General features: G+C 46.6%; 8 protein-coding genes, 1 non-coding gene and 1 pseudogene across 17 annotated transcripts; 3 read left to right on the forward strand and 7 right to left on the reverse strand.

The window, feature by feature from the left end:
* Positions 1 to 10,045: 10,045 nt before the first annotated feature.
* On the forward strand, positions 10,046 to 14,902 carry LOC123054932 (uncharacterized protein At2g39795, mitochondrial). 9 transcript variants are annotated; one of them, XR_006426387.1, is made up of 5 exons: positions 10,053 to 10,682; positions 11,673 to 11,828; positions 11,920 to 13,061; positions 14,562 to 14,717; positions 14,809 to 14,902. XR_006426387.1 is itself a non-coding variant. In XM_044478811.1 (3 exons), exons 1-3 carry the CDS (start codon positions 10,168 to 10,170, stop codon positions 14,840 to 14,842), a joined length of 705 nt encoding a protein of 234 aa, XP_044334746.1. In that variant the 5' UTR covers positions 10,046 to 10,167; the 3' UTR covers positions 14,843 to 14,902. The 9 variants fall into 9 exon arrangements, 2 of the variants coding, with proteins under 2 accessions (XP_044334746.1, XP_044334747.1); XR_006426388.1 differs by having other exon boundaries at positions 11,920 to 12,706; positions 12,876 to 13,061; positions 14,562 to 14,902; XR_006426389.1 differs by having other exon boundaries at positions 11,920 to 12,010; positions 12,550 to 13,061; positions 14,562 to 14,902.
* LOC123056231 (ras-related protein Rab-2-A-like) lies at positions 12,507 to 14,349 on the reverse strand. Its single transcript, XM_044479904.1, has 4 exons — positions 14,317 to 14,349; positions 13,146 to 13,294; positions 12,847 to 13,051; positions 12,507 to 12,767 (listed from the first exon to the last, which is right to left on the reverse strand). The coding sequence occupies exons 1-4, from the start codon at positions 14,347 to 14,349 to the stop codon at positions 12,507 to 12,509; spliced, it is 648 nt and encodes a 215-aa protein (XP_044335839.1).
* Positions 14,903 to 14,959: 57 nt separating the features above from the next.
* LOC123056042 (ras-related protein Rab-2-A-like) lies at positions 14,960 to 16,432 on the reverse strand (annotated as a pseudogene).
* A 679-nt stretch (positions 16,433 to 17,111) lies between these two features.
* On the forward strand, positions 17,112 to 17,272 carry LOC123056388 (U1 spliceosomal RNA). The gene has a single exon (XR_006426769.1). It is a non-coding gene; the product is annotated as a U1 spliceosomal RNA (small nuclear RNA).
* A 1,027-nt stretch (positions 17,273 to 18,299) lies between these two features.
* On the reverse strand, positions 18,300 to 21,037 carry LOC123056043 (ras-related protein Rab-2-A-like). Its single transcript, XM_044479805.1, has 7 exons — positions 20,715 to 21,037; positions 20,396 to 20,561; positions 20,109 to 20,180; positions 19,816 to 20,020; positions 19,665 to 19,733; positions 18,599 to 18,655; positions 18,300 to 18,314 (listed from the first exon to the last, which is right to left on the reverse strand). Exons 1-7 carry the CDS (start codon positions 20,758 to 20,760, stop codon positions 18,300 to 18,302), a joined length of 630 nt encoding a protein of 209 aa, XP_044335740.1. The 5' UTR covers positions 20,761 to 21,037.
* A 306-nt stretch (positions 21,038 to 21,343) lies between these two features.
* LOC123054934 (zinc finger BED domain-containing protein RICESLEEPER 4) lies at positions 21,344 to 24,434 on the reverse strand. The gene is made up of 5 exons (XM_044478814.1): positions 24,313 to 24,434; positions 23,197 to 23,933; positions 21,853 to 23,066; positions 21,699 to 21,763; positions 21,344 to 21,595 (listed from the first exon to the last, which is right to left on the reverse strand). Exons 3-5 carry the CDS (start codon positions 22,532 to 22,534, stop codon positions 21,563 to 21,565), a joined length of 780 nt encoding a protein of 259 aa, XP_044334749.1. The 5' UTR covers positions 22,535 to 23,066; positions 23,197 to 23,933; positions 24,313 to 24,434; the 3' UTR covers positions 21,344 to 21,562.
* A 2,774-nt stretch (positions 24,435 to 27,208) lies between these two features.
* Positions 27,209 to 33,526, reverse strand: LOC123054935 (crossover junction endonuclease EME1). The gene is made up of 11 exons (XM_044478815.1): positions 32,804 to 33,526; positions 31,841 to 32,001; positions 31,681 to 31,746; positions 31,448 to 31,601; positions 31,221 to 31,324; positions 29,798 to 29,964; positions 29,292 to 29,355; positions 29,105 to 29,220; positions 28,288 to 28,377; positions 27,656 to 27,770; positions 27,209 to 27,564 (listed from the first exon to the last, which is right to left on the reverse strand). Exons 1-11 carry the CDS (start codon positions 33,396 to 33,398, stop codon positions 27,409 to 27,411), a joined length of 1,788 nt encoding a protein of 595 aa, XP_044334750.1. The 5' UTR covers positions 33,399 to 33,526; the 3' UTR covers positions 27,209 to 27,408.
* A 5,745-nt stretch (positions 33,527 to 39,271) lies between these two features.
* LOC123050379 (uncharacterized) lies at positions 39,272 to 40,526 on the forward strand. Its single transcript, XM_044473183.1, has 2 exons — positions 39,272 to 39,883; positions 39,986 to 40,526. Exons 1-2 carry the CDS (start codon positions 39,376 to 39,378, stop codon positions 40,399 to 40,401), a joined length of 924 nt encoding a protein of 307 aa, XP_044329118.1. The 5' UTR covers positions 39,272 to 39,375; the 3' UTR covers positions 40,402 to 40,526.
* Positions 40,527 to 44,394: 3,868 nt separating this feature from the next.
* Positions 44,395 to 51,912, reverse strand: LOC123054936 (crossover junction endonuclease EME1). Its single transcript, XM_044478816.1, has 11 exons — positions 50,887 to 51,912; positions 49,737 to 49,885; positions 49,573 to 49,638; positions 49,329 to 49,482; positions 49,098 to 49,204; positions 48,010 to 48,185; positions 47,354 to 47,417; positions 47,161 to 47,279; positions 45,755 to 45,844; positions 44,924 to 45,038; positions 44,395 to 44,825 (listed from the first exon to the last, which is right to left on the reverse strand). The coding sequence occupies exons 1-11, from the start codon at positions 51,815 to 51,817 to the stop codon at positions 44,673 to 44,675; spliced, it is 2,124 nt and encodes a 707-aa protein (XP_044334751.1). The 5' UTR covers positions 51,818 to 51,912; the 3' UTR covers positions 44,395 to 44,672.
* Positions 51,913 to 54,875: 2,963 nt separating this feature from the next.
* Positions 54,876 to 56,245, reverse strand: LOC123050381 (uncharacterized). Its single transcript, XM_044473184.1, has one exon. It carries the CDS (start codon positions 55,775 to 55,777, stop codon positions 54,977 to 54,979), a length of 801 nt encoding a protein of 266 aa, XP_044329119.1. The 5' UTR covers positions 55,778 to 56,245; the 3' UTR covers positions 54,876 to 54,976.
* Positions 56,246 to 68,285: the final 12,040 nt, after the last annotated feature.

The raw sequence follows: 68,285 nt of genomic DNA on the forward strand, positions 1-68,285 counted from the left end.
GCTGGGAGTTAATCTCCCGGATGATGCGGTCGTTGACAGAATCCTTCAGTCGCTCCCACCTAGCTACAAGAGCTTTGCGATGAACTTCAATACGCAGGGGATGGAAAAGACCATTCCTGAGGTATATTCAATGCTGAAATCAGCGGAGGTGGAGATCAAAAAGGAACATCAAGTGTTGATGGTGAATAAAGCCACTAAGTTCGAGAAAGGCAAGGGTAAGAAGAACTTCAAGAAAGACGGCAAGGGAGTTGCCGCGCCCGGTAAGCAAGCTGCCGGGAAGAAGACAGAGAATGGACCCAAGCCTGAGACTGAGTGCTTTTATTGCAAGGGAAACGGTCACTGGAAGCGGAACTGCCCCAAGTACTTAGCGGATAAGAAGGCCGGCAATACCAAAGGTATATGTGATATACATGTTATTGATGTGTACCTAACCAGCACTCGTAGTAGCTCCTGGGTATTTGATACCGGTGCGGTTGCTCATATTTGTAACTCAAAGCAGGAGCTGCGGAATAAGCGGAGACTGGCGAAGGACGAGGTGACGATGCGCGTCGGGAATGGTTCCAAGGTCGATGTGATCGCCGTCGGCACGCTACCTCTACATTTACCTACGGGGTTAGTTTTAAACCTCAATAATTGTTATTTAGTGCCAGCTTTGAGCATGAACATTGTATCTGGATCTCGTTTGATGCGAGATGGCTACTCATTTAAATCCGAGAATAATGGTTGTTCTATTTATATGAGAGATATGTTTTATGGTCATGCCCCACTGGTCAATGGTTTAATCTTAATGAATCTCGAACGTGATGTTACACATATTCATAGTGTGAATGCCAAGAATGTAAGGTTGATAATGATAGTCCCACATACTTGTGGCACTGCCGCCTTGGTCACATTGGTGTCAAACGCATGAAGAAACTCCATGCAGATGGACTTTTGGAGTCTCTTGATTATGAATCATTTGACACGTGTGAACCATGCCTCATGGGCAAAATGACCAAGACTCTGTTCTCCAGAACAATGGAGCGAGCAACCAACTTATTGAAAATCATACATACTGATCTGTGCGGTCCAATGAGCGTTGAGGCTCGCGGTGGCTATCGTTATGTTCTCACCCTCACTGATGACTTAAGTAGATATGGGCATGTCTACTTAATGAAACACAAGTCTGAGACCTTTGAAAAGTTCAAGGAATTTCAGAGTGAGGTTGAGAATCAACGTGACAGGAAAATAAAGTGCTTACGATCAGATCGTGGAGGGGAATATTTGAGTCACGAATTTGGCACACACTTAAGAAAATGTGGAATTGTTTCACAACTCACGTCGCCTAGAACACCTCAGCGTAATGGTGTGTCCGAACGTCGTAATCGCACTCTATTGGATATGGTGCGTTCTATGATGTCTCTTACCGATCTACCGCTATCATTTTGGGGTTATGCTTTAGAGACTGCCGCATTCACTTTAAATAGGGCTCCGTCGAAATCCGTTGAGACGACACCGTATGAATTATGGTTTGGAAAGAAACCTAAGCTGTCGTTTCTTAAAGTTTGGGGATGCGATGCTTATGTCAAGAAACTTCAACCTGAAAAGCTCGAACCCAAGTCGGAAAAATGTGTCTTCATAGGATACCCTAAGGAAACCATTGGGTATACCTTCTACCTCAGATCTGAAGGCAAGATCTTCGTTGCTAAGAACGGGTCCTTTCTGGAGAAAGAGTTTCTCTCGAAAGAAGTAAGTGGGAGGAAAGTGGAACTTGATGAGATGACCCCTCTCGAACCAGAAAGTAGCGCAGCACAAGAAAATGTTTCTGTGGTGCCTGCACCGACTAGAGAGGAAGTTAATGATGACGATCATGATCAAGTTACCACTGAACTTCGTAGGTCCACAAGGACACGTTCCGCACCAGAGTGGTACGGCAACCCTGTCCTGGAAATCATGTTGTTAGACAACGGTGAACCTTCGAACTATGAAGAAGCAATGGCAGGCCCAGATTACAACAAATGGCTTGAAGCCATGCAATCCGAGATAGGATCCATGTATGAAAACAAAGTATGGACTTTGACAGACTTGCCCGATGATCGGCGAGCGGTAGAAAATAAATGGATCTTTAAGAAGAAGACGGACGTGGATGGAAATGTTACCATCTATAAAGCTCGACTTGTCGCTAAGGGTTATCGACAAGTTCAAGGAGTTGACTACGATGAGACCTTCTCACCCGTAGCGAAGCTGAAGTCCGTCCGAATCATGTTAGCAATTGCCGCATTCTACAATTATGAAATATGGCAAATGGACGTCAAAACGGCATTCCTTAACGGCTTCCTTAAGGAAGAATTGTATAAGATGCAACCGGAAGGCTTTGTCGATCCTAAGAATGCTGACAAGGTATGCAAGCTCCAGCGCTCAATCTATGGGCTGGTGCAGGCATCTCGGAATTGGAACATTCGCTTTGATGAGATGATCAAAGCGTTTGGGTTTACACAGACTTATGGAGAAGGCTGTGTTTACAAGAAAGTGAGTGGGAGCTCCGTAGCATTTCTCATATTATATGTGGATGACATACTATTGATGGGAAATGATATAGAATTTTTGGAAAGCATAAAGGCCTACTTGAATAAGTGTTTTTCAATGAAGGACCTTGGAGAAGCTGCTTACATATTAGGCATCAAGATGTATAGAGATAGATCAAGACGCCTCATAGGTCTTTCACAAAGCACATACCTTGACAAGATATTGAAGAAGTTCAATATGGATCAGTCCAAGAAGGGGTTCTTGCCTGTATTGCAAGGTGTGAGATTGAGCACGGCTCAATGCCCGACCACGGCAGAAGATAGAGAAAAGATGAGTGTCATCCCCTATGCCTCGGCCATAGGGTCTATTATGTATGCCATGCTGTGTACCAGACCTGATGTAAACCTTGTCGTAAGTTTGGTAGGAAGGTACCAAAGTAATCCCGGCATGGAACACTGGACAGCGGTCAAGAACATCCTGAAGTACCTGAAAAGGACTAAGGATATGTTTCTCGTTTATGGAGGTGACGAAGAGCTCGTCGTAAAGGGTTACGTCGATGCTAGCTTCGACACAGATCTGGATGACTCTAAGTCACAAACCGGATACGTGTATATTTTGAATGGTGGGGCAGTCAGCTGGTGCAGTTGCAAGCAAAGCGTCGTGGCGGGATCTACATGTGAAGCGGAGTACATGGCAGCCTCGGAGGCAGCACATGAAGCAATCTGGATGATGGAGTTCATTGCCGACCTAGGAGTTATTCCTAATGCATCGGGGCCGATGACTCTCTTCTGTGACAACACTGGAGCTATTGCCCTTGCCAAGGAGCCCAGGTTTCACAAGAAGACCAGGCACATCAAGCGTCGCTTCAACTCCATTCGTGAAAATGTTCAAAATGGAGACATGGATATTTGTAAAGTGCATACGGACTTGAATGTCGCAGATCCGTTGACTAAACCTCTTCCACGGCCGAAACATGATCAACACCAGAACTCTATGGGTGTACGATTCATCACAATGTAACTAGATTATTGACTCTAGTGCAAGTGGGGGCACTGTTGGAAATATGCCCTAGAGGCAATAATAAAATGGTTATTATTATATTTTCTTGTTCATGATAATTGTCTATTGTTCATGCTATAATTGTGTTATCCGGTAATCGTAATACATGTGTGAACACATAGACCATAACATGTCCCTAGTGAGCCACTAGTTGACTAGCTCGTTGATCAATAGATGGTTACGGTTTCTTGACCATGGACATTGGATGTCATTGATAACGGGATCACATCATTAGGAGAATGATGTGATGGACAAGACCCAATCCTAAGCATAGCACTAGATCGTGTAGTTCGTTTGCTAAAGCTTTTATAATGTCAAGTATCATTTCCTTAGACCATGAGATCGTGCAACTCCCGGATACCGTAGGAATGCTTTGGGTGTACCAAACGTCACAACGTAATTGGGTGGCTATAAAGGTGCACTGCAGGTATCTCCGAAAGTGTCTGTTGGGTTGGCACGGATCGAGACTGGGATTTGTCACTCCGTATGACGGAGAGGTATCTCTGGGCCCACTCGGTAATGCATCATCATAATGAGCTCAATGTGACTAAGTAGTTAGTCACGGGATCATGCATTACAGAACGAGTAAAGTGACTTGCCGGTAACGAGATTGAACGAGGTATTGGGATACCGATGATCGAATCTCGGTCAAGTAACGTACCGATTGACAAAGGGAATTGTATACGGGATTGCTTGAATCCTCGACATCGTGGTTCATCCGATGAGATCATCGTGGAACATGTGGGAGCCAACATGGGTATCCAGATCCCGCTGTTGGTTATTGGCTAGAGAGCGGTCTCGGTCATGTCTGCATGATTCCCGAACCCGTAGGGTCTACACACTTAAGGTTCGATGACGCTAGGGTTATAAGGAAGATTTGTATGTGGTTACCGAATGTTGTTCGGAGTCCCGGATGAGATCCCGGACGTCACGAGGAGTTCCGGAATGGTCCGGAGGTGAAGATTTATATATGGGAAGTCATCATACGGTCACCGGAAATATTCGAGGGTATACCGGTATTGTACCGGGACCACCGAAGGGGTTCCAGGGGTCCACCGGGAGGGTCCACCTGCCCCGGGGGGCCTTATGGGCTGTAGGTGGAAGAGAACCAGCCCCTAAGTGGGCTGGGCGCCATCCCCCCTTAGGGCCCATGCGCCTAGGGTTGGGGGGAACCCTAAAGGGGGTGCCCCCCTTGCTTGGGGGGCAAGCCCCCTCCCCCCTTGGCCGCCGCCCCCCCCCCCTCTAGATCTCATCTAGAGGGGCCGGCCCCCTTCCCCCTTCTCCCTATAAATAGAGGGGTGGAGGGAGGGCTGCAGGACCACATCCAAGGCGCAGCCCCTCCCCTCCCCAACACCTCTCCTCCTCCGCGTGAGCTTGGCGAAGCCCTGCCGGAGAACTGCCACTCCATCACCACCACGCCGTCGTGATGCTGTTGGAGCCCTCTTCCTCAACCTCTCCCTCCTCCTTGCTGGATCAAGGTGCGGGAGACGTCACCGGGCTGCACGTGTGTTGAACGCGGAGGTGCCGTTGTTCGGCGCTAGGATCGGAATCCACCGCGATCTGAATCGCTACGAGTACTACTCCCTCATCCGCGTTCTTGCAACGCTTCCGTCTCGCGATCTTCAAAGGTATGAAGATGCACTCCCCTCTCGTTGCTAGTAAACTCCATAGATTGATCTTGGTGATGCGTAGAATTTTTTTAATTTCTGCAACGATCCCCAACAGGAAGTGCTCAGACACGTGCCAACCAAGGTAACACCTGATATGAACAACCTTCTGAACGCGCCATATTCCCAAGAGGAGGTAAAGTGTGCCTTATTTCAAATGTTTCCAATCAAAGCGCCTGGCCCGGATGGATATCCTGCTCACTTTTTTCAGCGTCACTGGGAGTTGTGCGGAGATGAGGTCACAACTGTGGTCCTCAAAATTGTTGAGGGGACGGGGTCAGCAGCTTGCATCAACAACACGATACTGGTCCTCATTCCCAAGGTAAAAACCCCCCACACTTCTCAAACAGTTCAGGCCAATCAGCTTATGCAACGTGCTCTACAAAATTGCGTCCAAGGTAATATCCAACAGGCTAAAGCAAATACTTCCAGATATCATCTCACCAGAGCAGTCAGCTTTTGTTCCTGGCAGATTAATCACAGATAATATTATAACAGCTTATGAGTGTTTGCATTTCATGAAGAGGAACAAGGCTAAAAAACACCAGTCATGCGCCCTCAAGCTAGACATGATGAAGGCCTATGATAGAGTTGAATGGACCTACCTTCGAGCTATAATGCTCAAGCTGGGTTTTACCACTCGGTGGGTTGATATTGTTATGACCATGGTATCAACAGTCAAATTTTCAGTTATGTTCAATGGAAAGAAACTTGAGGAGTTCTGTCCTTCACGTGGTATTCGGCAAGGGGACCCGATATCTTCATACTTGTTCTTGTTAGCAGCAGAGGGCCTGTCGTGCCTGTTAAAATCACAAAGAGAGTCATCCAACTTGGATGGGCTTCAAGTGGCTCCCTGGGCGCCACTGGTTAACCATCTACTATTCGCCTGCTGTTCTTCAAGGCAAACAGTGTTGGGGCTACCGAGGTGAACCAAGTGCTGGATATATATTGCAATGCAACAGGTCAGCGGATAAATTTTGAGAAATCATCCATATTTTTCAGCAAAGGTGTCCCTGAGTCTGTCTGCAACGATATAAAAGACATCTTGAACGTCCCGAATGAAACTTTGAATGAGAAATGTTTAGGTATGCCCACCGACGTGGGGGCCTCAAAAAATGGATCGTTCAAATATTTGAAGGACAGACTGTGGAATAAGATCCAGGGTTGGATTGAAAGGATGATGTCCTCTGCAGGGAAGGAGGTGTTGGTTAAAGCTGTGGCACAAGCAATTCCAGTCTTTTCGATGTCTTGTTTCAAACTGCCAAGAGGACTATGTGAGCACTTGAACATGTTGATTAGAAAATTTTGGTGGGGAGGCAAGAACGGGCAGCGCAAACCACATTGGGTCTCGTGGAAGGCGATGACTCAGCCCAAGAGCATGGGAGGCCTGGGCTTCAAAGACTTTGAGCACTTTAACCTAGCTATGCTTGCTAGACAGGTATGACGCATGCTTCAGGACCCTACCTCTCTCTGTGCGCGTATTGTGAAGAGCATCTATCACCCGAACACCACCATCCTGGATGCTTCACTTGGGAGCCACCCCAGTCAGATATGGAGAGCCCTAGTGGAGGGTCGGGACACTTTGAAGCTCGGTCTAATCAGGCGCATTGGCAATGGAGAAAGCACTGATATTTGGATGGACAACTGGCTCCCTAGGCAGAAAATGATGAGACCATATGGGTGCATTGCCAACACACCCCCGACCACAGTATCGAAGTTGATAGATCATACAAGCGCAACTTGGAACAAACCTAAGATCGACGCCACTTTCTTTGCGTTTGATGCCAAAGTGATTCTTACCATACCGCTGAGCACAACACCCATGGAGGACTTCTGGAGTTTGGCACATGAACGGACAGGCCAATTTACGGTGTGATCGGCATACCATATGCTTGTGGCGACGAGGCACAGGAGAGAAGCCTGGCTGGAGGGTCCCTCGGGATCCTCAACAACACAAACAGATTCCAGCTCGTGGAAGATCCTTTGGAAGACGGAGGTCCCATCCAAAGTGCGCATGTTTTTGTGGAGACTATCGAAGCAGTCACTGCCAACCGAAGATGTGAGGGCGCATCGTAAGATATCGACGATGAGCACTTGTGGCTTTTGCGGCGCTCCGGATTCATGGCGCTATTCCCTTCTCGAATGTACCGTCTCAAGGTGCACTTGGGCGCTTGTTGACGAAGAGTTGGGCAGCGCCTTGGTGGCTACGAGTGAGAACCGAGCCAAGAGTTGGCTTTTCAACTTAATGGCTTCCCTCTCGCACGAACAATTCACTCTCATGGCAGTGACACTGTGGGCCGTGTGGACATCTCGGAGGAAGGCAATAGACGAAGGTATATTTCAGACACCACATGCGATAGCAGCCTTTGTCAAAAGGTATATACAAGACCTCCAAGTTCTCAGCAAGCCAAAGAAGCAACGAATCGCGGTGGCGACGGGGTCATCAGTGAGCCGGCGACCTAAGGCACCTTCGGCGAATTTTTCAAAAAATCATGTTGATGCTGGTGTTCGGGCACAGCGAGGAGGCTCGGCCGTGGCGATTTGCCGCGACAACCAAGGCGCTTTTCTGGGTAGCTCAGCCCTAGTGGTCGTTGGAGTTTGGGACGCACCTACGCTCGAAGCTATAGCGAGTCGCGAGGCCATGGCATTGGCAGAAGATCTCAACCGACACCACTATATAGTGGCTTCTGATTGCAAGCAGGTGATTAAAGATATAGTATCAGGAAGCCAGGGGAATATGGCGTTATAATCAGAGAAATCCGACTTAGATCACCACCAACCTGTAAATTTACTTTTGAAAAACGTGAGGCAAATGTTGAAGCCCACAAGTTAGCTAAATATGCTTTGTCTTTACTTCCAAGGCGTCATGTGTGGCTTGGCCAGCCACATGACCAGACTTGTATCCCACACTCTGTGGACTTTGAGTAATAAAAGGCTTTTCCCTTAAAAAAAAAGATAGTGTCCAAGATGTACTGCTAGTTCGACCTGTCCATGTTATACTGCTAATTCATACTGTTCATATATAGTGTCTTGAGGTGTTCATGACATTTATATTTGTAGGACATGAGCACGCAAGAGTTTGTTGCCAAATCAAGATACCTGGACGGAAACCCGCCATCGTGCATATGAAGCACAAATCCGTCGGTTTCAATAACACCATGAATATCTTCTCTAACAAACAAGCGAGAAGACACCATAACACTAACATGCCGCATCGATGATCATAGTGGATTCCCCGGGCGATCGCGCGGCAATAATCAGCCGGCGCCATCGCGGCTTTCGGCCATCGGAGCACGTTGAAGCTGAACCGCAAGGGGAGGCGTTCGGATGAGAGGCACATGTCGACTTCAAAATGCAAGGCACCGGCGACGGCGTAAGGATGACATGACATCCATGCATGTGCGCCTTACCAACACGATTATTTCTCGCCGGCAAATGATGGAGGGGAATCGGGCTACCGTAGGCATCATGACGTGCAAGATCATGCATGTGTTTTCTTTTCTGCTCGGCAGTGGCGGTGCATGATCAGGTTGCATCGAGTTCCATCCTATCTCCGCCGTGCTTTCGGCCGTCAACTTGTGCTCTATGCATGCATCATCAGAATCGCGCCTCCTTTTTCTGAAAAACACTCGGACCGAAGAGGATAGCCGCACATCTCTGAATCTGGTCGAGTGTAAACGCGCGCACGCGACGTGTTGGGTGGAGGAGCGCGCGCGCGAACACCAGCTGCCGGATGCCTCTGCGGTGCCTGCCGCTGCCGGCGGCGTTGCGTGCACGCGGGCCTGTCTCCGGTGCCAGCCGCCCCCCCCCCCCCCCCCCCCCCCACCCCACCTGTGCCGCAGGAATCAGCGGCAGCGGCGCGTGTAGGTAGGTCAATTTGCTGATGGTGCAACAGCACGCGCCCCCCTCCCCATGCATGCACCATTGATCAGTATTCAGTCCATCCATCCATGGCCTATCTCACCCTGGCGCCGCAGCGTCTCCTGATCAATGCGCAACGCGACGACGCCTCTCCCTGCGGCCACGAACGACGGGTGCAGCGCAGCGCAGGGCTCATTTAACACGAACAAATGGGATGTTGTCACAGCAGGCCGCTCTCTCTCTCTCTCTCTCTCTGCTCTCTCAGCGTCACAAGACGCAAGCACGCAGCGCGTACGTACGACGTGATCTTTGCGACGATACCCTTCGAAACGACGCCGTCGGCGGAGTATCAGGGAAGCATATTCTGACGAGCCAACGCAAGTTACTGCGAGCGTAGCTACGGCCTACGGGCCAGTACTCTACCAATAGCGGTTGCCTCTTCCAGTGGGTTTATTTACGTGACCAGTCGTAAGTCGTACGTACTACGTTGCACGGCTGGAGCTCGGGTACTTGCTTCTATTGCACTGTCGACGCGCACAAATGCAGTGACAGTGCAATAGAAGAGTGATTGGTGTGAGTGCTTCCTTACTGTACTCCACGACCCCGCTCGTCTCGTTGAACACGGCGCACGCAGCTTGTCGTGCAGATGCCCGGCCGTCCCTGGGAGCAGGATTCATGGCGTTCCTTACTGTACCCCCCTCTTGTCTCGCAGCATACGGGATACCATGTTTTTTCTTCCTTATTAGCGTCCCATGAGAAGTTTCCCTCTAGCATAGCGTACCATGATAAGTTTTTTTTACACAGCCATGTGAAAGTTTTTTTGTTGAGGGAAGCAACCATGAGAAGCCCAGTTACCCGGCCCATCAAAAGATTGTCCGTCTTCTTGCGAAGCTGGGCTACACACTGCCAGGAAAAAGAAAAGCCCAAAATCTCACGCATCTCCGGCCCACGTTCGCTTTCTTTCCTTCCATTGCCCCGGCTTCGCCCAAGGGCGCCGTCTTTCTCCGAAACCCTTCCCAAAACCCGAGGCACGCCGGCGGCCGCCGCCGTCCGTCCACGCGCGGCACCACTTCCTATGGCCCGGCGTCTGCTCCACCTCCGGCCCCGCCTCCAGGCGCTCGCCCCCCGCCTCGTCCCTTCGCGGCAGTACATGTCCGACATGCGCCGCTCCGTCTTCCTCGACCGCCTCCTCCGCTCCCTCCGCTCCGAGATCTCCTCCTGCCGCGCCGAGCCCGCCCCGCGGCCGCCGCCCTCCGCCGCGCCGTTCGCCCTCGACGACCGTCCCGGCGAGCAGTGGGTCCGCCTCCGCCGCGCGTTCGGGGAGCAGCAGGAGGAGGAGGTCAGGGTGGATGCCTCGATGGTCGACGGCGCCGTGGCGCCCACCCGCTCGGGCGTGGCCGCGGAAGACGGCGGGCCACAGGACAGGATGCACATTAGCGTCCACGTCGAGGTCTCCAAGCCCGCGCGGCCTGACTTTGCGCTCAAGTTCGAGTGCTCTGCCTGGCCCGAGGAGATGGACGTGGAGAGGGTCTTCCCCGTCCGCCGCAGCGGGCCAACGCCGGAGCAGCAATACATGGGCCGCCAGTTCAGGTGATCCAACCTTGTTCTAGTAGAATATTAACGAAAATATATAGCATTATATTTAGTCATATTGACACTATATTAACGGTCGATGGGGTATATAGAATGCTTGCTGTTAAAATCCTGTTCTTGCTTCCGTCAAAAAATTTATCCATGGTCTTGTGATGCTACTTTAGAATGGTTAGCAGTTAGCACCAATGATTGATTAAAGAAATTGGACCAGGATTTCTAGCTCGCGGATCTCTTGTGCACAATTGTAGTTTATTGTCCTGCCCATCAATCACAACGGTAAGGGGGCAATATATCAACTTTTTATGCACCAAGCTTAATTCTTTCTTGCACAGGCCATGGAAATCAACAATTTTGCACACACAATCCAATGCACATAGCATCAGACATTTACATGTGTTATCTTTTCAAAGAATTTTGAAGTGCAAAAACATATAGAAACACGCTCCCTGTTTACCCACACTAGTGGTGACTATTGGACTGGAAAAGTAATCATGTGATAGATGAAATGCTCGGGCTTGGCGGGTATGGAGGGAACTTTCCTCCAATTTCAGTTCCGTGTTATAAGGGAAATTAGATCAATTTGTTTCTCGACGAATAATGCATGTTCGTGCAGTAGTTGGATTGCACCAAGACCCCTGGAGAATGACAATGCTGGCTCCTTGGATTCAACCAAAAGAGTAGTATGCATTTCTGTATCAAGGAAGTGGTGTAATCTAGCACTAGCTGTAATGTAGCTGTTGCAAATTTCTGATACAGTAGCAGCTGAATGACAATGCTGGCTCCTCATCATTCATTTTGATACAAATGACATTTCTTGTTTGCTACTGGTGCTATTTTTTATTTGTTAAAATCCAAACTTGTTTCTTTGACTTACCACATACAGTATGGCATTTAACATTATTATGATCTCTTTTGAGTTGCGCTTCTTTCCTGGCATTATGAGATGTTAATATGCTTTTTTTGCATGCTGGTCTCGCCAATTAACAGGGAGTTAGATGAGGAGATGCAAACCGCAGTGCGTGATTACCTGGAGCAGAGAGGGGTGAATGACGAGCTAGCTGCATTCCTGCACACGTACATGGAAAACAAGGAGCAGACGGAGCTTGTAGGGTGGCTTAAAAATATCGAGTGCTATCTGAAGAAGTAGGCAGCATCTTCTTGGCACTTTGAGTTAGATTATTATTACTTGGTGTTTTACAAAAGTTAACACAGACAAATTGGGATGTTGCCACAGCATCAAAAAGTCCTTGCTCTTTCAGAAGACGTGACAAGAACTGGGATGTTGGTGTTTCAGCATCAAATTGGGATGTTGTTGGAGTTTCCAGGTATTGAATTTGTTGTATCATCACGGCAGCATATATTCTGACGAACCAAGATACTGAGCCTAGCCACCAGTAGTACAATGCACGGCTGCACCTAGGGCACTTACAGTTGCACAAATGCAGGGACCGTCCTTGGTGGCGGCATTGATGGAGTTTTTACTGTACTCTGTTATCTCGTAGAATACGGTACATGTCATATAGATGCAGGAACCGTCCCTGGAAACAGGATTGATGGAGTTCCTTACTGTACCAATCCTGTTGTCTCCCAGGATACGGTACAAACAGCTAGCCATACAGAGATCGAGCATTAAAATTCATGCCTTCAGCCCTTTCAGAGGTTTAGGTAACACAAGCAACTGATGGATTCATAGCAAAAGCAATGCACGCAACTTGAATTTCATCTTGGTACAGTATAGTTATAGTTGTATACATACACTAAGTTAGCAAGTTCAAAAGGATCCTTCTGCACAAACCGTTCATTAGGATTTCTCGGCTTCATCTACTTCCATTGACCCATTTTGTGCCAAAAATTGGCTATCCAGCATATTGGCATGCCAAGATTTGACGACTCCAAAGCTTGCCAAAGATTGCCAAGTTTTGAGAGATTGGCAAAGTAAGTTGGTTGCCAACCAATTGATAGCCAATCTTTTGCCTTGCCTGCATATTGGACAAGGCAAGCACTTAAACTGACCTTTTCAGGTAAGTCAAGGACGCCATCTTGGACTTTCTTGTGTACTCTTTCAGCGGTCAGAATGAATGCCTACATTACATAATGATGCAAAATTATCCTAAAGGAAGCGTAATTGTACCCGATGTACAGGGGATCAAATCAAAATTACCTCATCAACATTTTGTGTGGTTTTTGCAGAGGCCTCCATAAACACGAGATCGTGCCTCTCGGCGAACTCTCGCCCTTCCTCGTAGCTGACCGCACGCATGTGAGACAGATCGCATTTGTTTCCGATCAGCGCCAATGTTACGCCGGCTCTCGATAGCTCTCTTGCTCTTTCAAGCAATGTAGCAATATGATCAAAAGTCTCCCTCCTGAAGCAAGGTTAGTGATGAAGCGTAGGAACCATAGATGCACAAAGTTAACACCATAGGCAGATGTACTGAAAGTGGAACCCCATTGAGGTACCTTGTGATATCATAAACCAAAATGATGCAAGCAGCTCTGCAGTAGAATTGTCTAGTAATAGGTACGAATGCTTCGTGGCCAGCCTGCAAAGTCAAGATACAAAAATATGAGATGGATATTATGCTGCTTAAGAACGTCAAAGCATTGTGCTTTAATTAAACAGTTTCACAACTAGTCTTTGCAATTCGAATAAACAATATATTTACTGTGTTGTAGTGTAAATTACTCCCTCCGTAAACTAATATAAAAGCATTTAGATCACTAAAATAGTAATCTAAATGCTCTCATATTAGTTTACAGAGGAAGTACTAAATAATAGTACTACCTCTGTACCAAAATATAAGATGTTTTTGCCAGATTATGACACCTAGTGGCAAGCAACAGAAGCCAGACAATGTAGAAAGGAAGGGTAAATCTAAGGCCCTGTTCGGCAACTCTCCGCTCCACGGCTCAGCTCCTGGAGCGGCCGGAGTGGAGCGGCACCGTAGCCTATTTTTCTGGAGCCGTCAAAGTGGCGCTCTGTCGGCTCCTGTATTTTGAGGAGCCGTCAAATATGTTCTTGCAATGCTAATTTGGTATGTTAGCAGTTAGCACCAATGATTTGATTAAGAAACTCGACCAGGATTTCTGGCTGCCGGACCTCTTGTGCATAATTGTAGTTTGTTGTCCTGCCCAACAATGAACAATCCCAATGGTGAAGGGGTAATATAACAACTTTTTGTGTACCAGGCTTAATTCTTTTTGCACAGGCCATGGAAATCAACAATTTTGCACACACAATCCAATGCACATAGCATCAGACATTTACATGTGTTATCTTTTCAAAGAATTTTGAAGTGCAAAAACATATAGAAACACGCTCCCTGTTTACCCACACTAGTGGTGACTATTGGACTGGAAAAGTAATCATGTGATAGATGAAATGCTCGGGCTTGGCGGGTATGGAGGGAACTTTCCTCCAATTTCAGTTCCGTGTTATAAGGGAAATTAGATCAATTTGTTTCTCGACGAATAATGCATGTTCGTGCAGTAGTTGGATTGCACCAAGACCCCTGGAGAATGACAATGCTGGCTCCTTGGATTCAACCAAAAGAGTAGTATGCATTTCTGGTTCAAGAAAGTGGTGTAATCTAGCACTAGTTGTAATGTAGCAGTTGCAAATTTCTGATACAGTAGCAGCTGAATGACAATGCTGGCTCCTCATCACTCATTTTGATACAAATGATTATTGCAAAAGGATCTTATATTTCTTGTTTGCCGCTGGTGCTATTTTGATTTGTTAAAATCCAGACTTGTTTCTTCGACTTACTACAGTATAGCATTTAACATTATGATCTCTTTTGAGTTGCGCTTCTTTCCTGGCATTATGAGATGTTAATATGCTTTTTTTCGCATGCTGGTCTTGTCAATGGACAGGGAGTTAGATGAGGAGATGCAAAGTGCAGTGCGTGATTACCTGGAGCAGAGAGGGGTGAATGACGAGCTAGCAGCATTCCTGCACACGTACATGGAAAACAAGGAGCAGACCGAGCTTGTAGGGTGGCTTAAAAATATCGAGTGCTATCTGAAGAAGTAGACAGCATCTTCTTGGCACTTTGAGTTAGATTATTATTACTTGGTGTTTTACAAAAGTTAACACAGACAAATTGGGTTGTTGCCACAGCATCAAAAAGTCCTTGCTCTTTCAGAAGACGTGACAAGAATTGGGATGTTGGTGTTTCAGCGTCAAATTGGGATGTTGTTGGAGTTTCCAGGTATTTGAATGTGCTGAATTATCACGGCAGCATATATTCTGACGAACCAAGTTACTGAGCCTAGCCACCAGTAGTACAATGCACGGCTGCACCTAGGGCACTTACAGTTGCACAAATGCAGGGACCGTCCTTGGTGGCGGTATTGATGGAGTTTTTACTGTACTCTACAATCCTGTTGTCTCGTAGAATACGGTACATGTCATATAGATGCAGGAACCGTCCCTGGAAACAGGATTGGTGGAGTTCCTCACAGTACCAATCCTGTTGTCTCCCAGGATACGGTACAAACAGCTAGCCATACAGAGATCTAGCATTAACATTCATGCCTTCAGCCCTTTCGGCGTACGATTGTTCCGTTTTCAGAGGTTTAGGGAACACAAGCAACTGATGGATTCATAGCAAAAGCAATGCACGCAACATGAATTTCATCTTGGTACAGCATAGCTATAGTTGTATACATACACTAAGTTAGCAAGTTCAAAAGGATCCTTCTGCACAAACCGTTCATTAGGATTTCTCGGCTTCATCTACTTCCATCGACCCATTTTGCGCCAAAAATTGGCTATCCAGCATATTGGCATGCCGAGATTTGACGACTCCAAAGCTTGCCAAAGATTGCCAGGTTTCAAGAGATTGGCAAAGTAAGTTGGTTGCCAACCAATGGATAGCCAGTCTTTTGCCTTGCCTGCATATTGGACAAGGCAAGCACTTAGACTGACCTTTTCAGGCAAGTCAAGGACACCATCTTGGACTTTCTTGTATATTCTTTCCGCGGTCAGAATGAACGCCTGCATTTGCATAATGATGTAAAATTAATCTAAAGGAAGCGTGATTGTACCCGATGTACAGGGGATTAAATGAAAATTACCTCATCAACATTGTGTGTGGTTTTGCAGAGGCCTCCGTAAACATGAGATCGTGCCTCTTGGCGAACTCTCGCCCTTCCTCGTAGCTGACCGCACGCATGTGAGACAGATCGCATTTGTTTCCGATCAGCGCCAATGTTACGCCGGCTCTCGATAGCTCTCTTGCTCTTTCAAGCAATGTAGCAATATGATCAAGAGTCTCCCTCCTGAAGCAAGGTTGCACAAAACTAAAGAACAGCCTGCAAAGTCAAGACACAAAAATATGAGATGGATATGCTGCTTATAAGAACGTCATAAGCATTGTGTTTGAATCAAACAGTTTCACAACTAGTAGATGATATAGCCTGCACGCACCGTGTCCCAGATGTCGAGCTGTATGCGCTTGCCGTCCACGTTGATGGTGCGGCTGCTGAACTCAACGCCGATGGTGAGATCGTGCACCTCCAGGAACTTCTTGGCCGTGAACTGCCGCTCCAGGCACGTCTTGCCGACACCTGCAACAATCGTCAGAGGTCAGCATCAGCACCCCACGATTCGGACGTGGAACGAGCGAGCATGCCCGGGGTCGAAGCAGCGGGCTCCGGGTTAGGGAAGGGGGGAGACGGCCGACCTCCGTCGCCGACGATGGTGTACGTGAAGCGGCGAGCGGATTGCATCTTCAGTCGCGGAGTCGATCGCGGCGAGCGTCGGCTGTTTGGTGGGTGGATTGGAGCAGTAGGGGATTCGACTTATGCGACTGCTTCGGGGCCTGGTTTGTTGGGAATTAATCTCACGGTTTTACCAGACCAAGAGAAACATATAAAGAGGAGACAGTCTCTTCTCACGATTTGTGTGTTGATCGGATGCACACAAATCAACAATTGCTTTTGGTCTCCGTTCCCTACTAAGGGTGGATCTTCTTTGTAACCGTGGCCGTCGACGGAATTTCCAGTTACTCAAAGCGCTGTATCATCACGGGTGCATATGTTCTGACGAACAAAGTTACTGTGAGCCTAGTCACCACTACTCTTTTCAGTCGATTTATTTGTGTGAGCAAGTAGTAGTACTCCTACTTACTTAGTGGAACGTTGCCGACCTTCTATGCAAAAGCGAGCGTACACACGCACTCTTTTTTTATTTTTTTTGAGAAGATCACACACGCTCTTTCTCTTCTGCCGGTAACCGTTTTCTCAAAGAACTGGGCCTGAGCACCAAAACTCCACCAGAATCCGGCCCGTGAACTCCGCACACCACCGCTGCAACACCACGGGGCGGGCTCTAGTTTCGTTTAGTACCACCTCGCCCAGGGGAGGAGGCTTGGGAGGAAGAGCAGGCTATATAATGAGCCCTCGGTGCACCCTTACAAAATACTTACCTGGATGGGGTCGACGGCTGATCAACAAGAGCCGTGGCCTAGGCTAGTGGTCCACATTGCACTTGGTGGATGCGCTGGCCTACCATCTTCCCAAGTGGAAGAGTGGACGTCGTAATTTGTGGTAGAGGGGGTACGCGTTCGCGCGGCCCCTGCCAATTCTCTAAATTAAATTTTGGTCCTTGACAGGCTTTCTGCTAAGTTTATGTTGAGTTTCAGTTGCATCAACTTGGCCTTCTGGTCAGCCTGTTTCAAATTACCCAACCTTTCAGTGGGCATCAACCTTTTGGTCAGCATATGACAACTCTTCTAGAGTGTCATCGTAATGAGTCAATCAAGCGTATTACCTATCTGATGCGTGATGTTCATATAATAGAGTTGGTTGTGTGGTTGCTAACAGTGGATTATAGGATTGCTTGCAAATGTGGTCTGGAGTAGCGTGCGCTGATCGGATGCACACGAACCAACGATTGGTTTTGGTCTCTGTTCCCTTAAGGGCATCTCCAACGCGGGTCAACCTTGTTAGATTTGATTTTATGTCAAAACAACTAAACAACCTCATTTTGGGATTTGTGTTAGAGATTAGCACCGAAGTTGTGTACCCAAAAGTTGTGGTAAGTTGTAATAAGTTGCCCTGAAATTGTGGTTTTATGTAATATAAGCTCTTTGCAAATTAAAGTTAACACAAACAAATTGGGATGTTGTCACGGCATCATAAAATCCTTCCTCTTCCAGATGCAACGTGGACAGTGTGATCCTCTTTGAAACAGTGGCCGTCGATGGAGTTTCCAGTCATTGAAAGTGTTGTGCTATCACGGCTGCATATATTCTGACGAACCAAGTTACTGCGAGCCTAGCCACCAGTGCTCTTTTCAGTGGATTTATTTGTGTGAGCAAGTAGTAGATTGCACGGCTGCACCTAAGGGGAACTTATATTGCACTGTCGACACGCACAAAATGCAGGGACCCTCCCTGGAAGCAGGATTGATGGAGTTCCTTACGGTACCAATCCTGTTGTCTCCCAGGATAAGGTACCAATAGCTAGCCATACCGAGATCTGGCATTAACATTCCTGCCTTCAGCCCTTCAGCATATGATTGTTCCATTTTCGGAGGTTTACCGGAACATGATGAGCAACTAATGGATTCATAACAAAAGCGCTGCTTGAACTTGGAATCTCACATTAGTAGCACAACACCTGATACATACACACACACTAAGTTAGCACATAAACCGATCATTCGGTTTCTCAGCTTCATCAGCTACCGACGCCCCATTTTTGCGCCATGAGTTCAGAGCATGCTTGGCTGACAGCCAAAAATTGGCTGGCCAGCATATTGGCATGCCAACATTCGGCAACTCCAAAGCTTGCCAAAAATTGCCAGGTTTCGAGAGGTTGGCAATGTAAGTTGGTTGCCATACAATTGACAGCCAATTTTTTGCCTTGCCTACGTATTGGCAAGCCAATTTTCGGCACCAAACCAAGCATCCTGATTCGCTTGGTGCAATGTTCTCACGCCGATGAAGGAATCCAACAAACTGCAACAGTTATGGATAACAAGATTATGTATTGTCAAACGTAAAATGCATAAAATTAAGAAAGAATCATTTTCATGAAACCGCACGACGATATAATAGTAGTATATACTTAGAGTGACACACTACACGCATTTTGCCGAAACGGCTGCAAAATTACACTTCATATCCACCTAAGTTCTACCATTCAAACGCCATGGAGACGACTGAGGCTGCGGCTCCTTGGCTACGGTACACTGCATCAAGGTTTCTGCTCCTCCAATTTTCACGACCCACATGCCATGTTTGCTGAAAGAACAGCCTGTTGTTCGTTGACTCTGTGGCGACCAAACAAATCTTACCTAAATTACCCTGTTATTTGGTCACAACATGGGAGAAATGGAACTATGTCGGAAATACTGTGATGAGCTCAGTCAATGCCGCTCTACTGTCGGGGCTGTGGAAGCACTATAATGATCTTATTGTTCATAAGTACTCCCTCCGTCTTATAATGTAAGACGTTTTTTTGACTTCTGAGACGGAGGGAGTACATTTGAAGACTGGTAGTGGCATGGACAAGGATTACTGGGCTCCTCAAGATGTGGTAGGAATTATTCAGGGTTACCGTGTTTCCTAGGATGGACCAGTCCTCAAACGCTTGGGGAATATGGAGTTACCAGAGATTACAAGGCAACTGAAGATCTTCTCCTCATGGCGTTTGAAGGCAGACAAAACTAGTGGCTGAACACATCCTCTTCTCTGTTGATGTTCTCAGATGAGGGGCAAGATACCATTTTGGTTTCTTTTCTCATTATCTTATCACTGTCAGCAAAGCGCATTGGCGGCCCTGCTTAATGTTGTGTGTGTGTCCAATTGAAGCTGGAAGGTTTGCTACAGTTGTGAACACCAAACTCTTAAGCCTTGATTAGAAATTTATGGGGTTGGGGCATTGTCCCGTACCTCCGAGTCTCTTTGATGAACGCCAACATAACCTAACACTTTGAAAAACAAGAAGGCAAGCACTTAAACTGACCTTTTCAGACAAGTCAATGACACCATCTTCGACTTTCTTGTATACTGTTTCGGCGGTCACAACGAATGCCTACATTACATAACGACGTAAAATAATCTCGAAGAGAAAAGACAGTGTAATTGTACCCAATGTACAAGGGATAAACCATTACCTCCTCGACATTTTGTGCGGTTTTTGCAGAGGCCTCCATGAACACCAGATTGTGCCTCTTGGCGAACTTTCGCCCTTCCTCATAGCCGACAGCACGCATGTGAGACAGATCGCATTTGTTTCCGATCAGAACCAATGTCACGCCGGCTCTCGATAGCTTTCTTGCTCTTGATAGCCATACAGCAATATGATCAAAAGTCTCCCTCCTGAAGTAAGGTCAGTGCAGCGTAAGGACCATCGGATGCACGAAGCAATCGCCGCAGCAGATATATTTGACAGCCCATTGAGAGGTACCTTGTGATATCATAAACCAAAATGATACAAGCAGCATTGGTCAACAGCAGATACGAATGATTCGTGGCCAGCCTGCAAAGTCAAGACATGATAATACGAGATGAATATGCTTCAGAAGAGCAAATTCAACAAGCATGGTACGTAGAAAGACGCCATGAAAAGGCATGAAAAAGCATAATTTAATTGTGTTTTTAACTAAACAGTTTGGCAACTGAACCTTTACAATTTGAATAAGCAAGAAGTGAGTACATTATTACAGATACAAAGGGAGGGATCAACCGTGGCATCAGGGCAGAAATCTTCTTCCTCTCACCGTGTCCCAGATGTGAAGCTTGATGCGCTTGCCGTGGACGGTGATGGTGCGCGTGCTGAACTCGAGGCCGATGGTGGGCTCGTGCGCCTCCGGGAACGCCCTGGCCGTGAACTGCTGCTCCAGGCACGACTTCCCGACGCCTGCAACAGTGGATATATCACCACCAGTCAGCACCCCGCGATTCAGACGTGGAACGAGCGAGCGAGCCCTGTTGGCCGATCATGCATGCGGAACGGCGGTAGGGGTCGGAGCGGCGGGTGCCGGATTAAGGACGGGGGGGAAGGACGATCGACCTGGGTCGCCGATGACGGTGTACGAGAAGAGGTGATCGTATTGCATCTTCGGTCGCGACGAGCGACGGCGATCCTCTGTTTAGTGGGATTCGAGAGTTGATCTGACTGGTTGGGGGCTAGGTTGTGTCAGGGCATCTCCAACGGATGGATGCGGCCATTGCCGAACAGGGTCGGGTGCGGTGCGCCAAAACCGCCGTCATGTGCGGTGAAGTTGTTCGGCATCCCGCAGCTGCTCCGCCCCAGATGCCAACTCCGGTCAGGAGCATCTACGTTCTACGAGCAACCACGAGAGGTTGGGCGGCGCAAGGGAGCAACGCCGACGGGCACCATCCGGCGAACCCAAGCCAGCGCTAGAGACAGGGGCCAAAACCTACGCCCAAAACGTTTGGATCAGGGCCAGCTTCCGACAAACACCTGATGCAGTCGGCCATGGTGGCATCTCCAACTAACGGAGTGGAAGGCCCTACCAGCATTCATACCCAAATCCATGACGGCATTCTCTGCCCGTCCACGGAAGAAAAACCCATGGGCAAATAATTGTGCCCATGTCCATGCCTGATCCATCGGGTCCTCTCAACACGTATACATAATACCTCAAGAAACAAAAGAAGAGAAAAGAAAAAAGCATATCAATTCTAATATTTAGCACTTCAGGTAATAGCAAATAAGCACAAGTGGCAAACACATAAATTCTCAGTCTCGGTTTCTCACAAAATGACATCGCACGCCATCAAATAAGCACAAGTACAGCCGCGAGACAAACATAAGTGCATCGCAATTCTCATTTATAAATAGAAGGACGACAGTAGCTTCTAGGCATCATCTTCGGTTCTTCGCCTCTTGGCAGACTAGTCTTCCGTTACCATAGATTCAGAGTCATCCTTGAAGTGAACAGATCAAAAGCACAAAAATTAAAATCATGGAAATAAAAATAACAAACATTGCAGCATATAAAAATCCAGTGTAAGGAGTGTAATATGTTACCATCATTTCTTCTTCATCATCAAGAACACTCTGAAACACTGCACAGAGGGTCGAATTGCCGTCCCCTAATGCAAAGATACAAGTGATTCAGGAACAAATAGCTGTTGTGAAATGTGAAGTAAACAAATGATCGAAATTCAAGAGGATCAATTACCAATCATGTCAGCACGGGACCAAGCCTTCATACACATAATAGCTTCTACCATGCTTGGCGCAAGTTGGCCACGATGTGGACTAAGCAGCCTGCCCTTCGTATTAAAGGCTGATTCTGATATCACAGCTGATGCAGGGATAGGCAATATATCACGAGCAATTCTTTGCAAAGTAGGATACTTTGCACCCCCATACTTCCACCAAGTCATGATGTCTTCGTCTGGTATTCTACGGATAATTTCCTCTTCCAAGTACAAGTCCAATTCTGTCTGCACTGGAGAAGCACCGATAGTAGGCCGTGAGGACATATATTGATCAAATATGTCCATTATGTCATCTTCTCCACCAGCTCCTGAAGCAGCACTGCTAACAGCCTCTGATGTAGCCACAACCCCATCAGCTTCTTGATATTGTTTCAGCAAATTAGCCATTAAATTCCTTATTCTGGCAACTTCCACAGCTGCATGTTCCGTTCCATAGAGAGAACCAAAAATAGCTTGCAACATATGAAGCTTGTACCTTGGATCAAGAACAGTTGCGACAGACATAAGATCAAGTACATCTTTCCAATATTTGTCAAATTTCCGCTTCATTTCCTCAGACATTGTTTGCACAAGCTCATTGTCACTGGCAGCCCATTTCCGTATTGCCAACTGAATGCAACATATTTTACGAAAGAACATATTTGCAGTAACATATTTAGTGCCTGAAAATGACTCGCTGACATCATAGAAAATTTTAAGCCTATCACAAAGTTCCTTGGCAAACTTCCAATCATCTTTGGTTGGACAACAACTAAATAATTTCTCACGTGCCTTTAGTGTTTCAAAAATCTCTGTATTCTAATGCAATAGTTAGCATTCTGTAGGTTGAATTCTATCTGGTTTTACAATCAAGAAACAACCTTTCCTTGTATTCAATGTTCAGAGTGTGCGCCATTTTTTCAAATTTCTCATGTCTCCCATGAGTAGCTGACCAATATGCAACACCATCACGAACCCGCTCTATACCCTTCTCCATGAGATCCATGCCATCTTTCACAATCAGATTAAGCATATGTGCACCACAGCGCATATGCAGATATTTACCCTCCAATAGAAGAGATTTCAAATCCAACTTATCGATATCTTTCTCTCGAGATGCCACTCAACAAGGGACTCATGCAGTGCTTGGCATATGACTGCAGCATTATGTGGGACAGGCACATAAACAAACCTAAGACAAGAGCAAAGCAAACATTTCAGATTGATAAGATAGTTTTACACTAATTAAAGCAACGTCTCAGATTGCGATGATTACACAAGCATTTCAGACTTATAAGGATTAGAAAAAGAATGGTTTTTACCTCAACATAAAACTCTTGAGTTGCCAAGATTCATCGAGGAAATGTGCAGTGACTACCATGTTCTGCAGTAACCTCTCTTCTGATGTTCTGCAGTCCACATGTCCGTAGTGATGGCAACTCGACCTTTAAAGTCTGCAAAATACTTCACCATCTTATCCTTCTCGGCTGCATACATACCCAAAATATCTTTTCTAATGTCATTCCTTGATACCATCTGAAACATTGGTTGTAATGCGTAACACAGTTTCTGAAAACCCGCATGATTGACGATAGACAGAGGGTAATCATGGGCACAGATCATCATCGCAAGCTGTTTCCTGGCAACATCTTGATCAAACAGAACATCCTCCCAATCGGCTTCCCCGTCGTAAGCCTTTGACAACCTTGATTCTTGTGGGGCTGCCAGTGCCTGCCAATCAGCACACGACATCAGGTGGTCCTCCAGGTGTGAAGTGCCACCTGCAGCTTCTGCAGGGAGAACTTCGGCGCAATAGATGCACTCAGCTTTCCATTCCCCGTCAAGAAACAGTTTCTCGAAATCGCTCCATATGAATGATGGAAGTTTTCTTCTCTTATTGCCAACTCTGACAGACCCATCAGCGGCACCTTGTGATGCTTCGGCACTACTGTCCGGTGTGGCATCTGGAGTTGAATGTCCAGCCACATCTGAGCTCCGTGCTGCTGGTGCGGCGCTAGTTTCAGAAGATGCCATGCAGACTTGCTCTCAGATATCAACCCTACAAGAACGCAGGAACTAGTAAGTGGTGCTAGTACAGATAGAAGATCAGAAAACATGCAACATATAGAAATAAAATTGTTTGCGATTGTTACACTCTTACGAGTTATCAGTCCCATGACGAATGAAACTGAAATCATATAATTATTACAGCTCGTACATTCTGTTACCAGTTCAATTGGAAAAAGAAAATTAGGAATATAATTGGCGTACATTGGCTTCATAGCAGAGGAATCAGATCGATACAGGCATGAGGCATATACTGATATTATTACCACAAATGTACTTGTTCCATCAATCGCGTCAGATCAGGTTAAAATGGCCTCGGTTAGTAGCACTAATATCAGATCGATGAAGGTGTGAAGGGAGGGGGAACTCACTGTTGACTCCTCCAGTCCGGTACTCGCAGCTCGCCGACCGTCGGCGGCGTCCTGCTCCGCCGCGCGCCGTCCGCGGTCCTCCTGTGCGGCTGTGCCCCCCCCCCCCCCCCCCCCCCCGGCCGTGTGCCCTGCTCCACGTCCGGTGGAAAATGAATGGGCGTGGCCGGTGGGCTTCGGCCCTTGCGGCGGCGCTCGTCGGATGGGGAGGGGGAAAGGAAGAAGATAATGGGAGGAGACAGAGATGGGTGGCGGCGCGGCGAAACTTGGGGGGCTGCCGCCCTTGCTGGAGCACTAGTACGACGATACATCTCTCGGGGTCCACATGTCATACAAAAAATATTACTATTGAGTATTGACTGCGAGGATCCATAAGATGTCGGTCTGGGACGCGGAGTTTCTGCACCCGAAATCACATTCCTAAAAGGCATGGCAAAAAAACAAAAACAGTACTATGGAAAAGCTACTTTCAAAAGCATTTTGAAGCATTGAATTTGTTTTTTTGCCATGCCTTACAGGAATGTGATTTCATGAAATTTTTGCAGGCACTTAGAACTTTTGTCAATGTTTCTCTCAAAAAAAATTGAAATTTTTTGAATTTTTTTTTTAAAAAAATTCGATTTTACTGTTCACCGAGCTCCAATGAGCTCGGGAGCAGAAAGGCACTTTCGGTCTGTGGGTTCAATCCATAGGCTAGCATTTTCCGTATTCAGAGAATCAGAGATATCAACACTCATGGATATAATTGTTGCTGACCATATTGGCCAGATCATCAGAATGAACACCCAAACAACAAAAAGCAACAAAATCAAGATAATCAAGGCCATACAAGTGTTAGCCATTATCGTTTAGACTACCCACAGTGGGAGTAACATAGGTGGTAACATCACACATATCAAAATAAAATAGATAATGTGGCAAACAATTAATGAAGAAAAAGAGGCATGTAGTAACACAGTAGGAGTACTAAGTAACATCACACATGCCAAGACAAAATAAGTCTATAATCTAATAAATAAAGTGTTGCATGACACCGCACATATGTTACTCCCCGTTGTAGAGATAGTAACATAGACTAGTACTAGTCTAACTTCCTACCCACTGTGGCTAGTCTTAGGGACTCTTTGATTTGCATATTGGTCAAACTGAACACACAAACAACAAAGCAACAATTCCAATATAATTAAATGCCATACAAGTGTTGGCCATTATCATTTGGGGCCTCTTTGATTTGCATAATTCTTACAACACAAGAATGGAAAAAAAATGTGAGAATGTAGTGTTATGTCCTCCTGTATCGTACACATTACCAAACTTTAGGAATTTGGATAATAAGTATGTTTAATAGAACGGTAAAAACAAAAAAAATTATACCAAGAGGTTTGAGTGAACAAAAAATTCCTTCCAAAAGATGGTACACAAATGAATCGTATGGAAAAAAAATCCTAAGGGCATCTCCAACGCGGACTCTCAAAACGTCTGCAAACATCTGGATTAACGTGTCCAGATGACGCAAACCATCCAATGTGGTGCCCACATCGGTCTGCGGACGCGTCTGCGTGTCTGAATTCCCGTAAACCGGGCACAAACCAGGGGAGGTTTGTGGGAGTCCGAACGTCTACCACATACACGCCTCACCGGTTAGTCCCACCCAAAATCCTCTCCTTGCAAAAACCCTCTTCGCGTGAAAAGGTTGCCGCGGATTCATGTCGGTCGAGCCGCTCAAAAGGAAGTGACTCGACAACTTGATGACGGCTAGATGCGACCGGACGAGCGGAGGGCGTCGCTTCAATGCTGACGCGGCGACCAAGAAGCCTCCTCCAGTTGGGATGTTGCACTGAAGCCGACTGCCCGCACATTCGTCGGGAAGCGGGTATTTAAGCGCGGCTCCGGCGCCGTCCACACCACACTCCTCTCCTTTCCTCTTCACTCACCGTCGTCGATCCTACTCTCTTCTCTGCAACGATGCCGAAATCATGGTTCTTCGCAACAACAGGTGGCTCCGGGAAGTAGGAGAAGGACTCGGGCGATGATGGCGTACATGGCACTTCTCCTTGAGCGATTGCTCAAGGACCGCGGTCCGTCGTCGCCTCTCCATTGTGTCAAGGCGGAGTCGCCAGCGCCGCCTCTCCGGCGCGTCAAGCACGAGCCTTCCTTACTTCCGTGCAACCGAGGCGTCCAAATCAGACGTCCCTCCCCCACGCCCTTCCGTCGCTCGAAAGACGACGACGACATGGACAGCGACGAAGGTGCCACCAGCCATGCATACAAGGTCACCGTCCACTACAAACTAGATTAGGTTTTTTAAAGTTTTGTAGTTGAACGAACAAAATATCATCCGGTTTATGTAAATTATATTGAATTTGTATCAGTTTGCACGAATTTCATCTTGTTTGCATGATATTTGTCAGTGTGGTTTAAATTTTGTTTGTAGCATTGGATAGCCGGCTTGATATCGATGTCCCATACTCGTCCATGGACAAATACTATGTCCGTTTTGAGGAGATTCCCCGAGTGTTTTAATCCTGCAAAATTAAACGATCACCATAGAAAAAATTCCTAAGGTTGAATTCCTCTGAACCAATGGAGCTCTCTTATGCTCAATGTGTCAACACACATACAAAGGGAATACTGTGCAGCTGCACCATCAACCCTGTTGTCTCACAGAATACCGTACACGCAACTTGTCATATACTCCATCCGTTCCTAAATACATACAAGTCTTTGTAAAGATTACACTATGGACCATATACAGATGTAATATAGATACATTTTGAAGTGTAGATTCACTCATTTTGCTTCATATGTAGTTCATAGTGGAATCTCTACAAAGATTTATATTTAGGAACAGAGGGAGTAGATGCTTGACCATTTGCGGAAGCAGGAACGATGAAGTTCCTTACAGTACAACTCTAGTCTCAGAGACTAGCATGAACATACGATTGTTCCGTTTTCAGGGGTTTCACGGAACATGACCAGCTAATGGTTCATTACAAAAGCACAGCATGAAAGTTGGAATCTCATCTGGGCAGCGCAACACCTAATACATACACGCTAAGTTAACGAGTCCAAAAGACCAAATGATCCTACTGCATAAACTTAGGATTTCACAGCTTCTTCTGCTTCCATTGCCCCATTTTCTGCCATGAGCATTCTGTACACCCTCCTAGAGTATACTGGTCCCACCTTTTTGCTTTCATCGCCGAGGTTATCTTCACACTTCAGGTCTTTAAGCAAAAGCTCCTTCTCGCGATTCTGTTAAATAAACCGAGTTATAAGCACCTGAGGGCACTACAGTCAAGCTATTGCACTGTACTTTAGAACGTGGTAAGAGGCTGGCACTCACACTTTTATTGGGATCCATGTATACACTCAGAAGTGATCTCATGGTACGGTACTTCTTCCAGATTGCCAGGGCAAGCCTTGGCTTGACTTTGGGGATAGCTAGTAAAGACATAAACCTGTCGCGGATGAGAAGAATTAGCACAGGATACCCTGCAAACATTTACTCTTATCTAAAAAGTTGAAAGTCAAAACTGGTGAGTTAGTTGGATGGATAGTCGGAGGCTAAGACAAGTTTTGTTCATGCTTAATATGGCCACAACTAACCTAAGCAAATTACATCGGCCACAAAACCCTTGTGGACTACCATTTATTGTACAAAAGTTCCACCATATGACTGAAGGTTATTTATTTATTTTATACTCTTGTCCATTACCATTTGTTGTACAGAAGTATAATTCATTTGCCATATTAGTTTAGAACTTCAACCAAAATTCCATTTCACAAAAGGAAAACAAAGGTAAGGACCAAACTGCAGGTGAACTAATGCAGAAAGTGAGAGTAGTGGAAATGTACTCCTTAAAATAGATCAAAAAACAGGAACAGAACAGTTTTAAACTTAATTGAAAAGGAAAAAAATAACACAGAACAGTAAATGGAAATGCCATTTAGTATATACTTCTAAGCACAACTTACCAAGTATCCTTCTTAAGCTGATCTTTATTCACAAAATCATTTGGGACTATCACACCATTAGCTTGCACAGATAACCATGACAATTGCTTCCTGTGGAACAGTTAAAGGGAACATTAATAAAAACATGCAACTGCTACAAACAAACCTGCACCTAGTGGGGATGAAAGTTATATTTGAATTGAACTATCTGACAGTAGCTTACATTGCGTAACACATTTGTAGGCATTAGGAGGTACGTGTTTCATTTTTTTTAGAGGGCGAACAGTCGACACAAACTGGCTGCTACATGGAACATCAAGGTCACAATAGAGGAGCTATAACAGAGGTCAGAGACGGAGGCACTGTGTTTTGCTATCTTTCTCTACAGAAAGTTTACAGTGTTAGAGGTGTGACTTAAGTGTCTATAGGAACCTTGACATATTTATCCCCTTATTTTGTCAAGTGAAGGACCAGCGACTAGCAAAGAAGCATGTGAACTGAAATTAGTGAGGCTGAAGTGAAAAAAAAGGCACCAAACCAGTTCTAATATGAGGTGCATCCATCTATAATAAAAAAGCATGTACATGACAGCTGTACAAATAAAATGACTGCCTTATAAGCAGTTAATAATGTATAACACCAGAATCTAGTAGTACATTGCATATGTATACAGGTATACCCTTACTATATGATTGAATTGATCTGATATAGAAATGTCTGAACAGGAGCAACCACAGAAAGCAATTAAAGAACAGGGAAGTAAAAAAAATAGATAAAATTGCAAGAAAGAGCAAAGACCATCTGAAGTTAAACATCCTTATCTAAAAATGCAACTTGCCTGAATTTGCATTTTGCAAGACTAGTCAAGCGAACAACGTGTTCTGCTAGTTGATCCTCATCTGCGCAATCCTTGGAATGAACTCTATCGTAGTGTGTTACTAATTTGCACAAAACCTACAAAATAAATCCATTACAAATTCTAGTTAGGAAAGTTCAGGAAAAATCTAATACAGTTGAAAACTGACCTGTTCCACAGGTGGACGTTTCCATCTATTAGAACTGTCGGAATTCTTATACTGGCTTTGCTCTCTGAAATGCCAAAATAAAAGATAAGGCATTTTAGCAAGATTAAACTATGGGAAACTGATATATTTTCTGTACCTAAAAGTTACATTAGAGGAAATATTGAATAACATCATGCAGAACAACCATGCAAGTCACTGAGTCAGTTCTTTCCTTCCTAGTCATTTTTATGCATCCATGATGTTAGTTATGGTTTATAGAATAAATATGACAAAAGGACATTACAACCAAGCTATCCGTGGCACGGAAGCAGTGGGGAACCCCCCTAGTGTATAGCTCAGGTGAACACACTCCAATGAGGAAGTAAAATTAGCATGCCGAAGTTACCAATAATGTTGTCAGCTACTTTCTGCTGTGCACTAAGAACTATCAGTAATTGGCAAAGAAAAGGACCACATAGATAAAACAAAAACAGTTGCCATGGTAATTCAGACTTAGATGAACCAACCTATCATATATGTATTTCATCAATTTATGAGTGACATAGCAAATAGTGAATGTTGGATAGAGACTTCGAGCTTTGAGAACATGATCCAAGAACTTTCCACTGCTTATAAGATCACAGAATTCCTCAGCTTGGAGCACAAATAGGATATATGGCTCCAAAGCTGGCTCCTGCATAAAAGACATGTCACTCTTAGGATATGCTCCCTCCGTTCGGAGATAAGTGACATGGTTTTAGTTTAAATTTGAACTAGAACCATGTCACTTATTTTCGAACGAAGGTAGTATATAAACATGATGAGGTCATGGTACTGACATTTCACAAAGATATACCCTCTCCTTCCCAAAATATAAGGTGTGGTTGACTTTTCAAGGTCTTTGATGCACGACTTTGACCATTAATATATACCAAAGTGCATTGATTGAACATGTATAAATGATATCGTCATATTTGTCTTGCAAAATAATTTTAGTTCATACCTTTTAACTCTTTATACTAATTTTGTAGACATGCAATAAGTAAAAAATCATAATCACAGTTGTGTGATAAAGACCGGCAAAAGTCAAAGGCGCCTTATATTTTGGGAAGGAGGGAGTACCACCTTAGGGCATTCATGAGGTGGTTAAAATGATAATGAATTTTCCATTCCATGTTGCCTTGGCTCTATGACTTGTTGCAATTTTGCGCCACAAAACCATGTACAACACAAGGTGCTGCGAGAGGTGCTTGTAAAAATAAACCATTTTTTTGCTTAGGCACCGGTGCTTGTTTTTACAACAGATGTGCATAAGTAAGCATCTGTGCTATACAAAGCACTCATGCAAGTTTTGGAAAACACTCCCACAAGGACACAAATATAAAGTTGAACATGATCAATTTCATATTTTGTGCATTGAAATATTGAAGGAACTGAAGTATGAATTAGGCATGGGCAGAATTGACTTATTTGGGGCTTGCCTTGCTGTGCCCCCAGCATGATTCTATGACTTATTGTACTTGAAACTGTTGTGTTGGATGCTTGGTGGTATGCTTTATAATATAAAGCGGGGGGAAACCCTTTTTCGTTCATGGGCAGAATTGACTGACTACTTAGCTACATGACTAGCACTATCTTAAATCATAATCATGTTTATGTCATTGTCAGAGGTCTGTAAGGATACATCTAATCACCTACCAAGCATACATAAAATTTGTCCCAAAAAAAGCAAACAGTATTTTTCCCAAGAATAAGTTTTACCATTTTAGAAAGGCATGTTGTTGAGCATCAACTAAGTTATAGCACAGAAGAAAACGATTAGGTCACTGAGCCAGCACTAATAAGAAAATCTGAGTTCTGGGCTTCTGGTGCTGGGTCACAAATCCTTACAAACTAAACTTGACCAAAGTAACATCATAATATGAAAGCTACCATATGACTGATAAGCACCTGATCATTTGGAGAAACCATCTTCCACAAAATTGATCCACTCATTGGATTACGCTCAACTTGATAGGTAAGTTTCTTTTCTGAAAACATTGTCAGGAGAGCACCTGGTTGCAAAGGTCCAGTTATCTCAGCAGTAAAGAAAGTTAAAGACAATGCACGATAGCAGATAGCAGATACTAACATGGCATTTCGATATGACTAGCTTGATTTGTGATGGTTTAATATACCTGCAATTGAGCCAGTTTCTATGACCTTTGGGTCGATCTTGGCGACAATAGATTCTAAAGCACGTTTTCCTGAAGCCCAGTCTGCTTTTTCTTTGGCCGACTTCTTTTGCTCTGCTTGTTTAGCTTTATCAGCTTCTTTTTGCATCCTTTTTTCCTGCAAATAAATAGCACTCTCTCAGTATTTTCTATTCACTGTCAAGCACCACAACAAACATGCTCCTCTGTAAAATAACCTCTCGCTGCCGTTTTTTCTCTTCAATCATTTTGCCTTTCTCTTCTTTACTTAGTCTCTTCCGTCCCTATATAATGCACAAAAAAGCCTCTTATTTAAGTTGCATCTCTTGTGAAACGTTACTAAGAAGTTACATGCTCAATTAGGCAGACCTGTTTTACCTTTCTTTCTTTGATTGGTCGTGCATTCTCTTCCATGTCGTGGTCATCCTCTTCTTGCGGCGAAGAATTTCCACAGGGTAAAATCAACTTGGCCAATGGCTCTATGGTCCCAAAGTCATCCAACTCATCATCACTGTCCAGAGATATTGGACAAGAAGCTCCTGTAAGACACAAATAAGAGTTACTTGGTTACTCTACAGAATTTTACGCAAATTATGATGAGTCCAGACAAGAAAGCATGCCTTCATGGGTTCATCTAGTAATTCACTAGTTGGCATAGTGCGTCTCCCATATAAGAAGTGAAAAACATAAAAATAAGTCTCTCTAAGGGCTAGGAGTTGAAATTCTTTTTTTGGGTGTAAATAGGATATAGGTAACTAACAATAAATTAGTATATAAGTGAGCGGCTGGATAAGTGGATATACGGTGCAAGTGTTATCAATGATCCAACCTGATATCCATATGCCAAATATAATAGAGATGAACTTGAGTGATCAAGAACTCTAGGTCATTTATTCTCCATGAACACAATACATGATTAGCAATTTCAAGTTTCCTTGGTCAGTTAAGTCATCGAAGGAATTTGCGGCTATTTGTCCTGCATACAACAGATGTTGAAACAAACATGGACCGACAAATCAGCTCAAACTACGCAGCAGAGCGAACAACAGACAACTTCTCTATCTAGTTTAGAAATTACAAGTCTCGGCGCAAGCATTAACTTTCACAAATAGCCAGCATAGTCGGATATAATTCAATAATTTCAGTTGTATACTACTATTAGATTCATTTAAATGGCTGCCTCTAAGGAGAGCTAAATGACTTGCAACCAAACGGATGACTAGAACTACTGCTTCCATCTATTTTGCCACACAGCAACTTCCATAAATAAACCACCGCCACTCAGTTCGAGATCTAACAGGGGAAAACGACTATATAGAAGCTTAAGTCGAGAAACTTCACCAGACGAATCATGCGCGCGGCCAGTCGAAGAGGAGCCTGGGACGCTGGACGGCGGCCCGGTCGAGGGCGGGGTGGCGTACGCTGGTGGTGTCGCCGCAACAGCAACGTCCGGGATCTCCGGAGCGAACGGCGAGGGAGGCGTGTCGTCGAGGAGCAGGATCGGCGTCGGGGACGGGCGCCGCCTCGGCGGGGGAGGGGTGTCGTCGTCGAGTACGATCGGGGTCGCGGACGCGGGGGCGCGCCGCTTCGGGACGGTCGGGGAGGGGGTGAAGGCGTCGAGGAAGTCGAGAGAGTCGAGGGCCGCCGCGGGCGAGGGAGCGGCGCGCCTCTTCGGGGCGGGCGGGGAGGGGGAGGAGGCCCCGAGCCAGTCCGGGGAGTCGAGGGCCGCCGCGGCCGAGGGAGTGGCGCGCCGCTTCGGGGCCGGCGGGGAGGGGGAGAAGGCCCCGAGGAAGTCCGGGGAGTCGTCGGCTGCCGCGGTCGGGGGAGTGGCGCGGCAGCGCCTGCCCGAGAGGAGCGCGGGAGGGGAGGCGGCCACGCCGACGCCGTCGTCGTCGTCGTCGTCGATGATCTCCAAGACCGGGGCCTGGGGCGCCATCGTCGCTGCCGGGTTCCGCGCTCGCGGTTGGATTTGGGGATTCTGGGGCGGTTTCTGCCGAGACGGCGGGCGGGCTTTTCGATTTTGGGGGTTTCGCGGGTCGGTGGCTTCTCTGAGACGGCGGCGGGCACTTTGGAAGGAAAAAAAAAAAAACAAGGCTCTCACAGAGCAAATCACTTTGCCTTGTTGGTGACCGATGTACGAACCTATCCCCATGTCATGGTTTTTTTTTTTTGCGAAACCCCATGTCATGGTTGAAATTGACTTTTGCCTTGTTTTTTTTATATGTTCAAAAAAAATTGTCAGTGGATCATATATAATTAAAATGCAGTTGATCTCGCTAATGTATTTACCTTAACATGCAACTTTGTCATTTCAATAAGGCTCACCGTAAAATGCAATCATGCATGCAAAAAAGCTTAAGACCCCCTTTAAAAAAAGTGGAGGAACAGAAATTTTCATATAGTAGCACACTTCGAACCTTTGGTTCAAAGGAGTGTACCCCAAAAAATGGAATATACTTTCCTTGGTCCCCGTTACAGAAAAAAAAAACTCATAAATTTACAATCCGTTTGGACCTCTCTTTCAAATTCATATGCGAGAAGAACACATGCTAGTTATCTTTCCACGTGGTTTGGCGTTTATTCAATTCTATTTATTAGGATTCTTGTGTTTTCCCTGTTCCTATGAACCGAGCATCCAAATCCGCAAAATCCATACGTTTTTCAATCCCGTGTTTTACACTTGCATTTCTATCTAATTCGTGTGTGTGCTTTCATTTCCAAAGAAGGCCTAAATGTTTTCATCATGTTACGTTCTTTAGATTCAATAAATAGTTATAATTATACAATAATCATGTGTATTTATAGTTTTGTTCTTTTATACTATTAATTCAAATATTCATGTAAATATAACCAAATCTCGTTGAAATATATGTCAAGCAATTTCCATGGCAACACGCGCGATATCGTCTAGTCAACTTTAGAGCCAGAGTATTACGTAATTCATATCTTGATTCATGCAATGGACATGTATTTGGAAAAGAAGGTTCCTAGCATGAACGCCAATTACAGTGAAAAGGGCCGGGGGAACACATCATAATTAAACTTAAACACTCATAGAAGAGTTTGAAAAATGCAAGATGATCATTTCGATAGATTTCTCCACTTATCATAAGAAGCAAACAACGTGCCACGAACATTTAGTGGCACACCTACATCTACAGTGGTGGTTCATGAGGTGACCGCGGTGCAAATAATATATGAGTGCGAACATATATAATATGTGAAATATAAACAATGTACCATGGAGCGTGCCATCTTGTCGGGTGGGGCCAATGCCCCCCCCCCCCCCCTTTCCCGGGTTCGGCTCCTCTGCAGTTAGGTTATTACGGTACCGATACTGTAGCTAACTTGATCCGCGGTCCATTCTAATCTAAAGGTTGTCCTTTCTCCCCCCTTCGTCTCCGTATTGAGCCTTTTTTTGGAGTGCACGCTGAGGCTGCCGCCGAGCTAAGTCCCTTGTGTTCATGCCGCTCCGGCCAGCCGACATGCTCCTCTTCGTGCACGCCATGCGCGATGCAAACGACCGCTTCATGAGCTAAAAGAGTCCGGTGTTGGAGTATCGCTGGAGTCCTTCGTGCCGGCCACCCCCGGTACGAGCCGGGCGACACGAGGCGGATGCTAGTCCTGTGCGTGCCTCGTCCTCCTTTATCACGGCCAGCGCCGGCAGCAGCCAGCGTGATGGACTCCGCGGGGGCGCGTCTAGGCATGAGACATGGACGGCACGGCGGACACGAGTGTTGATCGTTTTCTTGTTCGGCCTCGTCGCCTTGTGCCATGCGTGGCATCATCCTGGTGCATAGAAATGGCAGCGGCATTGCTGCGCGGCTATGTGCGCCAATTGTGCGGCGCCGTCGGTGCACCTGCAGGCTGACTGATGCGGCGATCGGCGACCTGCCGACGGACGATGGTTACGTACGAGGGCCAGCCGCCAATAGTCGAGTGCGTAACACCGGTGGTAGCCGTTTAAGCATCAACGATTCCCTCCCATGGTGCATGCCAGGAGCTCTCTTGTGGCTATGTCCATGGGTGGCAGTAAGATTACTCCTCGGTGCCGTCTCCTAAAAGTAAAGGCAGCTTCCGGCAATACGATGGCGTCAGTACTGTTGCCACCGTTCAGCACGAACCACATCGTTGGCGACAGTGGTGTGAGCAGACCACACCTTCTACTTCTGCGCGCGCCTACCTTACCTTAGTTCACGAAGACGAAGGGGGGGCGGAAGAAAGGACAACCTTTAGATTATATAATTTTTGCTCCCGTAAAAATCGGTCTCGTTGGTTAATTTATGGTCAAAGTTGAACCTCGGAAAACGCGGACGCACTATATTTTGGAATGGAGGGAGTATATGGTTAGTTCATCTTGCTGATATTGGAGGGCGGGATCTTCAAGAAATATCTCCACTTTATGGTGTGACTCGACTCCCGCATCAGCCGCACTGTCCCGCTTAGTTCTGTAGTGGACACCGCATCCTTCCCCCCTTGTAACCTTAGGTATTTTCGGCAAAGGTGGCCTTCTGGACTTGAACCTTTCATCTAGCTGGCACTGGAGTTGGTCTTCACATGAGCATAGTGAAGGTGACCTTGAACTTTACTCCTTGGTGTGAAAACTTCACCCACTAGGCACAAAATACCCGGCTACAATCATTTGAACCCTGAGCGCTCTAGGAAGCGACCAACAAAACTTCCATGGATTTTGACCAAACATAGGTGGACTAAAAGGGAAAAAAGAGAGAAAATTGCACAAATACACAAACATTTGGCGCTGAGGTAACAAAAAACTACAACTCTAGGGGATTTTAACAAAAAAACAAAAATCTAGGACTAATCAGTAATAAAAAACACAAATTACTCTAACTAATCACTTAATGAAAAATATGAAGTGCGCACCCCGTGTGTTAAGTGACTAGAGGGACAGTTTGGCTTGAGCCAAGCTGAGCCGAGCTCAGCTCTCTAAAAGATTACAATCAAAGTAACTAAAGTTGATTTTTTTTAAATGTTAATAAATAAATAAACTGAAAATTTTGTAGTAATTTAGTCCATCTTGGTTATCAATCCAGGGAATTTTCACCCAATTTTATTTAGTCGTTTTAAATTTTGGACAATTTTTGTATGTACGTGAATGAGTTGATCTACAAAAACTGTCCAAACTTTAAAATGGCTAAGCAAAATAGGCTAAACAAACCGAGTTTGATTAGTGAAGATGGATTAAATCACTTGAATCGTTTCCAATTTTTTTTAAAAAAAAATCAGATTTGTCCCATTTTCTCATTTTTTAGATTTTTTGATATTTGAATACTATAATTTTTCCAGAGCATTCAGCTCGGCTCAACTCAAGCAAGCCCTCCTTCTAGTCACTTAACACATGGGACCCACACGATATTTCTCGTTAAGTGACTAATCAAATCAATTTGTGTTTTTTGTTATTGATTAGTCATATAGTTTGTCGTTTTTTGTTAAAGTCTCTTAGAGTTGTAGTTTTTTGTTACCTCAGCCCAAAATGTTGTGTTTGTGCAATTTCCTCAGAGAAAAAAATGCAGAATCACGAAGAAGCAATTAGCGACCATGTACACTTGTTACACACTCACCGTTGGACAGATTTTGACTGAAACTCGATTGGAAAATAGTCGACTGTTGTCTATATCTATACCTACTAATAAAGGGAGAAACGTTTCTGCCCGTTCTTCGTGAAGTTGCCCCGGTAGTTGCCACAAATGACATCAAATGACACCGATAAGTGAACAAAAAGAACAAAAAGATTCATTTTTTGCTTAAGTCGTTGGGCATCGACTTTTGGTTCATGTATAGCTATCCCCTTACAAAAGAAATGCACACAGTCGATCAAGTGGGTAGAGCCCCACTCCTCCATCTGGGAGACCTGAGTTCCAATCCCATATACTCCTCGGTTACTCTCTGTTTAACCTTCTTTCCTTGGCAGATTCAAGTAGTTTTCAAAATATTCATATCTTTTGAACACTAACTCCAAATTAAACATGTTGTATATGGAAATCGCCCAGAAAAATATGTAGATTCCAAATATGCTATTATCCTGCATATTAATTATTTCTAAAATTATGCTTAGGATGCAACCTTAATTAATATATTTTTCTTTTTACGATGTATTTTGAAAATGCCTACTACATATGATTTCGACCCATTTAAATCGACTAGATAGGATAGTTTGATGCTCTCGAAAAAGCTTTTATTGGCACCATAGGCGATGTACTCCCTCTGCTTTGAATTATAAGATGTTAAACTTTGTTTGAATCAAATGTATATAGACGCATTTTACTATGTTTGTTCACTCATTTCAGTAGGTACATAGTCCATATTGAAATAACTAAAACATCTTATAATCTGGAACAGAGGGATTATATGCTAAAGGTTACAACATGCACATAATCATCCTCTCTATTTCGCTCAGTGCACAATAACCAACCCATATACGATGACGTACACTAGACTACTAATATGAGCTTTATGTAAACCAATGGCTTAATACTGATTTTCATATTATTTAAAATTGTGCCCATAAAGAACTTTTTAAGAACTAGAATAATGCCTGTGTGTTGCAATGGAATATAAATCTTCTAGTACGTTGGCTTGTGATTTACCTGTCTATAATAGTGCGATTGCGTAAATAGATGATCATCAAATTCTGCCCATGAATTATCTTATATTTTGATCTGAAGTTTGGTAAGTAAACTAAAGTGGAACCGGTTTAGAAGGTAAGTAAATTAAGTTGATTTATTATCATATAAGAGCATCTTCAGCCACGTACCTCTAATTCGACCCCTCAAACGCCCGCGGATGCGCATGGTCAGTGATCGGGTGTGTCCGTTTTGAGCCCCTATTTATCCATCTGCGCAGCCACAATTCTCATTTTCTTCCTCATATGTCCGGTCACTTGCACGTGATTGGTGGAGATGAAGAGAGAGAAAGAAAAGAATGACTAAAGAAAGAGAAAAGGTGGTCCGGGGTGGGGCCGCGTCTTATGTGGCGGATTGACCGGGCGTGTCCGCGAGCCCTCATATCCTCCCCATATTTGAGATGCATATGAGGGTTCGCGGACAGCCCGGACATATAGAGAAGATATGAGGGGTCCGGTTGGGTCACTTTTTTCCTTCTCTCTCATGTCCGGTCACTGACCGGGCGCGTCCGTAGGCATATGAGAGATGGTTTGAGGGATCCGCCTGTAGATGCTCTAAGGAAGGTTGGACGAAGGGGTGGTGAGAAGAAAGGTAAAATAGAAATCTTACGTTCTTTTTAAGTAGTAGAGATATCAATGTTGATATGCAACCTTGAAAATTCATTATGCATGTCTTTAGGGATTGATTATTTTTGGTGGAGATGTCTAATATGTGCTCTTATGCACATGCTATGATTGAGAATTAAAATGTACTTCTACATTTATACTAATGCGCTATCTTTTGGGCATTACCGAGGAGGAACACTAGCAAAGGCTTGAATTGATACCAAAACCTAGATAGTTATTTTTTTGTTGTCTAATAAATTGGACACACCTTCAGTACACAGAAAAAATCGTCTAGCCTTTATGTTTTTGCACAACATCACTTATCATGCTGTTTCTCGTACGACATCGCGAAATATTTCAAGAGATTTGCTGAGGTCGTCAAATGTGTGTATGACGGATGATTTTTATTTTATTTTATTTTGCAACGGAAACGTTTGCTAGTGTATTATAACTCTTGCATTTTAGGATTCATGTGAGTCACCCCCTTTGTCTACCTCTTTTGTGCAACTACTTGAAAGAAAGTTGTGATGTGCCTCTTCTCCCACCCTCACACACCATCTTCCCTTCCCTCGCGTCTTTTTTTATAAGCTCCCCTGCCTTCCATACGTCTCTGCCATCCGGCCCTGCCCTGTCCACTCCACCAAACCACCGGATCACCCGAGCCATGGTCGGCCCCTCACCGTCGCCGTCCGGCAGCAGCCGCCGTCTGTCGGAGCTCCTGGAGGAACAGCAAGAGCCCTTCTCCCTTCACCCCTACCTCCTCGAGAAGGGCTGCTCCCCCACCACCCTGGACCCGGCCGGAGGCTGCGGCGTTGCGTCCTTACCTTGCTGGCCGAGGAGCAGAGGCACCTCCCCGGCGCCGAGGCGGGTGACGGTCAGCAAGAGAACGCCCGCCAGCGGCCTCCTCTCCAAGTTCCTCCACGGCACGGCGGCGCCTGCATCCACGAAAAGAAAGAAGAAACTGCGGTCGGCCGCCATTGGCCCGTGCTCCGTCGAAGGCGAGAAGACGGCGAGCAAAAGAAAGAACGCCGTCGAGGCACGCAGGGCTGAAGCAAAGGACGACGAGGGAGAAAGCTACGACGACGACGACGACGACTCGTCAAAGCAGCTGAGCCCTGTGTCCGTCTTGGAGCGCCGGCCATTCGAGAAGCCGCCGCGGGCGTACGCCGAGAGTAAGCAAGCACGCAGCCCCCATGTCTCTTACCCCGCGCCATTGGTCGTCCATCGTGCACTGTCGCACTGAGCTCACGCAGCAATACTTGCGACCATCGCAGAGGCCATCGTCGTCTTGAGGGAGCTCCTGGACGCGGCACGCAAGCCCGCGTTGCTCCAGCGGAAAGTTGCCATAGAAAGCAGCAAGTCCGGCGATGTCCTCATGGAGACTTCAACAACGACGACGACGACGCCGGCGCCGCCCCCCGCACCGGCGCCCGCGAGGACCGACCGTGCTACCAGCGTAGCACATTTGAACCAGATGTTTGAGGCCAAGGAGCACGACCTCGTACCGTTGGACATGCCCGGTGAGAGGGGGGATGCTGGGCTGGGGCGGTGGGACGTCGGTGCCGAGCTAGCGGTTGCTGTGCTCGAAGAGCTGACGGAGGAGGTGGTGGTGGAGCTGATGGGGATGGTCCACCATGAAGATGCCAATACCATCGACGTGAAGCAGTGTTGGTTGCTACCGAACTGCTGATGTTGTGGATATATTGTCCATTATATGCCTTGATGTTGGTGTTCTGATTATGATGTTTAACACTATAGTACTGTGCTTGCTAATATTACTGTAAATAAAGATTCGCTAACTGGTTTTTAATAGAGTCAACTGTGTGTGGATTAAACTAAAAAAAATGTTGCTAATTTTCTGAAAATCACCGGTATGTTGATCAAGAAAACCATGGCAATCTCAAGGGCCACTCTATCGCCGACGCGATTCACCTTTGCGATAGTGCATTGGGGAATAAGGCTCAAGATCATCAAAGCACCCCTCTTCAAATCGACAAAAGTTGACCTGCTTAGGGAAACATCAGATAAGTAATTCTTCACAAACAAGAATGGCGACGTAAGGCCAACTCCAACACACGACCCCAAATGGTCCGGCCGCGTCCATTTAAGGCTAAACGGATAGAAATCGCGGCTCAACGCGCGGGAGCAAACGAACAAACATTCGTTTTTTGTCCGCTTTTGACTCATTCCCGGCTCAAATTTGGATCGCGTTTGTGTTGAAGCGGACAACGCGTGGACCGGCGGGACGCACCCCTATCCTCCCCTGGCCCGCCCGTCGGGGACACAACCCCTCTTTTTCTCTTCCCTTGCCCTCCCTTCACCCCTTGCGATCGCCGCCGCAACCCATTTTTCCGTCCGCCTCCTCGCTTTCCAGCCCGCCCGCCCAAACCATGACCACCCCTCGCCATAGCCACCCCACGCTGGAGTTTCGGAGGAGTTTTCGCTGGCGTTTGTGGCTCTTTATCGCCTCATACGGTACCAGGGAAGCTACGGCCGCCGGCGATGCCCATCGACCCCAACACCTTCTCCGGCAGGCGTTGCATAGCCGCCGACCTGCAACGCCAACCTTGCCTGCTGCCTGTGAGGGGAGCCCGAGGTGCTCTTCCCTGCACTCACATGGAAGAGTGCTTCAATCTCGATGGGGTACCGTTCGAAACCCTGCACTGACATGGAGCACCGAGAAGCTTTGGGAGGTGATGACTATTTGCGTGATCATGCACAACATGATCATGGAGGATGAGCGTGATGACAACATCTACGACCAAGGGTTTGATTTTCATGGTGAAAATGTTGAGCCTGAACACCAAGAACCAACAACGTTTGAATAGTTCACCCAATTCCATCGTGAAATGCCCTGGTTGAGCACACATGGAGTCACATTGGCAACCAGTAGATGTATCGGTTCATTTTCTTTCAATCTATTCAAGACAATTTTGATTGGGTTGTAAAAACTATTTGATTGTGTGTTTTTTACGTGGGACTATTTGTTTGTAAGACTATTTGCAATGTTTGATTTATATGGTTTTGAGACTATTTTTACAATGTGCATATAGGGCACCAGCTAGCCGTGGCAGACGAGATGCGTCTGCGCGTAGGGCGCACGGCCAGCGCATCCAGAAAACCGGACGGACGCCGCTCCTTTGACCTACCCAAACGGACAAAAATCCATACAAAACGAACGTCCGTTCGGGGTCGTGCATTGGAGTTGGCCTAAAACCATCTAAAGAGGAATGAAGTTCCGCTTTTCTACACGCCTGAGCAAATGGGGTGGCATTCTCATGGAGATAACAAAACTCCTCCCTGGTGATATCTAACATACAATCATGCAAATCTATAGTACTCCGCGTGACACTATATTCTTGTTTTATAAATTCTACAACTTGCCGTGTACGGCCGTCAGCGCACGTTCGAACCTTTGGCTCGAAGGAAGAAGCCACATACGGGCGCACTGCTCCGCTCCACGCTCCGTCCACGAGAAGTAGCGTACGGGGTGTACCATGAGCTGGGCGCACCCGAGGAGTACTGCTCATCACTTATTGCCCGGCCGCGATTTATCAACAGCAAGCAAGCAAGGAAACCAAACTCTCCTGTCTTCGACCAGTGAAGCGTCCTCCGTCGCTCTCCGCGATCAGGCCGGCCGGCTGTCGAGAGGGACGGAGGAGCTGCTAAACTAGCTCCCGTACGTGGCTTAGACCACTAGATGTTTCGTTAGATCATTGGACGTGATCCCTTTCTCGCCACTTTGATACTTTCCATCTCTTTCATGTGCCCGTGGATGGAAGACTCCCATCAAACAATAATCCCCTGCTCCTTCTCACCTCCCTATTCCTCCTTCCCTTCTCCCAATCTCCTAAATCAATATGTTTTTCTCCTATCACGCAATCAAACAAACTCAGACTCTATAGGATTCAAACGGGCATGATATCTCAATCATGTGTTTTCCTATTTCTACAAGTCAGCCAGACCGTAAATTGGTCCGGACCGGGCATTGATACTGAAGCCGGACATCCAAATCCTATACTTCAAAACAATAATTTTCCTCCGCCGTGCAGCCCAGCTTCCGCCATCGCATAAGCATCGCGTGCACCTTCCGCCATCCATGCTCCATGCACATAGTAACATTCCGCTAGATGATGCACCCAGCACATACGGGAATTGCGTTGGATGGCAGAAGCGTCCAAACACTTGAGGTTTAAGGGTCCGCTTTGAAGATGTCCTAAATGTTTATGATTTACAACACTGCGTTGGATGCAGACACGTTCAAACACTTGCAGGAGGTTTAGGGTGTGTTTGGTTGAGGAACCAAGTGGAACGGAATGGAATGGTTCCATTCCACTGGAACAGGTCTGTTCCATTCCTGTGTTTGGTACAAACAGAAAAGCGAAATGGGTCGGTTCCGTTCTTGTGTTTGGTTAGAGAGATGGAATGAAAAATGAAACCACATAAAATTCAAAATTTTGGCAGCATTTCATTTGTATTTCAAAGAAAAACAACATAACAGTATATATATTGACAAGAATCACACATATATGACATCAATCAAACACAAATTTCAACAGAAGGTACCAACTTCATCCATCACACCCAAAAGCAACCAAGTGCACTACATCTATACATGCCAAGTTATCGTACTCAGTCATACAACAATATCAAAATATTGGCTTCTTTGCTGCGTCGTTCATGTGGCCAATAATAAGCCAGAGAAATAATGATTAACTACTAGTAGCTCTTTTCGAGCAATGAATTGAAATACATAGAAGAATATCATCACAGATAAAACAATATGTTGGTCGTATGTACTCCAAGCTCTTACCAATATGAGAGCTTATTTCTTCTAGAAGCTAAGCTAATTAATCAGCTAGTCTAATCACCCACTTAATAACAATTTACACCACATAGCTTTAGAGGGAGAAGCAGCCCATGCCAGAGCCGGAGTGGAGCGCCACGAATGGGAGCACGGCGTCGGGCGACGCCGCGGGCGCTGGAGCATACGCCTTGTCGGTGGCCCCTACGCAGCGCGTTGTATCTCCGACGCGCGGACGGCCGGGGCAGGTTCTCCAACACGGCGTTCTGCGAGTTGGCGTGCCACGGCGGGCACTGCTTCCGGTCGCTCCACCGCGCCGGCGCCTGCGCGCGCACCCGCGCCGCCCCGTGCGCCGCGCCACCGTCGGCAGGTCCCCGCGCCATGGCCTCTCACCGCCCCGCTGCGTCGTTCCCGCCCCGCCGCTGCCTGATCTCCACCCGCCGCTAGGTCGCCGCCAAGTTGCTGCTACGCGCCATCACGGAGGAGAGACGGAGGGGAGGAGAGTGAAGCCGGCGCTGGAGAGGAACGGAGGTGGCGGATCGAGAAGGAGGGAGATGCGGGAGGGTGGCAGCACTGAGACAGGGGAGTCACGAGGGAAGAGGCGCGTGCGAAAGGGGAAGAGGGCTCGTTCCCTGTCGTCCGCTCGATTTGGAGGTATGCCTCCGTTCCGCATAATGAGCGAATATTCCGTTCCTCGGGACGGGTGGGTTCTGGTTCCTTTGACTAACCGAACGCGAGAATGGGCTGTGGGAACAGGTCGGACCCGTGACATTCTACCCGGTGACAACAACTAAACACACCCTTAAGGGTCTGCTTTGGAGATGTCCTAAACATTTATGTATCGTAAGAGCTCCTGACTGTAGTCAACAATGTCCGTCCTTCATCATAGAATATGACCACACAACTTCACAACACACGACTCATCTTACATACATACAGTATATATGAGCATAGCATTCGATACGTCAATCCCCTAAGCATACGATCCTTCTAGTTCCGCTTTCGAACAAGTCTCGCGGAACATAATAAGCGCCACCGTGCAGCGCAGCACGTAATGGCTTCATTACAATACCTGCGTGGAGTTTTAGTTTTAGCTTTGGTGGTGCAACACTAAGTACCTAGCAGGTCCGAAAGGATCACGCGATCTACCGTTAGGGTTACTCGGCAGCAGCATCCGCTTCCACTGCTCCATCTTCTGCCATGAGAGTCCTGTAAACCCTTCTAGAGCATACTGGTCCCAGCCTTCGGCTTTCGTCGCCTACGCGGTCCTCGCACTTCAGGTCCTGGAGCAGAAGCTCCTTCTCGCGAACCTGTTCATGCACGGGTTAAGACTTGAGAGTGCACAAGGACGAACCCGTCCGTCAGGCTATTGCACTACTTTCAAGAGTGGTAAAAGGGCAGCACTCACAGTTTTGGTGGAATCCATATATACTTTCAGAAGGGATCTCATGGTACTGTACTTCTTCCATATCGCAAGGGCAAACCTTGGCTGGACCTTTGGGATGGCTATTAGAGCCTTCATCCTGTCATGGATAATTTATGTGAAAAGTTGGATAGGATTAAGGGAATGCAACTCTGATTTGAAAGCTGGAATTTAAAAATATTGTTCTACGCATGGATGCCTAGTTGGATGCTAAAACTGAATGACTTGACTAGAAACATTATAATATGGAATTACCATCAGCATGGCCAACAGTTTCATCTAAAGAGCAGTTGCGATATTACAATCCTGTTGCTCAGATTTGGTTATACAGCATGACAATTTATAACGCGGTTTCTTTAGTACAACAGTTAGCATGAAAATCAAAATCAAGCCAGTCCAACCAAGAGGTGCAAGACTGGCTTACATGTACGAGTTGAAACCACCCCACCCACATATAGAATTTTGTTGTTGCTTTTTCATTTCATGCTAATTTTGATGGGGAGAACTAGGCCGTAATACTAATAGAGTTTAGAACTCTGGTACCGAGACAGACTAGGCTAGACAGCAGAGAAGGAGACTCGTTGGTGTAGGAACAAGCAACTCTGTTTTACTTATTACTCTACGACTAATGAAAATTCTGCACAAGGAAAAATAAGGCAACAACCAAACTTAGTGCAAGTAGCCTTGCACAAAAAGAAGAATACTGGAAATGCACAGCTTACGGTATATGCAAAAACAGGTTCAATTTCCAGTTTGGTAGAATAATCAGGAGGAGAAAACCGAATGGAGATCTGATTCAGTATATGTTCAACTTACCAGGTATCTTTCTTAGCCAGATCTTTATCAATGAAATTTTTAGGGATCACTGCACCATTAGCATGCACAGATAACCATGACAGTGGTTTCCTGCACAAGTCCATGGGGTAAACATTAATGGAACATGGAGCTGCTTCCCGATTCAGTAAGACAAAATGGGCAACAAAATACAAAATCATATCACTGAATATGTGCAACATTAATAATGATGGTCATTCAGGAACAAGCCTAGCTCAGGTGGCAAACTCGCGTTGAGACCAACAAGCACACCTCCGGTCAAGTCTTTGCCTTCCACGGTGCGCTCATATTCAGTTGGGAAATATCCCCAGTGACGCTAAAAATATAAATATCATTGAATAGAACTACATGACAACTATTTCATACTCCCTCCGTCCGGAAATACTTGTATTCCTTGGACAAGTATTTCCGGATGGAGGGAGTACCATATTAGGCATTAGGAGGTAGATACAACATAATTATACCTTGGGGTACAACAGCATTGAATACAAACTGGCTGCTACATGAAACATCAGTGCCATAATGGAAGAGTAACAGAGGTCCAAGGTAATGTGATTTTTTGTCTTTCGACAGAAAGTTTACAGTATTAGAGCTGTGATTTCAGTGTATATAGGAACCTTGACACATTTTCCCCTGGTTTGGTGAGTGTGAAAGACAACTGCAAGACTAATACAATACCCACTAGAAGAGTAACATGTGAACTGAGTTCGATGCGCTGAAGTCAAATCAAGTATGTCCATCTAGCATAATATGCACACCAGCTGTATAAAAAAGGTGCTTATATCTATGCAATTCATACTCCCTCCATCCACATATAAAAGGCCACGTTGAAATTAGCCTAACTTTGACTAATAAAATGTAAGTCATACGACATTAAAAAATTATATCAATGAATTCGTATTCGAAAGAACAATGATACTCCCTCCGTTCACAGTTATAAGATGTTTTGGACATTAAAAACGTTAGAATATCTTATAACGTTTTTCTGATTCGGATGTACATAGACGTATTTTAGTGTCCTTGTTCACTCATTCAGTTCGTATGTAGTCCATATTCAAATATCCAAAACAACTTATAACTGTGAACGGAGGGAGTATTATTTTTGTTTATAAGTTGATTACTAAACTCATGGTCAAAATTGAGCTCGGATTTCTAGGCGGGGGGGGGGGGGGGCCTTTTGTTGTGACTGGGGGAGTATTTTTTGCCTCCTATGGCGATGATCAATGTTATAGGCTACTGTTCAACTTCAGTCCGAATTCAGTATAATGACTGCACAAAGCAATTAGCGTACAGTGGAATAGAACCAGAAAGAAGAACAGAAAAAGCACCAAAAAGAAAGCACAGACGACCATTGGTGAAGTCATTCTGATCTAACAAATCTGGCTTACCTGAATCTGCAATTTGCAAGACTAGATGTCAAGCCAACAATATGATCGGCTACTTCAGCTTCATCTGCGCATTGCCTTGAGTGAACTTTAACATGGTGTGTTGCTAATTTGCATAAAACCTGAAAAAACAAATCCATTACACATTCTATAAAACGATAGTTCAGGAAAATTTTGATCAAGGTTGAAAACAGACCTCTTCCACTGGTGGGCGTTTCCAGCTATTAAAATTGGGTGCATTCCTATACTGAGCCCGCTCGCTAACACACCAGAAAAAAGAAAGGACATTTTAGCATACTTCAAATACAAAAGATGGATACATTTCCTATTACTTACAAGTTGTAACATTACAGAAGAATTTAAAATATTATCCAGAACTACCACACAAGTCAGATTTTCTCGCATAATGTTCCAGGCTTGAGTGTGTTTGTGTGTTGGTTCCGGCTTACACAATAAACAGGACATCACAATTAGGGATGTAAACAGCGCGCCATTTAAGCCCGTCTAAGCCCACTTATAGGTCTAACAGTTCAAGAAAGTTTTTTTTTCCCGGGAAAATGAACTATCAAGCTAACTAAACAGGCCTTGCAGCACCGTTTATCGCGCTATTTACATCCCTAATCACAATGTAGCAATGAGTGGGATGTAACAGCAGTCGGAAACTCTGCACTGGACAATTAGGTGAACAACAACGAAGAGTAGGAAAAAAATAGCATGCCAAAGCTATAGATGATGTTGTCGGCTACTTAGCATAGTTCAAAGAACAAAAGGGGCTTCGGAAACAGTGAACATAAGACATAAAGATAAACAGAAAACCATAGAACAAGGTAATTCAGACTTTGTAGAACCAACCATTTGTTTATGTAGTTCATCAATTTATTAGTGACAAAGCAAACAGTGAATGTTGGATAGCGATCTTGAACAAGGTGAACATGATCCCAGAAGGACCCACTGTTGATAAGATCACAGAATTCCTCAGCTTGAAGCACAAAGAGAATATATGGCACTTCTGACACTGAAGCTGGGTCCTGCACACAATAATGTCACTTAGGATATATGACAAAGACATGGTACTGGTTATGCAGAAAGATATGCCACTTAACTACTCAAGGATATTTTTTATGTGGTTCCAGACTAAATGTATGTCACAAACCTTGGATCTATATCTTTACAGTAACTTTGTGTCATAAAGATACTTTTTCAATTCATGGAAGCTTAACAGAAATGACACATCAGGAAAGCACTTTAACTTACATCCTACTTCTCCATGGCTTGGAATGTACTCCCTCCATCTAGGTTTACTACGGCCCCTCTTATTTTGGGCTAAAATTTGACCATATATTTAACTAATAAAATGTGAACTATATGTCACAGAAATTATACCATTGGAAACCTCTTTAGAATACAAATCAAACAATATGCTCTTTGTATCATATACTTTATATTTTGTTAAAGATTGTCAAAGTTTGACCCATAATACGAGTGGGCCTAATAAACCCGGACTGAGGGAGTATATAGATATTTCCTTTACCCAAAGTAGTTGCTTACAGTGGCGGAGCTATGTACAATGCTGGAGGTGCCACAGCGCCCCCAGCTTTGACTAGTTTGTGAAGAATTTTTTTTGGGGATTGCTGAGATTCAAAACATAGGGTATTTTTGCCCCTGAAAATTGGTGTTTTATCCTTTTGGCCCCCCCAAACATCCCCGTCTAGCTCCGCCACTGGTTGCTTAATCAATTGTTCCCCTTTATCATCAGTGTTGTTACAGGAATTCAAGTTGTCTCACATAAAAAATTGTAGTTGAATGCAATCTAGTAAAGGCCCCTTTTGGAACAGAAGAATTCGGAGGAAAATTGGAGGATTACAATTTTTAAAGGCTAGACCAAAAGAGAGGAAGCATTCATCGTAAATATGACAGATATAGTTATGACCAACAAGCACCTGGCCAATTTGAGGAACCTCCATCTTCCACAAAATCGATCCTCTGATTGGATTAACCTGAACTCGATACTTAAGGCCCTTCTCTGCAAACCGTGTTAGAAGAGTACCTGTTTGCAAAGGTCCAAATATCTCAGCAATAGAGAAAGATGAGAGACAAAATCACGATAATTGAGACCAAATTGATAATTTGATGCAACTAATTAATTGGCTGGGCTTTAAATTTTAAAATACCTCCAACTGAGCCAGTTTCAATGATTGTTGAGTCGATCTCAGCCACAATAGATCTTAAAGCATGTTTTCCTGATTCCCACTCGTCTTTTTCTTTCGCATACTTCTTCTGCTCTGCCTTTTGAGCTTTAATAGCCTCTTTCATGAGCTTATTTTCCTGCGAAGTAAGCAGCACCCTCTTATATTCTGTACTCTCTATCAGGCAACACGGTAAACATTGGTTTGTAAAATTCTTAACGAGACAGACCTCCCGCTGTCGTTTCTTTTCTTCAACCATTTTCGCTTTCCCTTCCTTTATTAGTCGCATCCTTTCCTATATAATGAAAGAGAGGTTTATTGCTGAAGTTGCATCTATTGTGAAACTTGAATTGAGAAGTTTGTTTATTGTCAGGCTTTGCTACTCAGCCAGACCTGCTTTGTGTTTCCTTCTTCTGTGTTGTCGTTTCGCTCCTCTTCCTGCATGGGCTCTTCACAGGGTAAAATCAAATTGTCCGATGGCTCTTTGTACCCAAAGCCATCCAGCTCATCATCACTGTCCAAAGATATCGGGGAAGAAGCTCCTGAAAAGGCACAAATTAGAGTTACTCAGTTACTCCTACCTAAGAGAACCCAAGTTATAATGATTCCAGAACATGCCCCCGTCTAGTAAATAGTCATTAATGGGGCGGCATAGGTCGCCTCCACATAAGAAACAGAGAATATAAAACTAAAAACTAAACCTCTCTAAGACGCAAGAGCTGAAGTTCTAGATTTTCGTGTTAATAAAAGCTCATCTCTGAAGAAATCTAACATAAACAATACTCCCTCCGTCCGAAAAAGTTTGTCCACAAATGGATGTATCTAGCACCAAGTTAGTACTAGATACATCCATTTGAGGAACAAGCTTGGGACAAGTTTTTTCGGACAGAGGAAGTACATTAGTTCAGGCTCGATATACAGTGAAAGTGTTATCCAAAATAGTAGTTGAGATGAACTTGAGCGGTAGAGAAGTCATTTGTTCTACACGAGCTGAAAGATTCCGTTCTCAATAAATAAAAGTTGCATTTTGCTTTGCAGTACAATCCCAAATGTTCTTGATCATTTAAGTCAGCAAAGGAATTTGCACTTGGCCTGCATCTACAACAGACGCTAAAACAAATACTCCCTCCATCCCGAATTACTTGTCGCAGAAATGTATAGAAATGGATGTATCTAGAACTAAAAATACGTCTAGATACATCCATTTCTGTGACAAGTAATTCCGGACGGAGGGAGTATCAAGTAACAATTTGCGCATAACACCTATGTCAATCTTTTTCAAGAAACAACACCTACTTCACCTTGCTTGACACAAACATAAGGAGAGCTAAATGCCTTGCAACCTAAGCATGACCAAAACCAATACCCATCTATCTTCTTGCCATGGAGCAAATTTCATAGATGAACCCAGTGTACACAGTGCTCACTTCTTGGCAAGATAACCATTGTTCAGCCCTCAAGCCTAAAACAAAAGGCAGCTACAAGCCTAGTACTGTAAGAACTTCAACAAAGAAAGTATTTGCAGGGGCAGCAGAAGAGAAACCTCGAAAAGTGGAGGGGCCTGCCACATCCAAGCGCGAGTTGGTGAAGAAACGTGTCTCGGCGTTGGGGGCGACAGATCCGGGGAAAGCCGGCCCAGGGATCCCCAAATCAGCAGCATCAAAGTCGAACGAGCGCGGTAGAACAGGCGTATTAGGAACAGCAGCACCACGGGATTGGGGGGCGAGTGAGCACGGAACGAACGACGGGGGAGTCCCGATTGGGACGCTGGAAGGCCCGGCCGGGCGCGAGGCGGTGAAGCCCGGGGTCTCCAGGACAAGAACGTCGGGGTCGGCAGAGCCGGGGGAAGCCGACCCGGGGATCTCCAGATCAGCGGCATCTTCGAAGTCGATATTGCGCCGGAGAACGGAATCAGGCGTGCGGGGACCATCGCCGCCGGAGCGGGGGCTGAGCGAGCACGGGACGAGCCCCAGGGAGGCCCCGACCCGGCGCACCGGGGTGTAGCCCGGCGTCTCCAGGACAACAATGTCCGGGTCGATAGATCCGGGGGCAGACGGCCCAGGGATCTCCAAAGCGGCACCGCCGAACCCGAAGCGGAACGGGCTCGGGAGGAAAGAACCGGGAGCGGCGGCGCGGGGGCGGGGGGCGAGCGAGCACGGGACGAACGACGGGGGGGTCCCGGTCCCGGGCGCGGCGGATCCGGGCTCCCGCCGCTTCGGCGGGGGCGGAGGGGTGTCGTCGTCGATGAAGATGGGGGACATCGGCAGCCGCCGCTTGGGGAAGGCCGGGGAGGAGGAGGACGCGTCGAGGAGGCCCCGGGAGGCGCGGGAGCGGGGGGCGGGGGCGGGGGTGGAGGCGGCGGTGTCGTCGTCGTCGTCCTCGAGCTCGACGACGGCGATGCGGGCGGCGGAGACCCGCGAGGCCATGGTCGGCGCCATGGCGCTGTCTCCCAGGGCGTCCTCCAGCGAACTCATTTCGGAGTGGGGGGTGGGGTGGGGAATCGAGGGTTTCCGCCGGAGGCGGGCGAGGGTTTCGGTTTTGGGGTGGGGTTTGCCGCAACGGGAATGCCGCGTCGCCTGAAGGTGTTCCACCTGGGCTGCATTTAGCGCGGCCCATCAACTGGTACACTTTTTACTTTCTAACACATCTCCTATAAATCAAGTTTAAAATTACGTGTCCCAAAAACTAAATCTCAAAAAAGAAACGTGTCCCAAAAACTTTATGCATGCAAAAATGTCCACGTGTAACCAAAAAATCGTTCATATATTGAAAAATGATCGTGACATGGACATGCTAAAAAAATATTTGTATATTTACAAAAATGTAAAATATTAGTTATACTAAATACAATTGTCATGTACAACAGAAGTAATATTCATGCAGATGAAAAAAAAACTACACGTACATTTAATTGTTTATGTATTATGAAAAAAAATCATGTTTTAAGAAGGAGTAGAACGGAAGAAAAATTGTTAAAATGAAATGACAAAATTAAAAATATCAGAAATAAAAATGGAAATTAATAACTGTAGTAAAACAGAAGCCGAAAACGACATGTATAAATGTAAAACATATTTGGCCAACCCGCCAAAGAAATGCTTCAAGGGTTGCTATTTGCCGCAGTGGGTCAATGGATGCATTGCACAAGATGGTAGTTTGGCCATCTTAGCCCGATGTTTCCAGTGTGCGCTGGTGACAGCATTGATGGGTTTTTTTTCTGCGGGAGGTGTTGATGGGAATTAAATTATGTACTCCCTCTGTCCCATAATATAAGAACGTTTTTGGCACTAATGTACTGTCAAAAACGTTCTTATATTATGGGACGGAGGGAGTAACATACATCTCTATCCTCTTTTAACTTTTATATAGGATGGATACTTTTTATATAGTGTATATTGGAGAGGCATTGGTGTTTTTGCCCCTCAAAGTGACTGGATTGTCATTCGGCACTTCGCCTTACCCGGTGGGGCAACTTAAAACTTTCAATGAAATGAAGCAGGTCTTTTGTAGGTCATTGCGAGTTTAAAAATCAGGTCCCTCGCCCATGGCGTGCTCATTGTTGGCCTTAGATTCCCATCTCCTAGGAAACGCCAGGGCACCATGCAAAATGACAAAAGTATTCCCATCTCCTCAAGTTTCATTTTGTGGTACCTCAAAATTCTCAAAAGTATGGATCTCGTTTATATATGTGTATTGTAAGCTAGAACTTGCAATTCGATATCCATCTAAAACACATCATTGTCAATCGTGCATAGGTCACGGATGCATTGAAATATTCCAATCCCAAATGACACAACTTTTCCATAATATTTTTAAAAAAGATTTCCCATAAAAATGATTTAAAAAATAAGAGCAAATATATACTCCTAAAGAAAAAGAAAATGTAGTGTCACTTTTGTCCCTTTCCTGTTTTTGTTGAGTGAAAGGAGGCTCAACATAATTCCATGTAAGGGGTCACAGTCAATTTGCAAAAACCATCACATACACGTTCCCTGCAGAAAAATAACTTGACATTCATAGCATCAAACCATATGCAGATGTTGAGGGTAACGTTTGTCCCTCATGTTAAGAATTAAATAACTCTAGTTAATTACTAGGGATAATCCATGCCTCACCCTTACCCACCGTCGATTGCTAGGGAAATCCTTTTGGCTCCCGCCCTTCTCTTGTAACACACCCTTTGAGAAAGTATAAATACCCACGTCCATGAATAAGACATTGATTATTTCCACCTCCCTCCAATTCTGTCTGTCGCTGGGCAGGCGTGGAGGAGCACATCACAGGCTGCCAATACCGTCGTCCCACGCAAACCGTGCCAGCAACGCCCAAGTTCCCGTGGCGCGGCGTCGCGGTCGGCACGCACGGCGCCATTATAAAACTGAGCACATAGGCAGTGGCACTGAGCCACTGACAACGTAAGCGGTGCAGGCAAGCACCAGAACAGAAGTCGGTCAGAGAGAAGGTGCCAAGGCACACGCACCTACCTCTACGCAGCAACGCACAGTAAAGCGCCAGCAACAGCTTTTGGGGTCAAGAGCGCCTGCGTGCGACCGCCTGTGGACGTGGATCAGTGCAAGTGGAAGAAAGCCAAACCCCAAAATGCCAAAGGCGTAGGTGTAGCATGCATGCACGTCCGCCCAGGCTTTTCGTGCGGCTAAATAATTGCGCCTCACGGCTTTCCACGGCTCTCGCCGACGAGGCCATGGTCGTCTGAAACTGAAAGCCAGGATCGGGCGGGCTCCTTTCCGAGAACCCGAGATATGCTCCCGTGCCGACGAGCGCGCACGCTCCCCTGGAACTCTCCACGGAGACCAATGGCCAGCGGGAGAAGTGTGGTAGTGGAGCATACTACTAGTTGTTTGGTCGACGGAGGGTGAACATTTTGAGAATTAGCAAGTCCTCTTTTTCACGAATGCATTATTCAGAGGAGTGTTTCACAAGAGTAAAGCTTACACTGCCCCCGGTCAGGGAACAGTTTTACTCCGCTGGATTGGATACCAAACCCCGATGACAAAGCAACAGCCACTCTGGTCGAGCTCCAGCACCACAACGGCCGGCTCCCTACTGTATCAGTCCTCGGACTCTCTCTGACACCACCTCAGAACAAAAGTCCGTCTGAAGAACAGTGCAAAACTGAGAACGCTCTCTAAATACTAATTAATCTTCAGTGGAGTAGTTGCAATCTTCAGTATATCAGTACATTGAAGAGTTGTTACCTTTCTTTATCCAAGAAAAATCAAAGAAATATGAGTACTGATCATTGGAATCATCAAAGCCTCGTTTCGCAACTCGATGCTCTGATTCAGGACTTGGTTTCATTTGCCCAGAAAAAGAGAGAGAGAGAGAGCTTGATTTTTGAGCATTTTGGCCTAGAGTGAGAGTAGGGAGTTTTGTGTAGATCAAACATGGAACAGAGTTTTTGGTTTTGCAACCAGATACTGATGCATCGTCTAGACATAGATCATCAAGTGGGGTACACTCTCCTGGCAAAAACAAGTGCAAAAACTAGCAAATCCAACGAACAACAGAACCGAGGAGCCAGAGTAAAACGATGAATGGAATCAAGATCTAGCTAGGGCTTACATTACTCAGCCACACTCGACTGCATCATAAGAGGTCTGCTATTCGGGCGACTACCAAGAGAAGAAGCGCGCGGTAAAGTTGGACGACGACGAGGAGGCCCGGTTGGCGTCGGCGACCGTGCCGGGCCACAGCGTCACCGGCGGCCGGCCATCGAAGACCGCAGGCGGGGGGCACGCCAGCACGCCCAGCGGCGGCAGCTTCCTCATCATGGGCAGCGGCGGCGAGAACGCCCCGTCCTCCCGCCCTTCCTCCGTGATCCCGTACCGCGACGGCGATGCGTCCGGCGTCTCGAACGGCGTGTCGTGCCCGTGCCCGGCGGCGGCGCCCCGCTCGTACACCGGGTTGGAGATGTACATGAGGCCGTCGCTGCACGCGGAGGAGGAGGAGCCGCGCGCGGTGGGCTCGTCCGACCGCGGCGGCGAGGGCGACGGCGAGGAGCGGCGCGCGGGCGACCACCGCCACACGGCGGCCTCCAGCCTGGGGATGGCGAGGAGCAGGTCCTTGCGGCTGGGCGCGCACATGACGCCGTGCGCGTAGTAGAAGGGCGGGGTGCTGGTGAGCGCCTCGCGCGCCGTGGTTGTGGCCGTGGTCGCCGTGGTCGCCACGGACGCGTCGTCGGCAGCCGTGCCGGCGGCGTGCGGCGGGGAGAAGGACCCCGCGGCGCCATGGCCGTGCTTCGGCCATTTGTGCGGCGGCGCCTCCATGGCGTCCGCGCGGAGGCGGCGGCGGCGGAGGTGGGAGCAGAAGAGGTCGGCGAGGAGGAGGATGACGATGGTGAGGAAAACGGCCAGGCTGAGCGCAACCATGACGCTCACCCCCACGCTCAGCCTCGACACGCCGTCGGTCGCCATCTCGGCCTCCGCCCTCCGCCCTCAGCTCGCTCGCCGCGCTCCCAGCCTCAGTGGTCAGCTGCTGGAGTGGCGACCGGCGAGTGTGAGTGTGCTGTACTTGCAAAGAGCGTAGTGGTCACTGGCCAGTCAAGCTCTGGTGGCAACAAAATAGAGGACTAGTCCCTCGGTTAGAGCGGCTATCTCATTGTCTAATCAAAATCGCCTAATCTAATCCACTGTTTGTCTCGTAACGATCAACTGCCGTCGGCGTCGCCGAGGAGGGTTAGCCCTTCCAAAAGCTAGGGCCTAGTGCGCTTAGCGACATGGATTAGGGCGTTCTTAATGGTCTGCACAGGCCTGCCACGAGGTACCACGGCGTGGCCGAGCCCTTTGCCTTTCGGTGGCGGCGGGTCCCGTGCGCGGCGTAGGGCAGAGTTGTCATGGAGGGCAGAGGGGGTTCTGCGGGGTGAGCACTGAGCAGCGCAAAGGAGAAAGGAGACGGTCGTGTGGAGAAAAGGAGGGAGGAGACGGACGGGGGTGGTTTTGGCGGGAGAGGGAGGTCGCCGGTCTGCTTGGTGCAGGTGCGGATCCAAAGATTCTGCGGTTTTCTGCCCTCTGACCACACGAGGCTGCACGGGTCGTGTGTGCATCATTAGAGGGGCCGTGGCCATTGACCGTCGACGTGCCCCTACCGCATGACTGGCATTTGGCAAAGTCTGAAAGTCGTAGCCTTGGTCGTGCTCGTGCTCATTCTTCAAACTTGCAGCTTTGCTTCAAACTTTCTGGCGGGCCAGGACATTCAGTCCCCGCGCAAATAAAGTGACGAGAGTTTTTGTTTTAGGAAAAAAAAAAGGGGCAAATACTAGTAGTAGCACTATCCATCATAATAAGTTTCGCAGTTTTGAACCGAGGTTGAACTAGCTTAGAGCATCTCTAACGCTGACCTGCAAATGTCTTCGGTATATATCCCATTTTATGTCCGGACGTGGTCCGCGGACATGATACATGATGAGTCATCCAATACTAATCACAAAGTATCCGGTGAGCACGAAAAAAGGCAAGTAGGGACCATGCATGTGGTAGAATATTTGTGGTTTATTGTATTGTTGGGAGGAGAGAGAGAGGAGAGGGATTCCATGCATGTGCGGTTGGGAGGAGAGAGAACAGAGTGACAATGCATTTGATTGGTCAAGTGCAAGCCCGGACTCTGGCAAAACTCCCCCCACATTTGTCTCTTGGATACCGGAATCCATACGTCTGGACTGCTAAGGGCATCTCCAATGGCAACCCGCTAAGTTCCTCCCTCATCCGTCCACGGACAGGGGGACCAGTCCCGAGCCTCCTCAGTCAGCACACCGCTTCAATAGCGAAGGCAGTGAAAGGTCGCGTCTGCCCCAAGCCTCCTTCAATGTGGAGCGGCGCGCTCTACATTGGCATGAAAGCGGGCTTGGGATCGATGCAAACTCCCGCAAACCTCCCCACGTTTGTCTCCGGTTTACGGGAGAAAACGCATCCAAACCGCGCCGCAGACCGATATAGGACCGCGTTGGATGGCTTCCACAGTCCGAACGATGCGGACGGATTGCGGGTCCACCTTGAAGATGCTCTAAGTGGACATATACACAGATTCCGGTTGGATGGTAAAAATGTTGGAAATATGCCCTAGAGGCAATAATAAAATGGTTATTATTATATTTCATTGTTCATGATAATTGTCTATTGTTCATGCTATAATTGTGTTATCCGGAAATCGTAATACATGTGTGAATACATAGACCACAACATGTCCCTAGTGAGCCTCTACTTGACTAGCTCGTTGATCAACAGATAGCCATGGTTTCCTGACTATGGACATTGGATGTCATTGATAACGGGATCACATCATTCTAATGATGTGATGGACAAGACCCAATCCTAAGCATAGCACAAGATTCACAAGATTCTGTAGTTCGTTTGCTAGAGCTTTTCCAAATGTCAAGTATCATTTCCTTAGACCATGAGATTGTGCAACTCCCGGATACCATAAGAGTGCTTTGGGTGTGCCAAACGTCACAACGTAACTGGGTGGCTATAAAGGTGCACTACGGGTATCTCCGAAAGTGTCTGTTGGGTTGGCACGAATCGAGACTGGGATTTGTCACTCCGTATGACGGAGAGGTATCTCTGGGCCCACTCAGTAATGCATCATCATAATGAGCTCAATGTGACCAAGTGTTTGGTCACGGGATCATGCATTACGGTACGAGTAAAGTGACTTGCCGGTAACGAGATTGAACAAGGTATTGGGATACCGCGATCGAATCTCGGGCAAGTAACGTACCGATTGACAAAGGGAATTGTATACGGGATTGATTGAATCCTCGACATCGTGGTTCATCCGATGAGATCATCGTGGAACATGTGGGAGCCAACATGGGTATCCAGATCCCGCTGTTGGTTATTGACCGGAGAGTCGTCTCGGTCATGTTTGCATGTCTCCCGAACCCGTAGGGTCTACACACTTAAGGTTTGGTGACGCTAGGGTTGTAGAGATATTAGTATGCGGAAATCCCAAAGTCGTTCGGAGTCCCGGATGAGACCCCGGACGTCACGAGGAGTTCCGGAATGGTCCGGAGGTGAAGAATTGTATATAGGAAGTCCAGTTTCGGCCAGCGGGAAAGTTTCGGGGGTCACCGGTATTGTACCGGGACCACCGGAAGGGGCCCGGGGGGTCCACCGGGTGGGGCCACCTATCCCGGAGGGCCCCATGGGCTGAAGTGGGAGGGGAACCAGCCCCTGGTGGGCTGGTGCGCCCCCCTTGGGCCTCCCCCTGCGCCTAGGGTTGGAAACCCTAGGGGTGGGGGGCGCCCCACTTGGCTTGGGGGGCAAGCCACCCCCTTGGCCGCCGCCCCCCCTTGGAGATTGGATCTCCTAGGGCCGGCGCCCCCCCAGGGGCCCTATATAAAGAGGGGGGGAGGGAGGGCAGCCGCACCCAAGCCCCTGGCGCCTCCCTCTCCCTCCTGACACCTCTCCTTCTCGCTGAGCTTGGCGAAGCCCTGCCGAGATCCCCGCTGCTTCCACCACCACGCCGTCGTGCTGCTGGATCTCCATCAACCTCTCCCTCCCCCTTGCTAGATCAAGAAGGAGGAGACGTCTTCCCCAACCGTACGTGTGTTGAACGCGGAGGTGCCGTCCGTTCGGCGCTCGGTCATCGGTGATTTGGATCACGACGAGTACGACTCCATCAACCCCGTTCACTTGAACGCTTCCGCTCGCGATCTACAAGGGTATGTAGATGCACTCTTTTCCCTCTCGGTTCTAGAAGACTCCATAGATTGTTCTTGGTGATGCGTAGAATTTTTTTAATTTCTGCAACGATCTCCAACAGTGGCATCATGAGCTAGGTCTATGCGTAGTTTCTATGCACGAGTAGAACACAAACTTGTTGTGGGCGTAGATGTTGTCAATTTCCTTGCCACTACTAGTCTTATCTTGTTTCGGCGGCATCATGGGATGAAGCGGCCCGGACCGACCTTACACGTACGCTTACGTGAGACAGGTTCCACCGATTGACATGCACTAGTTGCATAAGGTGGCTAGCGGGTGTCTGTCTCTCCCACTTTAGTCGGATCGGATTCGATGAAAAGGGTCCTTATGAAGGGTAAATAGAAATTGGCATATCACGTTGTGGTTTTGGCGTAGGTAAGAAACGTTCTTGCTAAGAAACCTATAGCAGCCACGTAAAAACTTGCAACAACAATTAGAGGACGTCTAACTTGTTTTTGCAGCATATGCCGTGTGATGTGATATGGCCAAAAGGATGTGATGAATGTGTTGGGAATCGTAGCATAATTTAAAATTTTCCTACGCTCACCAAGATGCATCTATGGAGTATACTAGCAACGAGGGGAAGGGAGTGCATCTACATACCCTTGCAGATCGCGAGCGGAAGCGTTCCAATGAACGTGGATGACGGAGTCGTACTCGCCGTGATCCAAATCACCGATGACCGAGTGCCGAACGGACGGCACCTCCGCGTTCAACACACGTACGGTGCAGCAACGTCTCCTCCTTCTTGATCCAGCAAGGGGGAAGGAGAGGTTGATGGAGATCCAACAGCACGACGGCGTGGTGGTGGATGTAGCGGGTCTCCGGCAGGGCTTCGCCAAGCTTCTGCGAGAGAGAGAGAGGTGTTGCAGGGGGAGAGGGAGGCGCCCAAGGCTGTCGTGTGCTGCCCTCCTTCCCCCCCACTATTTATAGGACCCCTGGGGGGGGCGCCAGCCCTTGGGAGATCAGATCTCCAAGGGGGGCGGCGGCCAAGTGGGGGGGAAGGGGTGCCTTGCCCCCCAAGGCAAGGGGGAAGCTTCCCCCCCCCCTAGGGTTCCCAACCCTAGGCGCATGGGGGGAGGCCCAAGGCGGGTGCCCCAGCCCACTAAGGGCTGGTTCCCTTCCACTTTCAGCCCACGGGGCCCTCCGGGACAGGTGGCCCCACCCGGTGGACCCCCGGGACCCTTCCGGTGATCCCGGTACAATACCGGTAACCCCCGAAACTTTCCCGGTGGCCGAAACTTGACTTCCTATATATAATTCTTCACCTCCGGACCTTTTCGGAACCTCTCGTGACGTCCGGGATCTCATCTGGGACTCCGAACAACTTTCGGGTTTCCGCATACATATATCTCTACAACCCTAGCGTCACCGGACCTTAAGTGTGTAGACCCTACGGGTTCGGGAGACATGCAGACATGACCGAGACGCCTCTCCGGTCAATAACCAACAGCGGGATCTGGATACCCATATTGGCTCCCACATGTTCCACGATGATCTCATCGGATGAACCACGGTGTCGAGGATTCAGTCAATCCTGTATGCAATTCCCTTTGTCAAACGGTATGGTACTTGCCCGAGATTCGATCGTCGGTATCCCAATACCTTGTTCAATCTCGTTACCGGCAAGTCTCTTTACTCGTACCGCAATGCATGATCCCGTGACTAACGCCTTAGTCACATTGAGCTCATTATGATGATGCATTACCGAGTGGGCCCAGAGATACCTCTCCGTCACACGGAGTGACAAATCCCAGTCTCGATCCGTGCCAACCCAACAGACACTTTCGGAGATACCCGTAATGCACCTTTATAGTCACCCAGTTACGTTGTGACGTTTGGCACACCCAAAGCACTCCTACGGTATCCGGGAGTTGCACGATCTCATGGTCTAAGGAAAAGATACTTGACACTGGAAAAGCTCTAGCAAACGAAACTACACGATCTTTTATGCTATGCTTAGGATTGGGTCTTGTCCATCACATCATTCTCCTAATGATGTGATCCCGTTATCAATGACATCCAATGTCCATAGTCAGGAAACCATGACTATCTGTTGATCAACGAGCTAGTCAACTAGAGGCTTACTAGGGACACTTTGTGGTCTATGTATTCACACATGTATTACGATTTCCGGACAATACAATTATAGCATGAATAATAGACAATTACCATGAACAAAGAAATATAATAATAACCATTTATTATTGCCTCTAGGGCACATTTCCAACAGTCTCCCACTTGCACTAGAGTCAGTAATCTAGTTACATTGTGATGAATCGAACACCCATTGCGTCCTGGTGTTGATCATGTTTTGCCCTAGGGAGAGGTTTAGTCAACGGATCTGCTACATTCAGGTCCGTGTGTACTTTACAAATATCTATGTCTACATTTTGAACACTTTCACGAATGGAGTTGAAGCGACGCTTGATATGCCCGGTCTTCCTGTGAAACCTGGGCTCCTTCGCAAGGGCAATAGCTCCAGTGTTGTCACAGAAGAGAGTCATTGGGCCCGACGCATTGGGAATCACCCCTAGGTCGGTAATGAACTCCTTCATCCAGACTGCTTCCTGTGCTGCCTCCGAGGCTGCCATGTACTCCGCTTCACATGTAGATCCCGCCACGACGCTTTGCTTGCAACTGCACCAGCTTACTGCTCCTCCATTCAAAATATACACGTATCCGGTCTGTGACTTCGAGTCATCCAGATCTGTGTCGAAGCTAGCGTCGACGTAACCCTTTACGACGAGCTCTTCGTCACCTCCATAAACGAGAAACATATCCTTAGTCCTTTTCAGGTACTTCAGGATATTCTTGACCGCTGTCCAGTGTTCCTTGCCGGGATTACTTTGGTAGCTTCCTACCAAACTTACGGCAAGGTTTACATCAGGTCTGGTACACAGCATGGCATACATAATAGACCCTATGGCCGAGGCATAGGGGATGACACTCATCTCTTCTATATCTTCTGCCGTGGTCGGGCATTGAGCCGTGCTCAATTGCACACCTTGCAATACAGGCAAGAACCCCTTCTTGGACTGATCCATACTGAACTTCTTCAATATCTTGTCAAGGTATGTACTCTGTGAAAGACCAATGAGGCGTCTTGATCTATCTCTATAGATCTTGATGCCTAATATATAAGCAGCTTCTCCAAGGTCCTTCATTGAAAAACACTTATTCAAATAGGCCTTTATACTTTCCAAGAATTCTATATCATTTCCCATCAATAGTATGTCATCCACATATAATATGAGAAATGCTACAAAGCTCCCACTCACTTTCTTGTAAACACAGGCTTCTCCATAAGTCTGTGTAAACCCAAACGCTTTGATCATCTCATCAAAGCGAATGTTCCAACTCTGAGATGCTTGCACCAGCCCATAGATTGAGCGCTGGAGCTTGCATACTTTGTTAGCATTCTTAGGATCGACAAAACCTTCCGGCTGCATCATATACAACTCTTTCTCCAGAAAGGACCCGTTCTTGGCAACAAAGAGCTTGCCTTCGGATCTGAGGTAGAAGGTATACCCAATAGTTTCCTTAGGGTATCTTATGAAGACGCATTTTTCCGATTTGGGTTCGAGCTTTTCAGGTTGAAGTTTCTTGACATAAGTATCGCATCCCCAAACTTTTAGAAACGACAGCTTAGGTTTCTTCCCAAACCATAATTCATACGGTGTCGTCTCAACGGATTTCGATGGAGCCCTATTTAAAGTGAATGCGGCAGTCTCTAAAGCATAGCCCCAAAATGAGAGCGGTAAATCGGTAAGAGACATCATAGATCGCACCATATCCAATAGAGTGCGATTACGACGTTCGGACACACCATTTCTCTGAGGTGTTCCAGGCGGCGTGAGTTGTGAAACTATTCCACATTTCCTTAAGTGTGTACCAAATTCGTGACTTAAATATTCTCCACCACGATCTGATCGTAAGAATTTTATTTTCCTGTCACGTTGATTCTCAACTTCACTCTGAAATTCCTTGAACTTTTCAAAGGTTTCATACTTGTGTTTCATCAGGTAGACATATCCATATCTACTTAAATCATCAGTGAGAGTGAGAACATAACGATATCCTCCGCGAGCCTCAACACTCATTGGACCACACACATCGGTATGTATGATTTCCAATAAGTTGGTTGCTCGCTCCATTGTTCCGGAGAACGGAGTCTTGGTCATCTTACCCATGAGGCATGGTTCGCACGTGTCAAATGATTCGTAATCAAGAGACTCCAAAAGTCCATCTGCATGGAGCTTCTTCATGCGCTTGACACCAATGTGACCAAGGCGGCAGTGCCACAAGTATGTGGGACTATCGTTATCAACTTTACATCTTTTGGTATTCACACTATGAACATGTGTAACATCACGTTCGAGATTCATCAAAAATAAACCATTGACCAGCGGGGCATGACCATAAAACATATCTCTCAAATAAATAGAACAACCATTATTCTCGGATTTAAATGAGTAGCCATCTCGAATTAAACGAGATCCAGATACAATGTTCATGCTCAAAGCTGGCACTAAATAACAATTATTGAGGTTTAAAACTAATCCCGTGGGTAGATGCAGAGGTAGCGTGCCGACGGCGATCACATCGACCTTGGAACCATTCCCGACGCGCATCGTCACCTCGTCCTTTGCCAGTCTCCGTTTATTCCGTAGTTCCTGTTTTGAGTTACAAATATGAGCAACCGCACCGGTATCAAATACCCAGGAGCTACTACGAGTACTGGTAAGGTACACATCAATTACTTGTATATCACATATACCTTGGGTGTTGCCGGCCTTCTTCTTGTCCGCTAAATATTTGGGGCAGTTCCGCTTCCAGTGACCACTTCCCTTGCAATAAAAGCACTCAGTCCCGGGCTTGGGTCCATTCTTTGACTTCTTCCCAGTAACTGGTTTACCGGGCGCGGCAACTCCCTTGCCGTCCTTCTTGAAGTTCTTCTTACCCTTGCCCTTCTTGAACTTGGTGGTTTTATTCACCATCAACACTTGATGTTCTTTTCTGATCTCCCCTTCCGCTGATTTCAGCATTGAATATACCTCGGGAATGGTCTTTTCCATCCCCTGCATATTGTAGTTCATCACAAAGCTCTTGTAGCTTGGTGGAAGCGACTGGAGGATTCTGTCAATGACCGCGTCATCCGGGAGATTAACTCCCAGCTGAGACAAGCGGTTGTGCAACCCAGACATTCTGAGTATGTGCTCACTAACAGAACTGTTCTCCTCCATTTTACAGCTGAAGAACTTGTCGGAGACATCATATCTCTCGACCCGGGCATGAGCTTGAAAACCAGTTTCAGCTCCTCGAACATCTCATATGCTCCATGTTTCTCAAAACGCTTTTGGAGACCCGGCTCTAAGCTGTAAAGCATGCCGCACTGAACGAGGGAGTAATCATCAGCACGTGATTGCCAAGCGTTCATAACGTCTTGGTTCTGTGGGATTGGTGCATCACCTAGCGGTGCTTCTAAGACATAATCTTTCTTGGCTACTATAAGGATGAGCCTCAGGTTCCGGACCCAGTCCGTATAGTTGCTGCCATCATCTTTCAGCTTGGTTTTCTCTAGGAACGCGTTGAAATTGAGGACAACGTTGGCCATTTGATCTACAAGACATAGTGTAAAGATTTTAGACTAAGTTCATGATAATTGAGTTCATCTAATCAAATTATTTAATGAACTCCCACTCAGATAGACATCCCTCTAGTCATCTAAGTGAAACATGATCCGAGTTTAACTAGGCCGTGTCCGATCATCACGTGAGACGGACTAGTCAAGATCGGTGAACATCTCCATGTTGATCGTATCTTCTATACGACTCATGCTCGACCTTTCGGTCCTCCGTGTTCCGAGGCCATGTCTGTACATGCTAGGCTCGTCAAGTCAACCTAAGTGTATTGCGTGTGTTCCGAGGCCATGTCTGTACATGCTAGGCTCGTCAACACCCGTTGTATTCGAACGTTAGAATCTATCACACCCGATCATCACGTGGTGCTTCGAAACAACGAACCTTCGCAACGGTGCACAGTTAGGGTGAACACTTTCTTGAAATTATTATAAGGGATCATCCTACTTGCTACCGTCGTTCTAAGCAAATAAGATGCAAAAACATGATAAACATCACATGCAATCAAATAGTGACATGATATGGCCAATATCATCATGCTCCTTTGATCTCCATCTTCGGGGCACCATGATCATCTTTGTCACCGGCATGACACCATGATCTCCATCATCATGATCTCCATCATTGTGTCTTCATGAAGTCGTCACGCCAACGATTACTTCTACTTCTATGGCTAACGCGTTTAGCAACAAAGTAAAGTAATTTACATGGCGTTATTCAATGACACGCAGGTCATGCAAAATAATAAAGACAACTCCTATGGCTCCTGCCGGTTGTCATACTCATCGACATGCAAGTCGTGATTCCTATTACAAGAATATGATCAATCTCATACATCACATATATCATTCATCACATCTTCTGGCCATATCACATCACATAGCACTTGCTGCAAAAACAAGTTAGACGTCCTCTAATTGTTGTTGCAAGTTTTTACGTGGTTTGTAGGTTTCTAGCAAGAACGTTTCTTACCTACGTATGACCACAACGTGATTTGCCAATTTCTATTTACCCTTCATAAGGACCCTTTTCATCGAATCCGTTCCGACTAAAGTAGGAGAGACAGACACCCGCTAGCCACCTTATGCATCTAGTGCATGTCAGTCGGTGGAACCTGTCTCACGTAAGTGTACGTGTAAGGTCGGTCCGGGCCGCTTCATCCTACAATGCCGCCGAAACAAGAAAAGACTAGTAGCGGCAAGAAGAATTGGCAAACTCAACGCCCACAACTTCTTTGTGTTCTACTCGTGCATAGTAACTACGCATAGACCTGGCTCATGATGCCACTGTTGGGAATCGTAGCATAATTTTAAAATTTTTCTACGCTCACCAAGATGCATCTATGGAGTCTACTAGCTACGAGGGGAAGGGAGTGCATCTACATACCCTTGTAGATCGCGAGCGGAAGCGTTCCAATGAACGTGGATGACGGAGTCGTACTCGCCGTGATCCAAATCACCGATGACCGAGTGCCGAACGGACGGCACCTCCGCGTTCAACACACGTACGGTGCAGCGACGTCTCCTCCTTCTTGATCCAGCAAGGGGGAAGGAGAGGTTGATGGAGATCCAACAGCACGACGGCGTGGTGGTGGATGTAGCGGGTCTCCGGCAGGGCTTCGCCAAGCTTCTGCGAGAGAGAGAGAGAGAGGTGTTGCAGGGGAGGAGGGAGGCGCCCAAGGTTGTCGTGTGCTGCCCTCCTCCCCCCCACTATTTATAGGACCCCTGGGGGGGGCGCTAGCCCTTGGGAGATCAGATCTCCAAGGGGGGCGGCGGCCAAGTGGGGGGGAAGGGGTGCCTTGCCCCGCAAGGCAAGGGGGAAGCTCCCCCCCTAGGGTTCCCAACCCTAGGCGCATGGGGGGAGGCCCAAGGGGGGCGCCCCAGCCCACTAAGGGTTGGTTCCCTTCCACTTTCAGCCCACGGGGCCCTCCGGGACAGGTGGCCCCACCCGGTGGACCCCCGGGACCCTTCCGGTGGTCCCGGTACAATACCGGTAACCCCCGAAACTTTCCCGGTGGCCGAAACTTGACTTCCTATATATAATTCTTCACCTCCGGACCTTTCCGGAACCTCTCGTGACGTCCGGGATCTCATCCGGGACTCCAAACAACTTTTGGGTTTCCGCATACATATATCTCTACAACCCTAGCGTCACCGGACCTTAAGTGTGTAGACCCTACGGGTTCGGGAGACATGCAGACATGACCGAGACGCCTCTCCGGTCAATAACCAACAGCGGGATCTGGATACCCATATTGGATCCCACATGTTCCATGATGATCTCATCGGATGAACCACGGTGTCGAGGATTCAGTCAATCCTGTATGCAATTCCCTTTGTCAAACGGTATGTTACTTGCCCGAGATTCGATCGTCGGTATCCCAATACCTTGTTCAATCTCGTTACCGGCAAGTCTCTTTACTCGTACCGCAATGCATGATCCCGTGACTAACGCCTTAGTCACATTGAGCTCATTATGATGATGCATTACCGAGTGGGCCCAGAGATACCTCTCCGTCACACGGAGTGACAAATCCCAGTCTCGATCCGTGCCAACCCAACAGACACTTTCGGAGATACCCGTAATGCACCTTTATAGTCACCCAGTTACGTTGTGACGTTTGGCACACCCAAAGCACTCCTACGGTATCCGGGAGTTGCACGATCTCATGGTCTAAGGAAAAGATACTTGACATTGGAAAAGCTCTAGCAAACGAAACTACACGATCGTTTATGCTGTGCTTAGGATTGGGTCTTGTCCATCACATCATTCTCCTAATGATGTGATCCCGTTATCAATGACATCCAATGTCCATAGTCAGGAAACCATGACTATCTGTTGATCAACGAGCTAGTCAACTAGAGGCTTACTAGGGACACTTTGTGGTCTATGTATTCACACATGTATTACGATTTCCGGACAATACAATTATAGCATGAATAATAGACAATTACCATGAACAAAGAAATATAATAATAACCATTTATTATTGCCTCTAGGGCATATTTCCAACAGAATGATATATGTGATGTATGAGATTGATCATGTTCTTGTAATAGGAATCACGACTTGCATGTCGATGAGCATGACAACCGGCAGGAGCCATAGGAGTTGTCTTAATTTATTTATGACCTGCGTGTCAACATATAACGTCATGTAAATTACTTTACTTTATTGCTAAACACGTTAGCCATAGTAGTAGAAGTAATAATGACGTGACAACTTCATGAAGACACTATGATGGAGATCATGATGATGGAGATCATGGTGTCATGCCGGTGACGACGATGATCATGGCGCCCTGAAGATGGAGATCAAAAGGAGCAAAATGATATTGGCCATATCATGTCACTATTTGATTGCATGTGATGTTTATCATGTTTTACATCTTATTTGCTTAGAACGGTAGCTTAAATAAGATGATCCCTCGCAATAATTTCAAGAAAGTGTTCCCCCTAACTGTGCACCGTTGCGAAGGTTCGTTGTTTCGAAGCACCACGTGATGATCGGGTGTGATAGATTCTAACGTTCGAATACAACGGGTGTAAGCCAGATTTACACACGCAATACACTTAGGTTGA

The sequence above is a fragment of the Triticum aestivum genome, chromosome 2D, assembly GCF_018294505.1.
Source record: "Triticum aestivum cultivar Chinese Spring chromosome 2D, IWGSC CS RefSeq v2.1, whole genome shotgun sequence".
NCBI classification, from domain to species: domain Eukaryota; kingdom Viridiplantae; phylum Streptophyta; class Magnoliopsida; order Poales; family Poaceae; genus Triticum; species Triticum aestivum.

What these genes read in the sequence shown, in the direction of transcription:
- LOC123054932 (XM_044478811.1), top strand. Translation starts at nt 10,168, where the DNA reads ATGGCCCGGCGTCTGCTCCACCTCCGGCCCCGCCTCCAGGCGCTCGCC. An exon ending in TACATGGGCCGCCAGTTCAG is followed by an intron (nt 10,683 to 14,561) that starts GTGATCCAACCT and finishes GTCAATGGACAG; the next exon opens with GGAGTTAGATGAGGAGATGC. An exon ending in ATCGAGTGCTATCTGAAGAA is followed by an intron (nt 14,718 to 14,808) that starts GTAGACAGCATC and finishes TTGTTGCCACAG; the next exon opens with CATCAAAAAGTCCTTGCTCT.
- LOC123056231 (XM_044479904.1), bottom strand. Translation starts at nt 14,349, where the DNA reads ATGAGGAGCCAGCATTGTCATTCAGCTGCTACT. An exon ending in ATTGTCATTCAGCTGCTACT is followed by an intron (nt 13,295 to 14,316) that starts GTATCAGAAATT and finishes GTTTAATTAAAG; the next exon opens with CACAATGCTTTGACGTTCTT. An exon ending in TTGGTTTATGATATCACAAG is followed by an intron (nt 13,052 to 13,145) that starts GTACCTCAATGG and finishes ACCTTGCTTCAG; the next exon opens with GAGGGAGACTTTTGATCATA.
- LOC123056043 (XM_044479805.1), bottom strand. Translation starts at nt 20,760, where the DNA reads ATGCAATACGATCACCTCTTCTCGTACACCGTCATCGGCGACCCAG. An exon ending in TTGGTTTATGATATCACAAG is followed by an intron (nt 20,021 to 20,108) that starts GTACCTCTCAAT and finishes ACCTTACTTCAG; the next exon opens with GAGGGAGACTTTTGATCATA. An exon ending in CCGCACAAAATGTCGAGGAG is followed by an intron (nt 19,734 to 19,815) that starts GTAATGGTTTAT and finishes TATGTAATGTAG; the next exon opens with GCATTCGTTGTGACCGCCGA.
- LOC123054934 (XM_044478814.1), bottom strand. Translation starts at nt 22,534, where the DNA reads ATGTTCTTTCGTAAAATATGTTGCATTCAGTTGGCAATACGGAAATGG. An exon ending in GTCCCGTGCTGACATGATTG is followed by an intron (nt 21,764 to 21,852) that starts GTAATTGATCCT and finishes TCTTTGCATTAG; the next exon opens with GGGACGGCAATTCGACCCTC. An exon ending in ATGATGAAGAAGAAATGATG is followed by an intron (nt 21,596 to 21,698) that starts GTAACATATTAC and finishes GTTCACTTCAAG; the next exon opens with GATGACTCTGAATCTATGGT.
- LOC123054935 (XM_044478815.1), bottom strand. Translation starts at nt 33,398, where the DNA reads ATGGCGCCCCAGGCCCCGGTCTTGGAGATCATCGACGACGACGACGAC. An exon ending in AGAAACTGGCTCAATTGCAG is followed by an intron (nt 31,325 to 31,447) that starts GTATATTAAACC and finishes CTTTGCAACCAG; the next exon opens with GTGCTCTCCTGACAATGTTT. An exon ending in ATGAAATACATATATGATAG is followed by an intron (nt 29,356 to 29,797) that starts GTTGGTTCATCT and finishes TTGGCATTTCAG; the next exon opens with AGAGCAAAGCCAGTATAAGA.
- LOC123050379 (XM_044473183.1), top strand. Translation starts at nt 39,376, where the DNA reads ATGGTCGGCCCCTCACCGTCGCCGTCCGGCAGCAGCCGCCGTCTGTCG. An exon ending in GCCGCGGGCGTACGCCGAGA is followed by an intron (nt 39,884 to 39,985) that starts GTAAGCAAGCAC and finishes CGACCATCGCAG; the next exon opens with AGGCCATCGTCGTCTTGAGG.
- LOC123054936 (XM_044478816.1), bottom strand. Translation starts at nt 51,817, where the DNA reads ATGAGTTCGCTGGAGGACGCCCTGGGAGACAGCGCCATGGCGCCGACC. An exon ending in AAAAGAAACGACAGCGGGAG is followed by an intron (nt 49,483 to 49,572) that starts GTCTGTCTCGTT and finishes CTTACTTCGCAG; the next exon opens with GAAAATAAGCTCATGAAAGA. An exon ending in CTGGCTAAGAAAGATACCTG is followed by an intron (nt 45,039 to 45,754) that starts GTAAGTTGAACA and finishes TATCCATGACAG; the next exon opens with GATGAAGGCTCTAATAGCCA.
- LOC123050381 (XM_044473184.1), bottom strand. Translation starts at nt 55,777, where the DNA reads ATGGCGACCGACGGCGTGTCGAGGCTGAGCGTGGGGGTGAGCGTCATG.